Raw genomic sequence first — 72,089 nt, forward strand, 5'->3', positions numbered from 1 at the left:
GATCTAAAAATTATAGTTTCTCAATTGCAGCTCTTTGTTAGATCATCAAGGACAGTGGCGTGGCACCCTGGTCCTGGTTATTTTGGCTCAATTTTTAGCATCAAGTACACATTAAAATTCCTTCCCCTTGTCTTCTTTTATTATCCCAATTCTAGATCTGCAAGTTTGTGTAATTTTAGTTCATATGTGCTTCAGTGTTTATCTCCTAGTCTAGTTGATCAATCAAACCCTAATTATTCTCATCACATATAACAAGAGGAATAGAAACCATAAGAGATAATCCTTGGGTCTCTCTTTCTCACAAGAAGTATCCAAAATGAGCTATCTCCCTAGGCTCTTTCGTATTCCTAATGTGTTGGCAAAAGTGGGATTAGGTCCTAGTCACTCGATCTCATTTTTTCTTCCTCCACAGTAATATTCACATTTTCTCTTAACAGGTTATTATCTCATTGTGGGTAGGTTCCCACTCTATTTTTTCCCTTAACTAGATTTTCCATGTTAAAAATCTTCGTGTTATGTGTGTTATTGATGTGGTGTTGTTTCATGCCTTAACTTTTAATTATCAGATATGTTTTGTGGTTTAAGTTGCAATAATTTTTTGTGCAAATTGACTCACCCCCCTCTCAGTTTACTGCATTGTTACCAATACTATACATGTGCACCATTTACCTAAACTAGCAATAGCCTTTATGATTCTATTGCACAAAGTTGTGACCATTACAATCAAAGGTAAAGATACCACATGCAACATTGTTACCCACCATAGCAAGATTACTGTACAAGGAGAACCCTCAAGAGCGGCATATGTACCTAAATAGTATAACCTTATGGACCAATTGGATAAGACACCAGCACTCATTTCCATACTAGAGATTTTGTTCCTATCACCCTCACATAAAACTATCTTGGATCAAGCTCTCCAAGAAGCATCAATTCCATCCAACCTAAACAAAGATCAATTTCAAGCCATGCTTGGAAGTCTCAAATCATCACCATGTCTCACTTTTGTTGAGAATGATGATGCATCCATTCAACAACCTCATAACTCCCCTCTTCACATTGAGGGATTCATACATAAACATAGACTCAAGCAAGTCTTGATTGAAAATAGAGTTGGCCTTAACATTTACACATTACAATTAATCACAACATTGGGGTATGAAGAAGAAAAGGATCACTATCAAGGCCTATGATGATGTAGAACACTCCTCTTTAGCATCATGGTGAGCATGATGAATTTTTAGGTACATAGAGGTTGTTATTGATGGCAAATATCAGCTCTAATGTCATCACAACTGATCGGAAAATGGCTATAATGGATTGGTAAGAAATAGGGGACTGAAGACTTCCACCGATGAGCAGAGATTAGTTTATAGGAAGCAACCAGTAGTTGAGCTAAGTGAAGCAAGTTCACTAATATAAAGGAAGTAACCGGTAGTAGATCATAACGGTGATTGATAAGCATGCAAAGTGAAAAGGATAAGAACACATAGTCATTAGCATGTTTGGCTTGCTAACATGTGGATCCAACAAATTCAGAAAGAGATAGTTGAAGACAAAGTGCTTGCTAGAGAACCGATGAGATTTGTGGCATGAACAAATAGTCTCACAGATACAATTGGTGAGATTTGTGGAATGAACAGATCGACGCATAGAATGATTTTTGAGTTTGAATTTTGGAGGGAAAGTTAGCACCAAGATTGAATACATCTATATACATGTTTTTCATCTTGATTTTGTTTTGTGTGTCATGGGAGTTCTGAGTGAGCAGAGATTGAAAATCAGAGTAAGGTGAAGAACAAGCTAAGGGTAAAAGGGTTCCTTAATGAATTGGTGAATTCATCATTGAGTAGAGATTGAAGCAGATACAGAGTGGATTTATTCGACAGAAAAGTGTCATCATCAGATCAATGATTTGTTGCTCTCTAATCATTGCAGCAGATTAAATCCATTAAAAGGGTGAGCCTTAATCAGATCTGTTTGTAAAATCCTCTAACAGGGTCACTCCATGAAGTAAGTGTAAAATCCTTTTGCAAGGTGAATCCTAATAGATTCTAAGGTATTATTAATAGGATACCAGTCATCTTTAATAGGGTGATGTTCTCAGAAGGAATAGGATTGTAAGCTCTTAACCAGGTACTCTTTTTATCACAGTAAAAGAGATTGTGGGTTATCCCCACTGTGGTTTTCTCTTTCTATCCGAGGGTTTCCAAGTATAATTGCTGGTTTTATGTGATATTTATTTGATGCATGCAAATATCTTTCCTTAAATGTTCTTACCTTCATGATTAATGTAATGTTTTAAGTTAATTTAAAAAGGGTAGTTGCAGACCTGTCAGTTTGGAATATTATTGTTTATAAATTGTTTTTACTGATTCACCCCCCCTCTCAGTCATGGTTTAATACCAACAATTGGTATTAGAGCATAGATCCTCTAAAGAAAAATTTAATAGCTTGAGGAAAAGATCATGGAAGAATACCAGTCTCAGAAGTAGCTTGATGAAGCTAATGAGATGATTGCTCAGCTGAAGCATAGACTAAAAAAATCACTTGCTAAAAGGAAAGAACTCTCTCTACAACTTAATGAGAGTCGGTATATAATAGATCAACTCTCTGAATAGAGTGGATCTGAGGAAGTAGAAGAGGTAGTCTAAGAGATGATGGAAAAGAACAAGAAGAACATTGAAGAAATCACAAATCTAAAAAGAGAGCATGAAAGTCAGGCCCTGAGAATAACTGAAATATTACAAGCCAGTAGGATAGCAAAGGAAAGAAAGAGAAATGCAGAAGAAGCATAGTCAAAAGTTGAAAGAGCCAAAAGGCTTACTAAAGAATCCCTAAGAGAGAATGATGTAATAATTATTGAAAAGGATTGAGAAATATAGGTTCTTACTTAAGAGAACACAGTCATGCAAGAGCATCTGCATGACAAGGAGAGGAAAAGGAGAAGATGATGAAGGAGATTGAACAACTCAAAAATGAGTTGAAAGCTACACATGAGAGAAATGAAAAGCTGAAAAAATTTAATGAAAGCTCTAAGAAGATAGATGAACAATTAAAATCCCAAAGGAGAACAAAGATGACAACTAGTCTTGGCCACTTCAGTTTAGGTCCATAGGAAATAGGAGAATCATCTAATCCCAAGAAGACGAAGGATGATAAAAGGGAAAAATCAGGAATTAAAGATGTGAATTTTTCTAAATATATTTGCAATTATTGTGATAAACCGGGTCATAAGTTTGATGTTTGTAAATATTGACTGGTCAATCACAAGAATTCATTCACCTTTGATGGTTATTGCTATAACTATCACAAGTATGGACACACTTCTTATGAGTGTAAATCTCAATCAAGTAGCATGTCTAGTAGAAGAAGCTTTAATGGATATTTCTTTACATACAATAAATATGGATAGAAAGATGAAGAATGCATGTTCAAGACAAATGTATCAAGATATCCACCCAAACCAGTTAGCCCTAATAGAAGGAGTAATCAGCTCAATGTCACCTATTCCATTTGTGGAAATTTTTCTCATGTTGCAGCAAATTGTAGGATGAGAATGGATCAAAGAAACAATTCAAGACAATGGAAAACAATTGGTATGATATGTCTCATTTGCCATAAGATCAATCATTTAGCCAGAGAGTGCAGGAACCGACCCTATAACCAGTTTGAAGACAAGAACCAATTTAGCAAGAAGAAAGGGCCAAATGATTTGAAAGGAAAGAAGACAATTGAAGAAGTGAAGAAATAAATGAAAAAGACATGAACTAAGAAGGAATCAAGTAAAGAAGGAGAGAATCATTTTAAAACTAAGTCATCATCCACCAATGATGATAGTTCTTATTCAAACTAAACATGTCGATGCTCAAGGGGAGCCTTTTAAAATAAAAAAGAAAATCATGGTTGATTCCTCGAAACCAAAGTGAGGTAACTCTTATTTAGATTCAGAAAAGTTGGCATATTATTTGTAATTCTTCATCAGTGAATTATTAAGAGTATAGGTGTTAAAGGTTGTATTTTTACTGGTAGGGAAGTAACACCAGTAAATTATAAAATATTACCATTTGAGGTCATACAACTTAACCATTGTAAAAGTGCACTGAACAACTTAACACATAAATAAGGAAATGAAAGCTCTTTTTGTTTACCTTTCTTTCATTTGTGCATTCATGAGCTCCTAGTGCAATCAAAGGATTTCTAAATCTGATAAGTGGATTATGTGCAAAGTTAGTTTGGAGATCAAGCGATGAAGTTTTGGTGATCGAAAGCCCTAGCAGAAATTGTATAAGAAGTCAATCTGTGAATTTTGTTTTAATTCATCGTGGAAGCTTCCATATCAACTCCTGTGTTGGTTGAGGTAGTTAAGGAACCACAACCCGAGTTTAAGTTACATCCTATGGATTCTAGAGAGATCGATATGACTGGTGCCCTATCATCTATGCCCTCTAATGTGTTACTAGTTGAAGATATCTATTCTTTCATCCATTGTAAGCTTGAAGAACTTGGAGTCAAATTCATGCAAGAGAATTCAAAAGGTTATGTGACAATGATTTATTGAAGGCATAACATATTCATCTAAAGACCAAGCGTTTATCATATGCTATTGATATTCCTAACCAATTCCATGTTGATTGGATCAGGTATGTGCTAAGTAGAGTGGATGACTAGTTTCTATGGTTGGGAAATGAAGCACCAATCAAAATAAAAAAGGAGGTGATCCAAAGAGTAATAGGGTTCAGCACAACAGATGAAGCAATATCATCCGATGATGTCACTCGGTTGACTCAATCCCAATTTGACAAAAGAGAAATGATAGTCACTCCCATTGAGGATGTAGAAGTGAGGTTTGCATCTATAGTGATAGCCTATAGGGTTTATCAATCAAGTTGCATGAACAGTGTATCGAACGGTGCTATCCATGAAGCTTACCAGATCATCAATGAGGATGCAACATACAACATTTGCAAGATGATAAGAAGTCAATTCCTGGTCAACATGGGCTAAATCAAGAAGGAAAAAAGGCAATCATTCAAGTATGGTTCAATACTGGTATGTATCTTCTATGTGCAAAATTTATTTCCTAGTAAGGGTAATGTAGTGTGGTCTATAAATAAACCTATCATAGTTCAGATACGTGAAATTATTAGAGACTTAGGTGATAAGTTTGGAGAGACAATGTGAGGTTATTTTAAATATTTCCAAACTAGAATGCATCAATGAGAGAGAATTCCAACTGGTATAGTCCAAAAGTTCAAGGACACCATTTGTTTTCTTGTTGATGCTAATTGTTGCATTATTCAAGCGGTTCAACCTAGAACCTTCTGGGTACCCACTATGGGTTATGAGATTGGGGTAGACACTGCCAAATTATATGCAAACATGTTGTTGTCTAAACCGGTAGACAGAAATGCAAAGAGATTTGGAACTTATCAGGAGGCAAGCTCCAAAATAAAGAGGGAACTCAAGGAGCCTATCATACAAAAGAAAGTAAGGAAAATGATTGACAGCTTAGATAAGAAGTATGGAGGTGAAACATCCAGTGCCACTGCTTCCACCAGTACAAGTGAATAAACAGGGGATAAATCAAGCAAAGATGGAGAACAAATAGAGGAAAAAAGAAAATGTCCAAGACAAAACCCAAGGGTGCTGCATCCAGCAAAATGGCAGCATACATGAAATAAAAGGACTCAAATACTCCTACATCTTTCCAAGGTAAAGGTAGAATGGTAGGAGTCACATATGTAAGAAATAAAAGGGTAGTTGACACAAAGGCCAAAAAGAATCCCAAGAAGGATGAAAAGGAGGGTGATAACTTTGACACCCAATCTGATATTATAGTAAAAGAAGTTAGAAGAAGTGGTAGGAATTTAGATCCAACTGTTGATGAATTGGTCCATGGGATCAAAGAGTATGGAGGTTTAGTTGGTCTTGGGAGAAAGTATTCCCTCTGCAATGATGAAGACAAAAGAAAAATTGAAGATGCACTTATCTGGAACTTACATAATTTCTGCATAACTCCCAGTGAACTACATGGAATTATTCCATCAGATCTACAAAACCTCATTGAAGGGAGATGGAAAACTGCCCTATAAATTGAGAAAGAACACAAAATTAAAGTAGTCATGCAACTCTAAGGTAGAGGCTGAAGAAGAAAAAGAAGAAAAAGAGGAGGAAGAAGAGGAAGACTAAGTAATAGATACCAAGAAGATGACCCCCTAACAGTTAATGAAAGTTTCAGAAAAACTAAGAATTCAAGCTGAAAAGGCCAAAGTTAGAGCAAATAAAAAGAAAGCAAGAATTCTTAATACTGCAAAGAAAATTCTATCTAATCTCATTCCTGACATTGTTGTTAATGAGAATACATCCATCATTGATCAATTGGGTACTCTTGTCAAAGCAATCGGTTCAAAGGCAACTGATCTGGAGAAGGTTGCAGGTAGGCAATATGAAACTAGCAGAGGTCACAAATTAATGGAATAAATATCAGTTGACAAAGTTGCTCTCTCTAATAGCATTGAAGAGGTGAAATCTATCTTAAAGGAAGTTGGCCAATTATTGGTCAAATTATAAAACTTCACTGATTTCATCAAAGATCTTGAAGATAAAAGAGTAAAGACTCAGAAGGAAATTCAAAATCTGATGGTTACTTTTGATCCTCTTACAAGCTCTGTAGCGACTTTCAATGGAAAAGTCAAACAATTGACTCATGAAATCAACTTTTTGAAAGAGGAATAGGACAAATGAGCTCTCAAACTATTAGAGCTACAATGTTACCTTGTACCCATCATTTATTTAATGCAAGGGAATGTGAAAGAAGCAGAAAGCCTCACCAGTTCACCTGACTATAAGATAGTAGATGATATGGAGGATTTTTTCACAAATCTGCATGGACAAATCCAAACTATGAAATAGGTGAAGCCTTCATCAAAATCTACTTTGAAGGCTTCTATGGTCAATTTCAAAGACATTTTTGATCTAATCTCACCCTTATGAATTCTTTTGTCTACTTTGATTCTTTTATCCTTTGTCATTGTTGCAAAAAGAGGGAGAATAAATGAATGTGGATTGTACATATGAGGAGTAAGGACTATGCATACAAAGAAAAAGAATGTAAATAGTTAGAATACTACCGGTATAGGCAAAGAAGGCAGAGTAGTACTGGTAGAGGTAGATAAGGCAAAGAGAAAGGGGAGAACTAGAATAGGGGGAGAATTCGAGTTCAATCTAGCTAGATGTTTTGCCACCAATGCCAAAGGGGTAGATTGTTAGCATCATGGTGAGGATGATGCAGTTTGAGGTACTTAGAGGTTGTCATTGATGGAAAATACTGGCTCCAATGTCATCACAACAGATTGAAAAATGACTATAGTGGATTGGTAAGAAACAAGGGACTGAAGACTTCCACCGGTGAGCAGAGACCAATTTATACGAAGCAACTAGTAATTGAGTTGAGTGAAGCAGGTTCACTGATATAAAGGAAGCAACCGGTAGCAGATCATAATGGTGATTGATAAGCATGCAAAGTGAAAAGGATAAGAATGCATAGTCATCAACATGTTTGGCTTGCTAACATGTGGATCCAACAAATTTAGAAAGAGCTAGTTGAAGCCAGAGTGCTTTCTAGAGAACCGATGAGATTTGTGGCATGAACGAATAGTCTCACCGATACAATCGGCGAGATTTGTGGAACTAACAAATTGGCACATAAAATGATTTTTGAGTTTGAATTTTGGAGGGAAAGTTAGTGCCAAGATTGAATACATCTATATACATGTTTTTCATCTTGATTTTTTTTTGTGTGTCATGGGAGTTCTAAGTGAGCAGAGATTCAAAATCAGAGTAAGGTGGAGAATGAGCTAAGGGAAAAAGGGTTCCTTAATGAATTGGTGGTCATCATTGAGCAGAGATTGAAGAGGATACAAACTGTATCTATTTGATAGAAAAGTGTCATCATTAGATCAATGATTTGTTGCTCTCTAATCATTGCAGTAGATTAAATCCCTTAACAGGGTGAACCTTAACTAGTTCTATTTGTAAAATCCCCTAACAGGGTCGCTCCATGAAGTAAGTGTAAAATCCTTTTGCAAGGTGAATCCTAATAGATTCTAAGGTATTCTTAACAGGATACCAGTCATCTTTAATAGGGTGATGTTCTCAGAAGGAACATGATTGTAAGCTCTTAACCGGGCACTCTTTTTACTATAGTAAAAGAGATTGTGGGTTATCCCCACCATGGTTTTCTCCCGCTAACTGAGGGTTTCCACATATAATTGTTGGTTTTATGTGATTTTTATTTGATGCATGCAAATATCTTTCCTTCAATGTTCTTACCTTCATGATTAATGCAATGTTTTAAGTTAATTTAAAAAGGGTAGTTGTAGACCAATCAGTTTGGAATATTATTGTTTATAAATTGTTTTTACTAATTCACACCCCCTCTTAGTCACTGATTAATACCAACAATTCAATAACATCATAACGCCCCTCTTCAAGAAGCATCAATTCCATCCAAGCTAAACACAGACCAATTTCAGGCCATGGTTGGAAGTCTCAAATCATCACCATGTCTCACTTTTGTTGAGATTGATGATGCATCCACTCAACAGCCTCATAACGCCCCTCTTCACATTGAAGGATTCATACATAAACATAGACTCAAGTGAGTCTTGATTGAAAATAGAGTTGGCCTTAACATTTACACATTGCAATTAATCACAACATTGGGATATGCAAAAGAAGTAGTTGATGTCAGGAATAGGATCACCATCGAGGCTTATGATGATGTAGAATGCTCCTCTAAAGGGTGCCTTACTCTACTAATAAGGGTAGGACTTGTGGTGAAGGAAGTAGTTTTTCAAGTTCTAGACCTCCCTCTTCCATACAATCTCCTACTGGGTCAGCCATGGATTCATGGTATGCAAGTACTCCCATCCACCTACAATTAGTGCATCAAATTTATATGTAACGAAGTGGAGATAACTATCTTTGGTGATGCTAACCAATTTTCCTTTTGCAACAATATTGAACATCAACCTAATACTATTGTACCCAACAACAAAGAAGCCACCACCTCATCATCATAAATCCACCCAAATTATCTCACCAGTACACTAATCCCTACGCCCAAATAGGACAAGGTGAAGATGAAGGTAAAAGATTAAGGCCCAAAAGAATATAACATTAGCCAACTTTTCTATGTTGGTCAACTACCTCTCTCACTTCAGACTCATGGAAAACCACAAATTTCACTGAAGCCACCTATTGTAGCAAATACCAGTACACTTGGTGGATTCACCCCAAGAAGGTCACAAGAGAAAGAAACTATTGATAAATACTTGGTCGGATGGATTTAGAGGGACCCCTCAGACAAGGGTAAACAACAAATTAGGATCCCTACAAAGAGGTATGGCAAAGGTTTTACCATGATGTAAAGGATGGGCTATGATGGCCATAATGCATTGGGATACCACAAGTAAAGTGTACAAGAGCCATTACAACCATTGTTAACACCAATAGATAAAACATGCCTCAACTTTACTTCTAGTTCAGGAGGATCTTCTAAGCTCAAGCTTACAAGCAAACAAAAACAACTAACTTCTAAGTCCATTACTTCAAGAGTCAAGCTAATGTCCATTATAGACAAACTTGCAACATTATAAAATCCAAGTCATGCAAGCACTTCTCAATCAAAGTCCACACATGAAAAACATAGGAAAAAGAGCTATGTTGCATGAAAACCCATCACTTCAAGCACCCAAGTAACATAAAAAAACCCATTAGATACAACACGTATAATAGTTGTCAAAAAACCTTTCACACCTATAAAAATCCCTATAATATACAATGATAGAGTCCTACAAAGTGATTATGAGATGAATTCACATGAATACGAGTGGTGTTCTTTAGCTTCACATGAATCTGAAGAGGATTTCTTTGATACCTTTGAAGATAAAACAGCTAAAGGAGATGCATGGATCAAAACCTTTTGAGATCTCGATACTAAGGATGCTTCTAGGAGAGATATGTCACCTCTCGAGTGTGATCATGAAGAGGAGAGTACTGACAATGACCTCCATATCTCCATCCTAACCATAACCAATGCATCTTATGAACTCAACCTAATTGATGAAGCAATGATAGTTATCCACCTCAAACTCATTGATTGGGACCAACAAAATTCCGCACACCTTTACACCTTCCAAAATAATGATGCAATAATAGACTTTCTCAAATTATGGGATAACATACCAAGCGGGGATCACAAGGCTAGGTATGATATTTAACTTGATAGTACAAATTACTTTGGAGATAATGTCAAACCTTTCAGTCGCAAAAACATTACAATCAAAACATGATCTTCAAGTGAAAACTACACTATGGCACTTTTGGATCCCAAAAAAGTAAAAACAAAGGACAAATCTAAAGGTGAAAAACTCTCCTAGATACCTAAAGATGAAAGGTTTGACATTCTCCCCTTTAGCATGAATTAGGAGAGATCTTCTATTCTCATAGAGGAAACCAAGGAAGTAAATTTGGGGTCAGAGGGGAACCTTCATAAAATCCATTTAACAACATCCTTAACTCACATAGAGGATCCTCACTTTTTGTAATTCTTCAAGTAGCGACAAATAAACTTTGCTTGGTCATAGCATCACTTGACAATAGAAGAAGGAGAAAAAGTAGTGAAACAAAAGCTTAGGAAAATGCATACTCAGATCGCATTATTAGTGAAGGCAGAATTGAAAAAGTTGTTAGATGTTGGTTTCATAAGACCAATTGACTATACAAAATGGATCTCCAACATTGTACCAATGGAAAAACTAACTGTGTGCATCCATATTTGTATAGATTTTAGATATCTAAATAAGGAATGTCCTAAGGATGAATTCCCTCTACCCAACATTAATATGATTGTGGACCTAATAGAAGAAAATGCAATGTTATCTCTTGTGGATGGATTTTCAAGATACAACCAGATTAAGATCGCTCCACAAGATCAACATAAAACTATTTTCATATGCCCATGGGAAACATATTGTTGAAATGTGATGCCATTCAGTCTAAAAAATGCAGGAGCTACATACCAAAGGGCAATGACTACCATCTTCCACAATATGATGCATACACCAATGGAAGACTATGTGGATGGTTTACTGGCTAAATAATTAACTAGAGAGGATCACCTTGTAGTGCTGGACAAAATCTTCACCAAATTGGAATAGTACAATGTCTTCCTCAATTCAAAGAAGTGTGTCTTTGGAGTGGGAATGTCCTAGGATACATTGTCTTGAACAAAGGTAGCAGCAATCATGGAGATGCCACCTCCTAAGAACATCAACCAGTTGAGGACATTACAAGGGAGGATAAAATCAATTCATTAATTCATTACACAATTGGTTGATAAATGTCATCCCTTCACACATCTTCTACATAAGAATGTCCACTTCAAGTGGGAAGAGAACTTCCAGGAAGAATTCTAGTAGCTTAAGGACTACCTGATGACACCACCATTACTAACACCACCATCTCCACATAGGCCCTTTTTATTATACATATCAATTACGGCTACAACCCTAGGGGTGTTACTTGCACAACATAATGTAGAAGGAAAAGAATGTGCAGTATACTACATCTCCAGGACACTCATAGGGTATGAATTTAATTATACCCCAATTGAACAAGCTTGCCTCACAATAATTTTAGCAACAACCAAATTGAGGCACTATATGCTAATGTATAAGATAAAACTTATTGCCAAGATAGATCCACTCAAGTATTTACTCAATAAAGAAACACTAATAGACCTCTTGGACAAATGGTTTATGATCCTTAGTGAGTTTAACTTAGAGTATGTGGACCAAAAAGTTATCAAAGGGCAAGTCATTGTAGATTAGTTGGCTGAAAAGCCAGTCTTAGGAGATCTTCATAGTCATGCCAGCACACCAATGGAAGCTATATTTTGATGGATCATACACTAGGCATGGTTCAGGAGCAGACATTATTTTTATCACACCTTAAGGTGATAGCATTCCAAAATCATACGGGCTCACATTCCCATGCACAAACAACATAGCAGAATATGAGGCCTTGATCACAGGACTAAGAATGGCTATTCAATGGAACTTGAAGGAGCTACAAGTATATGGTGATTCATAATTGGTCATCCAGCAAGTTAATGATAATTACCAAACTAAGGATGATAAGATCATTCCTTACAAGAAAATGGTTGATAGTTTCAAGGAATTATTCACAACTAACACCTTCGATCAGATTCATCAAGAGCAGAACAGAGCTATAGATGCAATGGCTACAATAGCCTCTCTTCTTAATCTTCCACAAAACTCAACATGCTATGAGTTCTTATTCGAACAACTTTGGATCCCTGCTTATGATATTTCAGAATCTATGATGGTATGTTAACTCGTCGGTTTTGATTCCCCATGTTATGGTGAGTTTTATGCTTACCTACACAATCAAATCCTTCCACCAAACCAATCGAGCAATCAACAAAAAACCTTCATATGCCAATCTGCTCGATATAATCATTTCCAAAACCCTATACTAACAAAGTATCAATGGTACTCTCCTCCAATGTTTAGAGAAAGTTGAGGTGACCACAACTTTAGAAGAAGTACATGAAGGTATCTATGGGGCTTATTCAAGTGGCCCTTCATTGGCTGAAAAGATCATGAGGATGGGATATTATTAGCCTACAATGGAGAAAGACTTATTAATATGTCAAAAAGTGCAAGAAGTACCAAGTACATGGGGATTTGATACATGCACCAGTGTAAGAACTACGACCCATTGCAACACCATGGCCCTAGTGGGGACTTGACCTTGTGGGTAAAATCAATCCATCTTCATCCGCAGGCCATAAATTCATCCTTACCACCACTGAATACTTTACAAAGTGGATTGAAGTCATTCCACTCACCCATGTCACCGAAAAGAAAATCACCCCATTCATCCTAAATTACATCATCTGCTGGTATGGCATACTCATGTCTATCATCATAGATAACGGGCTTCCCTTCAAAATTTAGGATGTTTGAGAACTTTGTGAGAAGTTTCATATCCAATATCTTTTCTCCACCCCATATTACCCACAAGAAAATGGTCAATAAGAAGCCTCAAACAAAAACATATTAAGTATCTTAAATAAGATAGTCAATGATGTCGGTCATGATTGGCACATTCATCCGAATCCCACACTATGGGCATATCAAACTAGGATTTGAACCCCTATAGGTGCAACCCCCTACTCACTTGTTTATGGAGAAAAAGATCTCTTTCTTATTGAGGTTGAATTACCATCTCTATGTGTCTCCATGTGCAATTTAATTAATGATGAAGATGTTGGCTTGATGATGATTCATCATTTGTTGTCATTGATGAAACAATCACACACACATAAGATTATATTTGACTACTGGTGTAACTTCAATTGTTTACACTGTCAACTGGTATACTTAGCGGTTAATCTCTAACCAGTACTCTGTGTTAACTGGTATGTGCATAAGAGACAACATGTGGTTATACTAAGTCGGCATCATGATGAAGATCAAGATGGAGATCAAGTGGAGATTCAAGGACAACGGTTCATATGTTTTATTCAAAATGGTATTAATTGTTCCAATTGGTATTTCTTGATTTTTGTGATGAGTTACCCACACCGACTGCTTGGCAGAAATTTTTGTGATGAGTTATGGTTACTTGTCCAGATACACTGCACCTAGGAAATTGTGTTATGATTTCTTAAGGCCGACATGAAATCACAAGGTCTATATATTGACATCATAGTGAATTATGTTATGTGTGATATATGATAAGTGAAATTGTTATGTTGTGAGAAGTTAGGTTGTAGAATATGCAGAAGAGTAGTGTTGAATATGCTTAGAAGGATCTAATCAAGCAATTATTGTGTTACTTAGAATATATCAACCATTCTTGTTTTTTTCTAACCATTACAGCAGAATCAAATCACCTACCTAGGTAAGCTCTAACAAGATTCAATGTATAAATCCTTTAACAGGGTGATCCATTAGTTTGGATTCTAAAATCCTCCACCAAGGTTACTCCTAATAGGGTATAAGCTTCTAATCAAGCTTTGGGATCTCTAACAAGATTCTCTCCTAGCAGAGCACTTTGTAGACCTAAACCGGTTAGTTATCTATTACTACAAATAGTTAACTTGTGAGTTCCATCTCACCATGGTTTTTACCTATTTGGGTTTTCCAGGTACAAACACTTGTGTTATGGTGAATGATTTACTTTTTGTGGATGTTGTTATATCATTTTGGATTACATGCATTGTGTTTAAAAGCTTTGTTAAGTTCATCTACCAGTTAGAGTTTAAAATATATTTTGGTTTTTGGTGTCACTGATTCACCCCGCCCTCTTAGTGATTTTCAAGTCCATCAATTGGTATCAAAGCCTAACTTCTTTGAATCCTAATTGCTTAGAAGGGAGCCTTGAAACCACCATGGGGGACATGAGCTACTTTGAGATGGAAAAGAACTAGAAGCTAGTAGAAATAAGCTTGAAAACCTAAGGGTCAAACTGAAAGCTTCTCAAGTCAAAAGGAGAGAGATAATTGAACAACTATGTCATGCCCAAAATTTTGGGCACGAACGGAATAATTTTTTTTTTAAACATAACCTAATGAAGCTAAGTTTATTAAAATAACGTAGTATCAAGTCTTGTCTTAACTACATTTGAATTCTTCTTCAACTAAAGTTAATTTAAACAACTATATTAAGTAAGCAGGATAATCTAAATTACATGCGGAAAATTAACTCTCCAAAGAATTTATTATTATCTCATCGATTAATAAATAATAAATTCATTTAAGCAAAAACCCCTAAATTAATTGACAAGAGATATTATTACTCTCAATTAATCTTTTAATCATTGTAGGAATTAATTAAATTAACTCTAGCACTTAGACTTTTAAAACACCTATATTTCAATTTAACAATAATTATAATGTGTATTAAATTTGACTAAAGGGCTAAATAAATCCATAATAAAATTTGCCCTATAAAGTTTATTCTCGACAAGCCTAAATTTAGGTGGACTAAAGTTAATCCCCTATGGCCAAAAATCAAACAAAAGAAATCGTTATAATTTCCTAAAATATAAAGCTTCAAAAGAATTAAAATTTAAAACATCATATTTAAATGTTTATATTAACATATAAAATGTGAACGTAAAATAATCAATCTAAAGTTAGAGATTATACGTTCATATATATATATATATATAATTATACATATATCAAACACACACACACACACACACACACACACACACACACACACACACACACACACACACACACACACACACACACACACACACACACACACACACACACACACACACACACATACACACACACACACATATATAAGGATATAAGGTTTTTAAGTTCTTAAATTATAAAATAACCATGAACCCTAAAATTTAACAGTTATAAAAAAAGAATACGAACATCTTTTTCTATTTCTTTTCTAACTCCAAAATACCCTAACCCAAACCAGGTTACGGTTTCATGTTTTACACAGGGAGAGGATGGGTCAAAAACATGGCGGAGCCAAGAGAGGGGCCACATGGGGGGGGGGGGGGGTTGTTTGCAGGTGGCGGCGTTTTACGGCGAAGCCAAGGAGGGGAGGCGGAGGTTACCACGGGCTCCCCGCAGAGATGGCCGCAGTCGTGCCTGCGGGTCGCGGCCCACAGTGGCGGCCTTCACTGCCACTGAGGGGTGCCACCCACAGGGGAGGGCTGAAGCCTTCCCTGCTGTTGGTTGCAGCCCATAGTGTGACTGCAGCCACTATTGGGGGTCGCCACCCACAACATAGCTGGCCCGCCCAATGCATTGTTTAATTTTTTTATTTTTTTTTATTTTTTTTATATATAAATATATATATATATATATATATTTATATATGTATATATATATATACATATGTATATGTATATATATGTATATATACATATATATACATATGTATATGTATATATATGTATATATACATATATATACATATGTATATATACATATATATACATATGTATATGTATATATATATACATATACACATATATATATGTATACATATGTATACATATGTATACATATGTGTATATGTACATATGTATATATACACACACACACACACACACACACACACACACACACATATATATATATAAAGTTAGGGATAGATTTAGTTTCAAATTTAACTAAATATGAATTTATTTTATTTGCTTTCTAAAATTATTCAAAAATTAACAAAGTATGGATAGTATGGAAATAGAGGCAAAATTTATTTTATTTGCTTTAAACAATCTGTTTATATTTCTTTTTCCTAAAATCACATAAAGCAGGTCTTCAAAACTAATAGATTTAAATAGGGTATTTCTTTTTTTTTTGACAAATCTAGTTGCTAACTTTAGAAATAGTCTATTAAGTCTAGATTTATTTTCTGCAATAAGGAAAATGACAGAATGTAATGAATTTTAACAGCAACTTCATTAGCTTAGAAATCAATTAAAATAACCCTTAGAGATAGACAATTTAAATCTATTTAACCCAAAATTTGTAAATGGAATAAAATGCTTACTTTTCTCTTACTAACATGCTAGCTTATCACTTTTCTCATTTCCATTATTTCAATATGCATAAGGAAATAAAATGAACCTTTATTTTCAAAAAAAATAACATGAATGCAACAATATTATTTCAACAACTATAGGAGCTTAATCCAAAAATAAACATTTCATTATTGCAATAATAACTTACTAGAATAATGCATATTTAGAATACAATATAGTCAACATTACAAATGGGTGAGATACCCAACTAGTCTCTCATTTCTATTAATGAGGACTTAAAATAAAATGAATACATTTCTTTTTCAGAATAAATACAACATATAGCTTTTCTTTTATATTGCTGCAACTAAAATATAATATCTCATTCCTTAATCTTTTTCTGCAAATCAAGTAAAACCAACAACTCCTAGCTTGACTTTTTCTTTTCTTTCCAAGCAACCTACAAATAAATCATGAGGCTATGACCATGGAGAGCTCACCTCCTAGCCTAGGCTTACTAGAAGACACCCCTGAGCTTGGAGAACCAAACCCTAGATAGGTTACACACATGCAAACACAACAAGCAAGGGAAAAACACACAACAACACTTTCCCAACCAAGGCTACACTTCATCACAAAATGTGATGTTTTTACATGGGTGGAAGTGGACCAAATACCCTGAGGAGACTGCAAGAATGGTAGATCACAAAGCCATCTCATGGCAAACAAAGCTATATAGTTAGTAGATTAACCCCACATCCTTATGCCCCCCCCCCCCCCAAGGCATCCATGCCATACTTTCTCTCCTTATGACCCCCAAATGCATACATAAGGCTATGCAGCAAGGGTCACATATACAACCCTTGAGATCACTCTCATAAAGAGAGCCTCTCACTCGAGGGTTGTCAAACTCCTTCCATCCGCAAGGCCATCCTACTCTCCCAAGAGTAGGAGGCCTTGGTTACTCCCAAATCACAAGAAAATGCATAAAAGAAATAACAAATAGGTCACATAATAATTTCACAAAGGAAAATACAAGAAAACAACTTATACATACAAACAATCTTTCCAACATAAGCATGCAACGTGAAAGGGAGAAGATGAACCAACCTTCAATCTGCCCAAAGGTTTGCTAGAACTAATTTGAGGATGAGCAACCCAATTCCACAATTCTTCTTTCTACACTTAGCCAAAATTCTATCCCAAAACTATTCTTTTCAAAATTTCATGATCTCAAAAAATGGAGAGTGGGTGATTACCCACAAAGTCTCTCATTCTTGCCTAAAAAGACCTCAGTGAGAGTTCTCACAAGTTTCTAAAATTGAAAAAGGAAAAAGTAAGAGAAAGCGGGAAAAAAAGATCTCACATCAAAAGGGAAGGTTATCTAACCTAGATGGCACCTTCTAAATTGAATTTTCGCTCACCTTAGGAAACCCACTTTTTGAGGTGACCAAACAGTCACATGGGAGTATTCACATGCCTAAAAATACTCCTAAACCATAGGTATACCTTATGGAATTTAGGAAACACCTCTAAACTACCCCTAGGAGTCCATTTGACCCCTTAGAAACCCATATGAAGTTAACTTTCGGGTCAAACCTGAGTTGACCACTCCAAAGACTCTCTACCCAAGAAAAATTTAGAACCACATTCAAATGTTTGAAAAGGCTATGGTTGAAACAACTCCCTCCAAGAGACAAGTCAAAAATCAAGACATAAATCAACACATGTATCAAGTGACACAATAAAATACATTACAAAATTACACATGAAATTTGTCTCTTGTTGGATATACACAAATTAATAATTCAATTTAACACACATGCAACATTTACTTTCAGAAATAAAATATGATACATACGGGGTGTTGTCTCTCCAAATAGACAACCCCTGATTTTACGAACATACATAGGCCTAGGTTTGGTTCTCCATAATATTTCCATGGTCACATGGATAATTTTCCCGCACATCTCAATTACACATTAGTACTTCCAAATAACCTCATATAATATTTAAACACATGAATACGAATACACGTCAAACACTCTGCATACAATTGACATTAAACAAAATCAATATTTCTTATATCAAAATAAATCCACATAAATAATTATCATAATCCTCATAATTTTGATCCATACATAAGACATGCATCCTATTTCTATCATCATAGTAAAGTCCTGCAAATCCAATAATGACATACATCATCACAAAGTTATCCTATTCTAGAATCATATAGAGTTCTATATCTATAATGCATAGAAATGAAGCATCAATATACATCAGTGTTATCCAAATCATGGAATCATATAAGTTCTAAATCCATAATGCATAAAAATAAAGCATCCATAATAGTCTCAACATGAAAATCATTGAAATGCTAGGATGAGTCAGGGTAGGGCCTTACAAACTATTAGAGATATCTGATAATAGTTCTTCAAATGAAGCCAATATTGATGCTTTAGCAGAGGAAATTGAAAAGTTAAATGGTGAGAAATTGAATCTGAGGAGAGAGCTAGAAGGTCTTACTATCTACATGAGTCAGGAACTAGAAGCTAGAAGAGCTACTGAAGATCTTATCAAATAAAGAGATCAAGAGATTGTCAAGATCAAGTGGGAAAATGCCACTATGCATGAGCATTTGATTGTTGAAAGAGAAGAAAAGGAGAGCCTGCAACTAGATCTTGAACTTGCATCATCTCTGAAAGACAACCCATCTAAACATAATGAAGATCTCACAAAACAACTTACTGAACCCAATGAGAAATTGGAGAAGTTCAACAGAAGTTCTACCATGCTGAAAGAACAAATTCAATCACAAAGAATGAAGGGTGATTTCTCTGGACTTGGTTTTCACACACCTAAAAAAGGTGAATTCTCTGGTACAAAGAGCAATAATCTTAAGAACAAATCTTCTCCTAAGATCGACAAGCCTACCGGTAAGAAGGTCTTTAAACCTATTTGTTTTGTTTTCCATAAACCTGGTCACACTGCAAATGTTTGTAGAGACAAACCTAATATAAATGCAAGTTACAATACTAATGCTAGGTATGTGTCCAAGGAATTTGAAGTTCATTACTTCACATGTGGAATGTATGGACATAGATTTGTTGAGTGTGGATATGGAGAAAACAATCATGTACCACACATGCATCCAAGACCAAATGGTGACTAGATGAGGAACTGCAATAGCTGGGTAAACCTGAACTGGCAAAAACCCTATGACAACCATTTTAGTCCATTTGAGATGGAAAAGGAAACAAATGTTATTTGCACCATTTGTAATAACTTTGGTCATGTGGCTATGAACTACAGAAGATGAACGGGAAGAGGAAATGCAAGACCTTGGAGATCATCTGGTATGTCCTGTTATAACTGTAACAAATCGAGGCACTTAGCAAAATTATGTAGATCCAAAAATAGCAAACTGGTCAACTCTTCTAAAGATCGGAAGGGAAAGTAGAAAGTTAATGTTGAAGAAACCAGAGAGGAAATGAATCAAATTTGGAAGAAGAAAGGTGATGAGTCACTTGAAGAAGAAACTGTTCCTTCACCCAGTGAAGAGAACCTTGAGCCAGTGACTTAAGCCTTTTAATATGGCTAAGGGGAGCTTAATGGTTAAAATTCCTTTGGACCCATTGTGAAAAATGAGCGGGAAAAGAATTTTGAAACATGAAATTTTGGTAACTTTTTGTCAATATGTTATCAACCGGTTTTTTCTTTAAGTGGTGAAATTAGGGTTTGTAACCCTAAACGGGTGAGCATTTAATGCAGTAGGTAAAAGGATAAAAGTGAGTTTTACTTTGTCATTTTTACCCTAACGCATTCAAGAAAGAAATTTGGAGTACTTGTTGAGTTGAGAAAGATTGTTTTGTTGTTAATTGCCGAATTATTTCGTGATTTGTGAAATTAAGTTGAATTGAAGGTTGCAGAAGGTCAAACTGGTGTGCACTTGGGCATTTCAACCAGTAAACGGGGCAACATGCATGAAATAAGGTATTTCTTTGAACATACTACCTTGAATCTTTTTCATTTGAAATGGAATCAACTTCAAAGTCTGTAGAGAGGTTAATGATTACTTCTGAGCCTATGGAAGCTCTAAAGGCAGATCATATTGTGTCATATAATGCATTGTCGCAAGTTTCAAGTGGATTTTTGGTCAAAGGTGATTTGTCTAGTTATATTGACTGCAAGATAGAAGACTTAGGGTCTCTATACATTTACACATAGTATAAATCACTTTGTGATGAGAATGGTAAGATTAAGACAAAGTATGCTAGGGTTTATGAAAAGGGTTTTCATAATACATCTTATTTTCTTGAAGATTTCGAAGAAGCACATATCAGAATCATTTTGAGTCGATTTCATGGAGAAAACATGTATTTAGAAAGAACTCAAACAATTACAAAGGAATCCATTCAGGCTGTGACTGGCTATTTCTCAACTGGTGAAGTACCCGAGTCAAGGAGAATTTCTAAGGATATTGTCTTCAACTTAACCGGTTCTACATCTGATGGGTGTGCTTTTTCCATTAACAATATTAAAGACCCTATAGTAAAACTAGCAGCAATGGTGATAGGCTACTGAGTATTTTACTCTAGTAGACTTAATAGTGTTCCATCTGCAACAGTTCATACAACTTACAGAATGATTGTTGATAATGCAAATTATGATCTCTGTGAAGCTATCAGGAGACAATTTTTTTTGAATTTGCAATCTATCAAGAAGGATATGAGTCTGAAATTCAAGCTTGGTTAGCTATTAGTTGGTCTATTCTTTTACTTTCAAACCTTTCTACCAGGAATTGGAGACATTGAGTGGTTGAAGGACTCATTGGTCTCGACACAAATTAAGAACAACATCAAGGCTGTAAAAAATACTTTCCTTGCCACCATGAATAAGTATTTCAATGAGTTCCAAAAGAAAATAAGTATGAGAATGAGACTACCAAAAGAAGTGGTAAAACACTTTGAAAAGGATATAATCTTCACTGTTAGCACTGATTTTTGCCTAATGCAATCAATTGAGCCAAGAGAGGAAGAAATGGAAGACATGAGTTATGAAGTAAACTATGATCTATTGGTTGGTTATGCTAATACCCTATTAGCATCACCTAAAGACAAAAAGAAGGCAAAATTGGACATTATGGCAGTCCAAGATGCACCTGCACAAACCAGTACTACACCTGTTAAAAGTGCAAGAGGAAAGAATAAAACGTCTGATGAAGCATCTCCAGCAACAAAGAGTACTAGGGTTACCAAGAGTGTTCTAACAAAAAAGGAACTAAAATCCAAAGTATATATTAAGAAGGAGGTAAAGAAGAGAGGCAAAAAATTAATTTTGCAACTAGAGTCTTGTTGTCTTCAAAATTTGGTTCCCTTTAACATCCTTATAATAATATGATTAAACTCAGTGCAAAAGAGACATCAAAGATAAGGAAATTCTTAAGACAACATATGACAAGGTTTGATTGAACCTCCTACACTTCGGACTTGCTCAGAGCCCAGGTGGGTATACCTTTATGAATTGAATTCACATTTTTAAACATAAACCCACAACAAACCAGTCTAGAAGACTAGTGGATCTATTCACCTTGAAATCAACTAAAAATAAAGAATGGAAATTATACTTAAATTCAGTATTTCGATCAACAAAACATGCAATAAACAACTTCAATTAATACCAGTGCCTTATCCAAGGTCACAGAGTCATCTAAACTCAGATAATACTCCTCAAACAAAACATCTTTATGCATCCCATTGGCTTGGTTTATATTAATCCTTGTATATGCCTGACACCTACAAGAATTCAAGCATTCCAAACTAAGCTATGGTCATCAAAATTCAAAGTCTCTTCCAAAGAGTTTACTGGTATGAGTGATCCCCGCATCTTTAATTTCCCTCCTAAAGAGAAAAGCTAATGAACACTTCTACTAAAATTGCTTTGCAATCCCATTCAAACAGAATAACCCTGGATTATTTAGAATGAAACAATAAACAAATTTGTAAACACACTTGAAGACAACACAAAGCTTTACTCAAAACCGATGGTCTGTATATTGATATTTAGTTCAATAAATATTACAAGAAATTTTGAGTATCCTCCATTAGACTTAGAAAAGCTCAGATAAATTTCTGCAGCATTTTCTTACAATCCTTTTGTGATCTCCTTTCCTCTAGTCCTGGTATCCATTTATAACAACATGGATGCACAAAGCTTCGGACTTCTCAAGGAGATTTTGTTACAATCATTTCTTTCAAAATAAAGAGGTTACAAGCTTTTCAGAAAACAGTTACAAGCTCTTTTTGGCCTCTATAGTTTCTTCAACAAGCTGTTTAGTTGTAACCTCTTCTACTTTTTCAGGGGCGCTCTCTGACTGTTCCGGATCATGGGTGGCATATTTAGTTGTCCACTCACCATACCCTTCTTCTGTAGGCCATGAGAAATTAATCACTTTATCTTTAGTCTTAGTCAACCTTTTCCAAGAATTTCTCATTTTGTTGACTTCTGAATTGAGAAAACCATAATGTGACTTAATTTTCTCTATCTCTTGTATTGTTACAACAAAGAAATAAGCATCATCAAGATCAATAATTCCTTTAACTCTTGCTGACAATTTAGCTTCTATCTCCTTGAGCCACATTTGTTTGTCCTTTAATTGATCTGGGCTAGCAAAAACTCCTGGGAGCAACTCAAAAACTTGATCAGTCTACTCCTTCTTGCACAAATTAACCTTCCTATCCACATTATCCACCTCTGCTGCTAATTGTACTAAGACTTTAGTGACATCAGAAGTGGATTTGATGATGGGATTGGCCCTTGCCTCATTGCAGGATACACACATAAACTCTAAATCTTGCTCCCTAGGCCTCCATTTATCAAAAATAGGTGTCAAAATGGCCTTGTCTCTCCTGAGTTCATTCCATATATCCATAATTTTACCTACATTATTATAGAGAAATGAGGCATTTATTGTATCTACAAAATTGGAAATTGTAGCTCTTACTCTCTCCTCATACTTCTTTGCATATAAGGCCTGAGCCTGTTTCAAGTTTTCCAATTCTTGAGGAGTAATTTCAACCATTTGAGAGCTGGAGGGTGCTGGAGATGGTGGAAACTCAATGATAGGGCTAGTAGGTGGAGGTCTTGTAGGAGAAGAGGAAATCATCAGTGTTGAAGACTCACCTTGATGGTATTGTCCAGTCAACTGGCTCTGCAGCTTGGCAATGATGCTATCCTTGCCTCTTACCTCCTCCTTGGCATTGTTGTAGGCCTTCAAAACTATTTCCAACTTAACTTGGAGGGCCTCTTTCTCTTTGGCTTCCTTCTTTGCTACTGCAACACTAAATTTTGCAGTCTCTAACATAGTGCTAGCAGCCTCCACTACCCCTGTACTTTGCACTCTCTTCACCATCATTCCACCAAGGTAACTTGACCCTGGGGTGTCTTTTCTTTTCTTACTCTCATTTCTCTTGAGAGACCACATGGTGAGTGCAGCATTGTCCTTATTGAAAGTAATCCCCTCCATGGGTTTAGTCTCTTTTCTCACTGCATCTAGTACCAGGGCGTCTGCTATATCCCATTCGGGTAAGATAAGCACTCCAGCTTGTGCTACCATATCTCTTCCTTGCTTAGGGGTGATGGTTTTGAATTCTTCCATCATCTCTTGCTTTATTTCCTCTTCCACCAAGGCTAGATCTTTATTGGGCTGCTCAGCTTTTCTCCTTTCACATCTAGCATTATATTTATCTATGTGTTGTTTCCATATAAATTGCATAAATGCTTCTGATGTGACAAAATTGTTATTAGCTAAAAAGGCACTACTTGCCTATTTTATCTCAGGATCCCACTCCTGGCCTTTGAGTTTAGTGGTAGTGATATCCATTTCAGTAGCAATGGGTTCTTCTGGCATTCCTTCCTCCACTTCATCATAAGTGTATGCAATTTCCCCTAAACTACCTAACTGTAGGAGTTGCTCAGCTGCTGCTTGCTCATTTCGTATATGGATAGGGGATTGGGATGGGGAATACAAAGGTGTATCTGATTGTACTTCTTTCCCCACCCTTTGCTTCTTTGGGCTTTCTTGGATGTCAATGACATCTTGTATCTTCCTCTTTGCTTTGGAGGTAGAGGGCTCCCCTGTTGTAGGCATCATCACACTATAGTCGGATTTCTTATGCAGTGTGTAATCACCAGGAGGGATTGCCTTGCTGGAAGTTGACCTACTTAGGATCATTCTTACCTTCTCAGGGTTGCTCTTGATTACGGCTTCCCTCTTCTCCTTCAGTGTTTGCATCACATCTTCAAAGAAAACAATCAAAAACTTTATTTTCTCTTCCAGTGGGAAAAAGCTAGACAATGGGTCATAGCTAGCATCAAACTGATGCACAAAATCTAAGGCTTTCTTATAAGCCACCCATTTCTCTTTCCTTAGTTCCTGCTCATCTAGATCAAACTCATTTCTGATGAGGTCTTCAGGAAATTGGAATTGATGAGGCCTACCTCTGCATGCTACCTTCTTCCTAAACATACCGTTGAAGAAGTCTTCTGGATCAGCACACCTGGACATTGCAGTGGACAAATGATAAGGCTTGAGGAAATCCTCAAAGAAATTCCAGCCTCCTTTTCTTATTACAAATTGGTGAGCTATGGTAGCTGCAGGGAAAATAGTCCCGTTACCCCTGCCTATTAACTCTGCCTCTTGTAAGCCACCAATTTGTCTAAGGATCTCTGTGATTCCTACTTTGAGAGGGACCTGGTAAGGTAGCAAAAATGGGGTGCCTCTGAAACCATACACTCTAAAAACTATGGAGATTGGATACAAATAAATGTCACCCCAGTTATGAACAATTGTTATGTTCTCTACGAATTCTTTTGGTCTTATGAATTCCAGAAGAACTTTGGGGATTCCTGGGTTCTCAGAGCAGAGGAGAGTCCTTATCTTGGATGCAAAATATTTATCAAACTTCAAAAAACTGGCATCCTCTCTATCCCATGACAACACAATACTCCATAATTGTACTGGCATTTTTTCTCCTTCCTTCTCCTTAACAAGGTCCAGTCCACTGGCAAAGTAATCACCACCTTTGAAGAGAAAAAGATGCATCAAGAGTGAGTACCATCCGAAAGGCCTATCAACCTTTCCATTCTTGATTCCTATTAACCCTCCATGAATAGCATCAACAATATAAGAGGCATAATCAAATGTAATTGCAAGAGAAGGATTCAAAATCTGAGCAATCATTAACAAGTAATGATTCAGCATATTTGCTTCAGCATCTTCTCCCAAAACTTGGCAAAGTGCCCAATACATTCCTTTAGCCCTCAGGGTGAACATACTTAATGAAAAGGGCTCTTGTGTATTGGGTCCTACAACTGTTAACCCTCCTATTTTCACAAAAAATTCCTTGAGAGGCCCATTCTTGAGATGACTCCTCTGTGCACTGTAAATTTGGGCTAATGATGTGAAATTTATAGGTTCTAGAAAATTGGTGAACTCATTAAGCCCAAAAGTTGTCCTAAACTCTTCAGCATTAATCTCAACAAGGGTTTTCCCATTTACATCCCGAATGCTTCTTGTGACTGGATTATAGTTGAGCACAATTTGGGTCAGCAAATCTGTGTCCATAAATACCCCTGGGACAACTATTTTCCCGACAGCTAATTCCCAGATATTGTTTTGCGGGGCAGGAGAATTTCTCATTCCGAATCCAACTTTAAACAACCCCAACCCAGACAATCCAACCTTTGGGTCTCTCAACCAGTTACACTTGTCATATAATCCTTCTCCTATCTTTAAACAGGGAGCCTTGGGCACTAAGTCTTTTGCCTTTGAAGCTTGATTAGTTGACAACGTCAACTATTCTAAAAAATCATCACAGACACTCCTTTCTGAATAGTTAACTTTGCCAGAAAATTCTCTTTTAGGAGCCATTTTTAAAACATAAGAAATGAATACCACTCCTAAACAATTCTGTGATGAATCAATTATCTTATCTAAAACACTACACATGAATTGCTATACAAGAATACGAGAGAACCTGTTCTTCGCTTGAAGGAATTTTCTCTACAACTGAACCGACTTGCTTTGTACCTGAAGAAAATAACTTTGCATCTACTCTTTTGCAAAATCCTTTAAAAGATATCTTCACCCAGTTGATAGGAAATCAAATATTTGTACTCAAGGCCTTAACTACAACATTGATTTCGCATGCTTTGGCCGTCCCTTCAAAATTGAATTCATACGAGAATTCGTATTTTTTGCTCCAACGGGTCACAATGTTCCTACAAGTGTTTCATTTTGCTTTTTCACAACTTCGCAAAGAATAACTATCAAGCAGCTTAGTCCTACGAAATAGTGCTGACCATCCGATCAAAAGAAACTTGATCGAGCATTAGATTAACCAACAACTTTGGCTCCACGCCAGGTCCCGCTTCTCTATTGGCTATATGGTACCATGTGGCACCCAACCATTGGCCTTGAAATTTCCTTCACATTCCATTGGATACTGCCATGTGTCTTTCTTTTATACTACTGGTTCAACCTTTGTGGGCCCACAATTTTCTTCTTAGACCACGTGTCACTGGACATGTGGATGGCTCTCGTACACTCTCGCTATTTCGCGGGCTATAAAGAATGAGCATCTTACCCTTGCAAAATAGTGCAGGCCGTCAGATCATCTCTTAAGTTGATCAGCTTTTAATCATCTGAAAAGGCTCTCGAGAGGGGTGGGCCCACTGACTCACTGTGAACACCTGGCGTCCAATCACCTTTGGAGCTGACTTGTCACATTTTCATTTGCCGAGAAAAAACCATGGGGCCCCAACAAACTCATAATAGTTGTATCCTCTAGGGCCACCATCATGACACGTGGACAACTCTCGTGCACTCTCGCTATTTCGTGAGCTATAAAGATCGAGCATCTTACCCTTGCAAAATAGTGCGGGCCGTCGGATCATCTCTTAAGTTGATCGGCTTTTAATCATCTGAAAAGGCTCTTGGGAGGGGTGGGCCTGCTGACTCACTATGAACACCTGGTGCCCAGTCACCTTTAGAGCTGACCTGACTCACCTGTGGGGCCTGCCTTTTAGCCTTTAATCCTGACCCACTGACTATTGTGACTTGTGCCACATGCCGCCATTTTACTCGCTGTCAACAACTAGCTGGACCGTCTATGTGGCATGCCATGTGGTTTTCGCAACTTCACTGGTTTTAAGCTATGCGCAACTTTTCCTAGAGAAATAATGCGAGCTATGGATCCATCCACGAGATGCACACTGGTTACTGGGATGCGCACTGGTTACTGGGCCCGACAACTTTAGGAGAAAAACATACGAGGCATAAATTTTTTGATTAATTAACATAACCGCCTAGGCAAACAACAAGGGGGGACACTTCCTATGACCCCACGACCCATTACTTAAGTGAATAAAGTAACGAAAGATTAGAAATCAGAGGGTTTAAAACAAACACAAGAGGATCTATAATAAAAAACCCTTAAACCATTGAGGTCTAGAACAAAGCTGAAGCATTTGAAACTGCACCCTATTCAAAATTCAACAAACCATAGCCAATCATGGGAAAAGAAAAGCCCATTTTTAATCAGTGATAACAAGTCTGAGGGAATGGATTCTGATGAAGAACCAAAGAAGGTAAAAGCATCTGGTAGAATATCCAAGAAGGTAAAGGTAGCGCCAAAGGAAACTACACCTATTGATATAGCTTCTTACAAACCGGATACCCATTTTGAAAGAACAATGAAGACACTAGGGAGGAATAGGTTTGACAATGTCAAAGAATATTTTGATTCCTTCACTGAAGATGAGAAAGAGAAAGTGATTCAATGGTAATCACTCATTTGTGTCATTACAGTAGACTTCCACATGATCTGGAAAAGGTTATTTCAATCTCTTTGTATAATATTCTTTTAGATAAATGGGAGGAAGCTATAAAATTGGAAAAAGAAATTATTGATGAAATATTTGTACAATATTTTCCCAATTTATCTACAAATGGAATTAGTGCTTTAGTTGATCAGTACAAAGCACATTTTTCTTTTAAACCAAGAAGATTGAAGATTCTTAATGGTAAAAGGGAAATTATTGAAATTGAGACACATCAGATAGCCTATGGAATCAAAAAGATGGAAGAACTCATCCATTCTTCTAAGAATAAGGATAAAGAAGAGGTAGTTGATGATGTTAATAGACCGAAAATGGATGATGAAGAGATTATTCAACTTGATGAGGTCTATCCTCTCAAGAAAAAGGATGATTTCATTATTCAAATTGTTGGTGATGTTCAGAACATAGTTGACCTATCTGAAGATAACACTGCACCAGATATGGAGCCTCCGACAAATACCGATATACATGTTACCTTAGTTGAAAAACTGGCAACTCAACTAAAAGTGGGCAATCCACCGACAACAGAACAACTGGAGAAACCCCAATCTCCACTAGTCATTCAATTAATTCAGAAGGAGCCTACTGAAAATGTTGTCACACAGTCCTCTGAAAAGGAAATAGAGAAAGAAATCATTAAGGTTGTATCCTCTCAACTAGCAAAGCAAAAGCAACTTGATGAGGATGATGATTATTCTCTAAGTATTTCAGGACCTATTGATATGAAAAATTTGAGCGCATTAGAAATGATGAAGATTGCAAGTGTCATGCAATCTAGAGCACATAAGAAGAGACTAAAAGAGCAAAAGGTTGAAGCAGAGACAATTCAGACTGCGGTAGATATTTTATCTGGTCTACTACCAGAAACATCTATAACACATCTATATACACCTATTAGCAAACTTGGTTAGATAGTTGCAGATGCATCTGATCAAATCAAGTCACTAGAAGATGTTGCTCAATTGTATGCTAAAAAGAGTCACAAGAATAAATATGGAGAAAAACTGGCAAAGGATATTGATAGTGGCAAAATGGCTCTATCTCACAATAAAAGTCTATTGAGTAAAGCTATTGAAACAGGAGGAAATTATCTTGCTTCTACCTCAAATGTCACTTTCTTTTATTTTGACATTTCAAAAAGTCAAACTAAAACAGAGCAAGAAATGGAAAGGATATGCAAGGCATATGTCCCACTCTAGGACTCCATACATGCCTTAAACAAGTTTGTAGATGTTTTGCATAACAGACTGGACAACTATGATACTGAGAAGGCAAAGAGACTCTGATCTCTTAAAGACCTCAAAAGTTTGCTCACGCCACAAGTAGACATACTTCAGAGAGCCTACTCCAATGTAGAAGCTATTCTTGCAACCCCTAAAACCTACACACTGGACTCAATGGAAGAATTCCATTCATAGCTACTATCTACATTTGAGTATATTTAGAACATACTGGAATCATGGGAAAATGCTTTGTCATAGATGAAGAAGAGTTACAATTCTATTTTTATGAGATTAGCTAATGCATGGACTTTTCAGTTAATGTTGTATATGCTAAACACTTTGATACAAATTTTCTATATATATGTATATATTTTACTTTTTCAATTTAGCATTGTTGCTAAAGGGGGAGTAGAAATATGTGTGTTTTTGAAAATTTTGTATAATGTATGCATTAAGGGGGACCATGAATATAAGTGTAAATTTTTTGTGTATGCACACTTAGCGGTATTACTATAAAAATTTTCAAGTGTTTCCATCAATGCCAAAGGGGGAGATTGTAGGCTTGATGGTGATTCATCATTTGTTGTCATTGATGAAACACTCACACACACATAAGATTATATTTGACTACCGGTGTAACTTCAATTGTTTACACTATCAACCGGTATACTTAGTGGTTAATCTCTAACCAGTACTCTATGTTAATCGGTATGTGCATAAGAGACAACCTGTGGTTATACTAAGTCAGCATCATGATGAAGATCAAGATGGAGATCAAGCGGAGATTGAAGGACAATGGTTCATATGTTTTATTTAAACTGGTATTAATTGTTCCAACTGGTATTTGTTGATTTTTGTGATGAGTTACCCGCACCGACTGCTTGGCGACAATTTTTGTGATGAGTTATGGTTACTTGTCCAGATACATTGCACCTAGGAAATTATGTTATGATTTCTTAAGGCTGACATGAATTCATAAGGTCTATATATTGACATCATGATGAATTATTTTATGTGTGATATATGATAAGTGAAAGTGCTATGTTGTGAGAAGTTAAGTTGCAGAATATGCAGAAGAGTAGAGTTGAATATGCTTAGAAGGATCTGATCAAGCAAGTATTGTGCTACTTAGAATAGATCAACCATTCTTGTTCTTTTCTAACCATTATAGCAGAATCAAATCCCCTAACTGGGTAATCTCTAACAAGCTTCAACATATAAATCTTTTAACAAGGTTATCCATTAGTTTGGATTCTGAAATCCTCCACCGAGGTTACTCCTAATAGAGTACTACTCGTAATAGGGTATAAGCTTCTAATCAAGCTTTGGGATCTCTAACAAGATTCACTCCTAATAGAGCACTTTGTAGACCTTAACCAGTCAGTTATCTATTACTGCAAATAGTTAACTTGTGAGTTCCGTCTCACCGTGGCTTTTACCTATTTGGGTTTTCCATGTACAAACACTTGTGTTAAGGTGGATGCTTTACTTTTTATGGATTTTGTTATATCATTTTGGATTGCATGCATTGTGTTTAAAAGCTTTGTTAAGTTCATCTACCGGTTAGTGTTTAAAGTAGTTTGGTTTCTGGTGTCACTAATTCACCCCCCCCCCCTCTCAGTGCTTTTCAAGTCCATCAGAAGGGTACCAAGTCTCTCATCTTCAGGACTTGGAACTGCTTGATGAGAAGTGATAGGTTGCTTAAAATCACCTTAAGATGTATCAATAGCGCATGAGAATAAGCTATAATCATTAGGTCAGACCTCACATATTTAAGGTAGGAGATCTTTTTCTTAGAGGTAATCCTCGCAATCAGCCAAACAGAGAACACTGGGGCCAATTTGAATCCCAATTGGATGGGTCCATCATCACCATCATCTTCAAGTATGGGGCATATTAGTTAGAAACTTTAGAAGGAGAATTACTAGTAGATCCAATAAACAACATGCATCTCAAAAGGTTCCATACATAAAGCTATGCAAAGCGTCAGGCTCATCAAATCTCATAAAATACCAAAATCATTTAGAAAAGGTCCTAAGAAAAGAAAGAAAATAGTCAAGAAAAATCATTCATCCAAATGGTGGAAACCACTTCAGTGGCGCCTTGGATAAGTACGGTGGTGAAAACCTACCAAATAGGTGCCATTCATAAAGGCAGTAGCTCCATTGTCTTTCAGACTTGTTGTGATCACATCCATTGCATTTGCTCATACATCATATCTATCATGGCTTGTTATTTATTTGCAATCAGGTTTATTGCATCATGTGTCTCACATCATGCTTTCACACTGACACCTATCTAGAAGAAATTTTTTTTAAACCTAATGATAGAGTGGATTCTCAATATTAGTGATTCACTAAGTTTCTCATTTGGAAAATGTCGTAAAATAATCCAAAAAGATTCGTAGAACCTCAAAATGACCAAAAATACCTGGAAAATATCCTCAAGAAAAAAACAAATCAAAAACATAAAAAAAAACATCAAAATCAATCAAAAACATTGCAATTAACTTGTTCCTTATACATAAACATCCAGTCAGATGCATAACAACATTTGAGGTACCTTCAAAATGACCAACTATCAAGTTGATAAACAAGACAACTAAAAAAGGATACATCTTTCCTTACAAAAACAAGACATGGTGACATATCTCTTTGACAAGAAGAATTAGTTTGGCTGATAAGAACTTGGTCAGATTGATACTTTTTATATCAGGTTCCTATGCTACTCCATGATATCCACAAGTGATTAGAGTGACCTCAAAGGTTCATGATATTTTTTTCTTTGTTTTCTATCTGTAGATTGTTCCAATGAAGTTCTGGGGGAAATACTAATGGTGTCTACATGGGAAGTTCCCTAGGCTATGAAATCCAATGCAAAAATGTGCAGTCATGGATCACTATGTCTTATTGACTACATCGTATACCTCGACCATACGTATATGAACCAGAATGGATGGGAACCTTCATTGTTTGGGATGTTTGTTTACAAATAGAGTACTCAACCTTGGTTTCTGATACCTTGGCCAAGATCAATACTACAATGCTCGATGAAGAAATAAAGCATTATGAATAAGCCATGGATTATCAATTTAGTATCATTTGTATATATTGCATTCCATTGCATATCGACCATACATCTATTCATTCATATATTGTAAATATTTTGTAAGCATGCATAGGCACATAATAGGTTGCTATGAGGAAGATAAGTATGAAGGACTTCTTAAAAATCATGGCGGAGTACTCGGATAAAACAATGCATTTCACATTATCATTAGGACCATTTGCATTAGGGATATTTCATTATATCATCATTACATATTTTCATCATTATCAATCATCATTTAGATTAAATATCATTGCATTCAAATTTATCTTTTCATTATTATTACATTTAATATCATCATTCATTATCATTACGTCATCATTAATTATCATAATTCATCTTTTTATTATCGTTTCATTATCAAATTCATCGTTCATTTATCATTATCAAATTCATCTTTTCATTATCATTACATTCAATATCATCATTCATTATCATTATATCATTATTCATATCATTATTAACTTCATCATTCATTTATCATTACATTCAAATTCATCATTCATTTATCATTTATATCGTCATTCATTATCATATTCATCATTCATTATCATTATATCATCATGGGATTGCAGACTGCACATGAGATCTAGGAAAAGATAGAGATTTTGTATGAAGGAGATAAACATGTCAAAGTTGCTAAGCTTCAGAGTTTGGAAGGAAAGTATGATATGTTGAAGATGGGAGAAGATGAGAACATATCATCCTTTATGGCTAGAGGGAATGAACTTGTCATGAACATTAGATGTGCCGATGGAACTCTTGAAGAAGATGAGATTGTTGCTAAAGTGCTAAGATCCTTTCCTTCTGCTTACAAATCTAAAGTTGGTGTTATTAATGAGATCCAAACTATGACCACTGTGACAAGAGACATGTTGGTTGGTAAACTTGCTACTTTTTATTTGAGTGAGAGAATAACATGGTAAATATAAGACTGCATTTAAAGCCTCTGTATCTAGGAAGCAGAAGTGTGATTTGAGAAAAATTTCATCTAGGGTGTCTAGATATGAAAGAGACATGAGAGAGATGGAAGAATAGGAGAGAGAGTTGGATGATCTTGAGCACTTATTGCTTAGAGATTGCCTAAGGGGGTCGGTAAGTATGATGGGAAGTTACCTTTGAAATGTTTCTCTTGTAATAAGATATGACATTTTTCTTCTAGGCTTCCTAAAAGGATGTCCAAGTATGATAGGCATGATAAATTTGATAAGCATGATAGATATGAGAAGCATGATAAATATGATAAGCCCCACAAGCCTAACCAGAATTTTATATATCAGAAGAAATGTTATTATGCTACTGATGAAGGTATAATAGATGAAGAGTTTGAGAATGGGAATTCATAAGATGAATTTGTATTTATTACTATGAAGGAAGATAATCTGGTACCAATGTATTCTACAAGTTGCATTGTTGAGGAGAAATCTTTGACTGCTAAGATTGAAGAGAAATATGAATGGGTAACTGACAATAGTTGTTCACATCATATGATAGGTGGTAAAGGTAAATTTGTGAATATGGAGAGGTATGATGGTGGTATAGTAATATTTGGAGATGATAAAGCTTGTGTAATTCATGGTAGAGGTTCTATTTATCTTGATGGTAAGTATAATACTAATGATGTCTTATATGTTGAAGGTTTGAAACATAATCTTGTAAGTTTTGGATAGATGGTTGATAAGGGATATGATTTGCAATTCAAGAATGGTAAATGCAAGATTCTGAATGCTTTGGTATAGAGATTGCAGATCAGGAACTAAGACTAAAGGTAATATCTTTCATTTGAATGTTGGTGAGAAAAGTTGTTTGATTGCTCAGATAAATGAAAGTTAGTTGTGGTATAGAAGGATGTGTCATGTTAATTTTGACTACATGATTAAGATAAGTTCTACTCAAGTTGTTAGAGATTTGCCTAAGATTGTGAAACCTTCTAATCTGGTATGTAAAGAATGTTAGTTGGGAAAACAAACAATAATTTCATTCAAGAGTAAGTTGTATACATCTAATGCATTATTAGATCTTGTGTATACTAATTTGTGTGGTCCTACAAGAATGAGAAGTATGCAGGGTGACAGGTATTTCATGTTGTTGATTGATGACTACTCTAGAATGATGTGGGTTAATTTTCTAAGGGAGAAATCAGAAGCACTGGAGAAATTCAATATATTCAAAGCTAAGGTGGAGATAGAGATAGGATTGAAGCTGAAATGTCTAAGATCTAATAGGGGAGGAGAATTCACATCCAGTGAGTTTGATTCATTTTGTGGAAAGCTTAGAATTAGAAGATTGTTATCTTCTCCTAGAAACCCTCAACAAAATGGATTTGTTGAAAGGAAGAACATAACTATCTTGGATGTTGTTAGGACTATGTTGATTGAAGGAAATATTTTGAAGACCTTTTGGAAAGAATTTGTTAGCACTATTGTATACACATTCAATCGGGTGCATATAAAAGATGATTTCAGTAAAAATCCTTATGAGTTATGGTTTGGTCATGTTCCTATAGTTAGATATTTCATAATTTTTGGAAGAAAATGTTATATCAAAAGAGAAGGATATAGGAAAGTTTGATGCAAGATGTGATGAAGGAATCTTCTTAGGTTATTCTACTAAGAGCAAGGCCTACCGATGTTACAATAAGAGATTGAGAAAGATAGTGGAAAGTGCAAATGTGAAGGTTGATGAATGTCATGAGAAGCAGATTGGAGCATGCGAATATGAGTTTGATGATCAGGATGTTATTTCAAAGAAAGTACATACTGAGATCCTAAAGAAGAATGATCTAGTAGAGATAATTAATCCAGATATTGTTGCTACCAGTGAAGAAGTTCAAGAAACTAAGAATCAGAATAATTAGAAGAATCTGAGGTATATGAGATTAAATATTCAAAAAATTAGATTATTTGTGACAAAAATAAAGGTGTGATGACTAGGACAAGGATTGATGCTGAAGAAATATGTTTGATTTTTAAGATTGAACCTAAAGATGTTGTTGAATCTTGTAAAGATGAGAATTGGATAAAATCTATGGAAGAAGAGTTGAATCAGATTGAGATGAATAATACATGAGAACTTGTTCCAAGACCTAAAGACAAGAATGTGATTGGTATAAAATAGGTGTTCCTGAATAAATTGAATGAAGTCGATGAAGTAGTTAGAAGAAAAGAAAGAGTTGGTATGTAAGGGATATTCATAGATGGAAGGAATTGATTATGAGGAGACTTTTTCTCCAGTAGCTATAATTGAAGTTGTTAGATTACTTCTTGCATATGTTTCTTATAAGAATTTAAAGGTATATCAGATGGATGTAAAGTGTTAGACATAATGCACCACTGAGAGGGGGAGGGGTGAATCAATGGTTCTCAAATCTCTTTCCATTTTTCAATCCTATGTGAGCATACCAGTTGATAGATTTAACTCAGTGCAGACATAGCGGTTATGGAGGAGACTAACTTAAGTGAAAACACAATCACAAGGGGACATCACATAACACCAACATATACGAGGATAACCCAACATGGGGAAAACCTCAGTGAGTAATGTTGTTGGAGTCTATTGCTTCAATCCAACCTCACAATAAAACATATTTACAAATTTTAGGGCACCAACCCAAGGAGCACCAACACCTACTTGATTTATGGGCTACAACCCAAAGGAGCACCAACCCATGACTTTAGGGCACCAACCCAAGGAGATACAACCCCTTCACCAAGCTACAACTCAATGTTTACAATATAAACATCAAATATATAAGTATTTATCTTGTTACAAGTGAATCTTGCAACCATTATACATATCTTACTCTGTTGGTGAGTTACCTTCTCGTCTTCACTGACTCACTTCTTTGTTGTTCTTCACCTACTGCTTCTTTGCTGGTAAGCCCTACTAGTTTATCTCTCTTCTAAATAGCTCTCACTGTATCTCCTCTTCATTTCTCTTCTCTTCACCGATTCAACTCTTTGTCAGTTTTGTGTCTATCTTCTCTGCAGTCTACTTCACCTCTATTTCATCGGTATGAACACTACTAGTTCTTCTTTCCAACCAATTGAAAGCTTCAACCAAGCTCTCTCTCACTCACTCTCTCTTCATGGATGTTCATTGAGCACTTAGCTAACTTGTTATTACTTGTAGAAGTATTTCACTTCGCAATAGCACAATATTCTTCTATTCAATAGTAACAAACATTCTCTTCTACCCCCACACTTATAGCTAGGTTTTCCCTCCAAAAACCAATTCAAAATCCAAGCAGTTAGGGTTTCCTCACCATCCTCGAGGAAAAAAAAATCCAATAAGATCTTGCATGATCTGATCTTTCTAGCATCCAATTGTACAACTCCATCATTTTCACATCTCCTAGATCACGCCTTTCATCTCTAGTGACTTTCTTTTTACCCTAATAGCTGATCCCTTGGTCAATCATGAAAGAACTATCATGTTGTTTCCTCCATCACCTCGATCTTCTCAATCACTCTTAGTTGACTCGTAGTTGTCTTCCAAACCTTGATCCTCAAACCCCTACAATAGCTCTGCAACATGTCCTATGATTTGAGTGACTTCTCATTAAAGTCGACCAACCCTGCAACAACCCTGTCGATGTACATTCCATCTTTATCCACATGCATGTTTGCCACATTGACTCCATGTGGCATCCATATCGACTAACTGCCATCTTGGCACTTCATGTTGGTCCAAATAGGATCACCAACTAGCCACTCAACCGGTTCCTCTTCCCTGTTGATTCATTAACCTCGCCGGTATCACACACTGTACTGGTAACCTTATCATATCTGCATTCTGCACCTTTCTCATATTAACGGTGAGCTCTACATACTAGTTATCACTCTTGATGATACCAGTCATCATCTTTCACTTGACTCCTTCATCGGTCAGACCATTTTCCTCTGATTGTATATGCTCACTTGGTTTGTCTGAATGACAAAAACATCACTCTTCTATTGTATCAGCATCTCAACATGCCTTCTCTGTCGGTCCAGTGCATAACCCTGATCTCATGCACTTGAGACATTCCCTCAATTTACCGGTGGATCTAGAGTGATCCTTCAAGTTCTTACCTTTACCTATTTACTCTTATCCCACCAAACTATAATGCACTTAATGCATATAGGAGATAAGCTCCACTTACTTGGCGAAGGAACACCTTGTCATCTACTCATGTGAGTGCCCTGTTTGTGCAACATATATTCAAACATGCATATGTGAACCGATGTGAGCACATACATTGTTAGTCATTTCTTCTCATGATGGCTGCATCTTCATCTAGTGGGAGTCCTATTGTTCTGCAACCTCACAGCATATCGTTGACCTATTCAATCTTTACTTCTGGTGTGGATGTGATTTAGATAACATTCTACCTCTTCATCATAAAAAACCACTCAAACACCTCTCTATCTCATCACACAAGTCAGACATTAACTTGTGTGCAGGTGACTCTTGAGGTCATCTTCCTTACCTTATCAGTGTTTTGCAACACAAGATGATATCCAAGATATCACATCCTGGACTCCTTCATAGTAGTGTTGCACATACAACTCATCTACCAGTGGTCATCCCATACTAGTTGACATCAATAACAACACAATGCCAACAATCTCCCCCTTTGGCATTAATGTCAACACATGTAGTATTTGGCATACTACATAGTCTTTCTCCCCCTTACTATGATCCATGGATTTACACACATGTAGTATGTGGTATACTACAGAATCCTTCTCCCCCTTTGACAACAATGGAAAAGGGCACTGTCAGGATATTATTTGTCTTGTATGTATCAGTCACTGATAGAATACTTTTCTCCCCCTTTGTCTTTATTAGATGTAACACTTCCTTTGATACCACTTGTCATCTTGTCACTGGTTGTTACATATTCTCAAGTCACAGTACTTGAGGTGGAGAACTTAACCATCAATTGACACCAATTGAGCATGCACATCCGATGCAATTTGAACTCAATTTGCATAAAGATTGATACCAATTATTGATGTGTCAGTGAATACTAAACAACCATCGGTCAACCTGCAACACCTCTACAATTTCCATCTCCCACAGCTTGGGTAGTCAATATCCTTGCAATTTCAAGCAATCTAGCTCTTCATCATGAGCACTTGAACTCCCCCTGAGTCATACATCTTAGGTTCTTATCTTCGGTCAGGTATAGTATCAGGACTTCAATCTTCTCTGTATACCGGTTTAACTATGCATATGTGATCATCTGATGATCCTTCAACTTCATTGTAACCACCATAGCCTATGACATGATCCTAAATTTTCCCAATGCCATATAATGACATCATCATGCCAAGAGACAAACCGGTTAGCCCAAAGACATGCACACATGCATGACCAACAACTAGGGCCAACATATGTCTTTCAAGTCTCCATCAACACCTCCTGAGACATAATTTCACTCCATGCTACTAGGGCTGATGCAATACTCTCCACCTCATTATCTTACATAACTTGCAAGTACCTATTAGCATACATGCTGGTAACATCCTGCACATATGGGTTAACATTTGACGCTAATTGTTAACCTTTACTCTTTGAAACATGTAGTGGTGATCCATCATTGATCTATAGGTGTGTAGTCAAGGAAGCATCTATACAGACTTATCTTTACATTTTCATCCTTCATACCAACAACATCATGTTCTTTCATGTTGCCTCCTTCACTGAGGGGGTGGAAGATAAGTTCAATATGCTACTCCCCCTAGGATCCTGCATCTCCTTTAGGCCTTAGGAGATATGACTTGTGTGTTAAGTGCATGGTGCCGATTCATGGTCTTCGTCATCCATACCTACTTGGTCTCACCCTTCTTCCCATTTCCAGATTCTTCATTATGGTCAGAAGTAGTTCTATGATAGCACACAACCTCCATCCCAAATTCATGATTCAGATATCTTTTTACATACTGGTTTGACCATCTTCTCCTGGTCATGTTGCTTTGACGAGCAACTGGAACCAGTAAACCTCTTACTCCTCCAAGGACATTTCTCCTTTGGTTCCATGTAGGTCTCTGCCTTCCATATGCTTTGTTTTCACTTTTATTTAGAGAATGGCCATTTTGTTGGCCCCCATGTGACTATAGGTTCCTCTTCCTACATTCAAACTCTCTATGGCCAGATCCATTGTAGTTATGACAAACAATCTTTGCATAACCGGGAGAAGGGACATGCATGTATCTACTTCTGAATACATCTTTCCCATAAGCATGATTTCCATGAGATCCTACATTATCCTTTCTAGATCTCTTTCTACATTCCCCTACCATATGGCCATAATCATTACATGTAAAGTAGTAACCAGTAAATGATGGCATATGACTTACATATTTACTTTTCCATGCATGAGGAGATCTTGCCGGTTTTGCATCCCCATCTTTTCCTTTTTGAGAATGGGCCCTTGGTTGTCCATTTGGAGCACCTCTTTCATCTGATCTCTTCTTCTTCTCCCACACTTGCTTCCCCCTATGGGTGGTAGCACTTTTTTGTCCTCTGCTAGTAGAGGGTCTCCTTTGTTGCTTCCTCATCTTCCTACTTCCAGTGAAGTTTTCTTCTTCCCTCTTCCCCTTACCTCTGGGATTTGTATGAAGATTCCTTTTTACAACATTGATCTTCTCTTTTGTCTACAAGTCCACACTAGTTGTGGTCAGGTCAACCTTCTTTTGAGGAGAATATCTAACTGGGGAGGTCTGGCTTTTGTTCTCTCCAAGAAGCCACTAAATTTTTTTGTCTTTTATCTCTAGCTGAGAGGCTGGATCTTCAAACCGACATTTCTTGGTGTCTTTTGCCTGAGTCTTCAACTCTGAGATGCATTTCTCAGATTCTTCAAGGAATTTGACTAACTGGTTCTGCTCCACAATAGCATCATTCTTGAATAGCTTGTATTCCCTTTTAACTCTATTGAGTTCTTGAATAGCTTGTATTCCCTTTTAACTCTATTGAGATCTTCAAGTGAATTTACAAGCTCTCCTTCAAGGTCAACTTCTGCTACTTCTTTATCATCAGAAAGGTCTTGATGGCTAGATCTATATACCATGTCTTCATCTTCATCATCATCACTACTCAACACATCTTGTTGAGGGGAATTGTTTGCCCAACCACTTTCGGATTCTTGGGCCACGAAGAGTTGAGCTCCTTCTTCATCACTATTGTGGCTGCTAGCAGATCTATCTTCATCATCCAGATAAATTTGAGAGGTATTTCTCATATTTACTTCAATTTTTGGTTCTATAGTTGAGGGTTCATTTCCATGGAGCTTCTTCAATCTTTCCCATAAGCTCTTTGTTGTTTTACACCTATCCACCTATGAAGAGACATCACCGGTGATTCCACTGAAAATAGCCTTCATGGCTTCTTCATTGCACTAGTTTCTTCTTTCTTCTACAAATCTAGTAGGAAGATTAACCTTTCTAGGGAGACCATCAACCACTAATTTCCATACATCAAACCCTAAAGAGGATAGGAAAACTTCCATTCTGCAACTCCAAATAGAAAAGTTTGAACCATCAAATACTGGAGCAGAGATAAACACTAAACAAACCATTGTGTCCTTAAGCCAGAATCTACCCAAGTTGGAGAATACTCTTCTAACTGGGAACCTATGCTCTGATACCAATTTTTAGACACAATGTACCACTGAGAGGGGGAGGGAGTGAATCAGTGGTTCTCAAATCTCATTCCCTTTTGCAATCCTATGTGAGCATACTGGTTGATAGATTTAACTCAATGCAGACTTACCGGTTATGGAGGAGACTAACTTAAGTGCAAACACACTCACAAAGGGATATCACATAACACTAGCATATGTTAGAATCAATGATAGTCTCAAAGACACTAAGAGATGGGGGGGGTGAATTAGTGTCTAACTGGTTAGCAGAATATTTATTCTATTTAAGAATTTTGCATCCCAAAATAGTGTACCGGTAAATAAGAATTAATGCAGCAAATAAGAATAAAAGAGACAACATAGAGAACACACCATAGCACAAAATATTTAACGAGGAAACCCAATGTGGGAAAAACCTCGGTGGGATTTGTGACCCACAATATTCACTTACTAGCCAATGAATAAATATTACTTACAATGAGGGGCCTGCTATTAGGACCCAAAGGCAACTGAGAGGGGAGGGGTGAATCAGTTGTCTATTAATTTCAACCCAAAGATAACTCAATCAAACTTGATGCATAATACCTGTAAACCAAACTTAATGTCAGTTGATAGTTTAACAGTTAATAATAGTACTGGTAAAGTTTAATGCATGAAACAGAAAGACAAATAACATCCACAACACATAACACATATATTTGTATGTGGAAACCCTATAAGGAGAAAAACCACAGTGGGAAACCTTACCCACAATCAAATGATACTACTGCAGATAGTATGTGTGTACAAATGGGGTTTGCACATGCAGAAAGGCCAACTACGTAGAGCTCACTACTCAATCACAAAATGAGAGTCACACTGACTACAATAGGATGGTTAAATCCAATGATAATGTACTACTCAAAATAGAATCTTCATATGCTAGATTCAGTACCGATTAAGCTCTGATTGTCTCCTTCATAACCTTCCTTTAATCTTCAAATGATGTCTGTGTGAGTAGCTCTTCTTATATTCGCATATACCTTATTATATTCCTCTTTTCTTCTACATAATCTCACAAATGAGATGTTACATATATACCAAAACCTAAGACCAAATGTGTAGGTCGCCTCACTAAGAATATTACAATTAAATCAATTACAAATGAATCAATATGTGATGTATCATGTCAGCTCAATGTATTTACAATAATAAGTAATCAATAAATCATCTCCATAATGCGTCATGTTGATCTGGAATAGATAATGCTTGTCAGACCATAACCTAGACCAATTTACCGGTAACAACAACTATGAAAACTCAATTAGACGAATAGCCAAATCATCAGAATGAAGTGTCCAAACCATGTCTTCAACATAACCAAGTGATCTCCAGATGATAACAAGTCATCCTCTATGCCAGTGAACAATATAACTTGCCGGTGAACCAAATACTGGTGAATGTACATAAGTCACTAAACATGTCGGTGAACATAACCAAGGATCTCCAGTGCTGATAACTGTTGACAAGTGTTGACATCAATGAAAAAACCAATGCAACACATCCATAATACCAACAATCTCCCCCTTTGGCATTGATGGCAACACAAGATGGAAAAACCATCTAAGTGCCAACTCAGAAATGCCAAAAACCAAAAACCAACAATCTCCTAAAGACATCAATTACCAGAAATCAAAATACATAATATCTCTCCCCCAATGAATAATCTCTGCCCCAAAGATAATGTGTTTTTCCATAGATATCTCCCCCCCTTTGACATCAAATGCCAAAGCAATACAAAAACCAGATTCAACCAATTCATAGAACTAATTACAAATACCAGTTGTTATAACCAACTACCCCACCTGAGAAGTAGCTCTCCTTCATCAAAGCCAGAAAAATATTTCTCTATTAATTCCAGTTGGTCTGATGCCATGCTCCAACAATCTAAGTCTCTACCGGTTAGGGTATTACCCCAAGTTTCTCTCTGAGATATTCAAAAGTTTCCTTAGGAAAAGGCTTAGTAAAGATATCTACAATCTTCTCTTTAATATTCACATAAACCAATTTCACTTCGTTTGCTTCAACATTCTCTTTCAAAAAATTGAATTTGATAGAAACATGTTTAGTTTTAGAGTGAAATACTGGATTCTTGGATATATCTATTGCTACCATATTATCACAATAAATGATTATAGGTTCTTTGCATTTTACCTTTATGTCCTTCAACATTTGCTTAATCCATAATACCTGAGTACAATTAGTTGCTGCTACAACATATTCTGATTTTGTTGTTGATAATGATGTACAAATTTGTTTCTTTCTCAACCATGAAATCAATCTGCTACCAAGAAATAATGCTTCGTAAGTGGTTCTCTTTCTATCATCTACATCTCTTGCCCAATTAGCATCTTTGTATGCACATAAATCAAAATTTTCATCTTTAGGATACCATAAACCAAGATTTGTTGTGCCTTGTAAATACCAGAAAATCCTTTTCACTGCCGATTCATGATTTTCTTTAGGATTACTCTGAAATCTTGAAACAATACATACTGCATTCATAATATCAAGTCTTGTTTGTGTCAAACACAGTAAAACTCCAATCATAGATTTATATCTTGTCAGATTAACAGGTGTTGATTCATCCTTCAATGATAGTTTATCATTTGTAGTCATAGGAGTACTTACAAGTTTAGAGTTTTCCATACCAAATTTCTTTAGTAGTTCCTTCAAGTACTTAGATTAACATATGAATATACCTTTATCAGTCTATTAAATCTACAATCCTAAAAAGAATTTTATATCCCCAATCATAGACATTTCAAATTCTTCCTGTATCTTATTAGAAAAGTCTTTACACAATCCATCTTCTCCTCCAAAAATTATATCATCAACAAAAAATTCAATAACCAAGATTTCATCATTAGTCACTTTGAAATATAAGTTGTTGTCAGCATTACCTTTAGTGTAATCAAGCTTCAAAAGATATTTGTCCAATCTAGCATACCAAACTCTAGGAGCTTGCTTTAATCCATATAAAGCTTTCCTGAACCTGCAAACCATATCTTTGTCATTTGTCAAAGAAAATCCATCAAGTTGCTCAATGTAAACTTCCTCTTGAAGATCACCATTTAGAAATGCACATTTAACATCCATTTGATATACTTTATAGTTCTTGTGTGTTGCAAATGCCAGAAATAGTCTGACTGCCTCAATTCTAGCTACCAGTGCAAAGGTTTCATTGTAATCAATTCCCTCTTTCTATGAATATCCCTTACACACTAATATTTGTTTGTTTCTAATTACCTTACCATCTTAGTTAAGTTTATTTTTGAATACCCATTTAGTTCCAATTACATTTTTATTTTTAGGCCGGGGAACCAATGTCCATGTGTTATTCTTTTCAATTTGTTCCAATTCATCTTCCATAGCTTTAATCCAATGTATTTTTATCTTCACATGCCTCATTAACTGATGCTAGTTCAATTTGAGAAATTAGACATACCTCTTCACTTGCCAATCTTCCTCTAGTCATTACACCTTGATACTTATTCCCAATTATCTGACTTTCAGAGTGATTCAATCTTACATACCTGGGTGTATTCACTTGTTGATGTTCTTCAGTCACTGTGGAATTTTTAGATGATGCTGGTGTGACTGGATCAACATTCTGTACTGGTGTATTTGGTGTAGGTTCATTTGTGATTATCTCAACTGCTGGTTCAGAGTCCATAGACCTTGAATTACCTCTAAACTGCTCATCAATCTTCACATTTGCACTCTCAATGATTTTCTACAATCTCTTATTAAAACATGTATATGCCTTGCTCTTAGATGAATAACCAAAAAATATTCCTTCATCACTTCTAGGATCAAATTTACCAATATAATCATCTCCCCTAATATAACATTTGCTTCCAAATATTCTGAAATATTTAAGAGTAGGAGTATTACCAGACCATAGTTCATGAGGGGTCTTATCGGTTTCATCTTTGATGTGAACTCTATTGAATGTGTAAACCCCCATATTGACTTCTTCTCTCCAATACACATGACGTAGGTTTGCTTCTAATATCATGCTTCTAGTTGTATACAAAATAGTTTTGTTCTTCCTTTCCACAAATCCATTTTGCTGGGGTGTCCGAGGTGCTGATAACTATCTTCTGATTCCATTCACTTCACAGAATGTATTAAATTCCTTAGATGTGAATTCACCTCCTTGATGTGATCTTAAACATTTGATTTTCTTACCGGTTTCATTCTCTACCATTGCCTTGAATAGTTTGAAATTCCCAAAAGCTTTTGATTTCTCCCTAAGAAAAGTAACCCAACACATTCTAGAATAATCATCAATGATTAGCATAAAATATCTATCTCCTTGTAAACTTCTAGTTCTTGCCAGACCACATAAATCAGTATGAATTAAATCAAGAACATTAATGGATTTCTCTAGAATACTCTTAAAAGTTGCTCTAACTTGCTTTCCAAATTGACATTCCTTACATACCAGATTGTGAGGTTTTACAATCTTAGGTAAGTCCCTTACTACCTTAGTTGTACTGATCTTTACAATGCAATCAAAATTCACATGACAAAGTCTCTTATGCAATAACCAACTTTCATCAATATGTGCAATAAAGCATGTCTTCTCATTGTTATTCAAATAAAAGATATTACCTCTAGTCTGATTACCAGTTGCAATTTCTAAACCAGTTCTATTCATGATTTTGCATTGTAACTGAAATCCCTTTTCAACTAATTGACCAACACTCAAAAGATTATGCTTTAAACCTTCAACATAATAAACATTGTTAGTATTGTGCTTACTATCAAAAGATATAGTTCCTTTTCCTCTGATCAAACAAGCTTTATCATCTCCAAATCTTACTAGACATCCATTGTATTCCTGAAAAGTTAAGAATTTATTTTTATCACTAGTAATATGATGTGAACATCCAGAATCAATTATCCATTCATCCTTTTCTTCAATTTTAGCTATCAGGGCCCGCTCTACCGGTTGTAAAGTAGGTGTTGCTTGATCTTCTATTATTTCAACAAAAGCCCATCCATTGTCTATGCCATTACGAACTTTCATCAATATGTGCAATCAAGCATGTCTTCTCATTGTTATTCAAGTGAAAGATATTACCTCTAGTCTGATTACCGGTTGTAATTTCCAAACCAATTCTATTCATAATTTTGCATTTACCATTCTTGAATTGTAACTGAAATCCTTTTTCAACTAATTGACCAACACTCAAAATATTATTCTTCAAACCTTCAACATAATAAACATTGTCAGTATTGTGCTTACCATCAAAAGATATAATCCCTTTTCCCTCTAATCAAACAAGCTTTATCATCCCCAAATCTTACTAGACCTCCATTGTATTCCTAAAAGGTTAAGAATTTACTTTTATCACCAATCATATGATGTGAACATCTGGAATCAATGATCCATTCATCCTTTTCTTAAATTTTAGTTGTCAGGGCTTGCTCTACCAGTTGTATAGTAGGTGTCAGTTGATCTTCTTGTTGGCATATGTGCAGAGTTTGATGACATGATGGTGTATGTTGTCATTGATGTCAATATGCTGAAGTATGAGCTGGTATATTTAAGTAAGCAAACTGGCAAGTGAACCAGTATGATGGTATGAAGTGAACTGGTATGATGATATGAACTGGTATATACAAAAGTGAACCGGTATGTTGGAATTTGAACCAGTATATGCAAATTTTGTATCGAGGTTTCATTTGATATGACTATCAGTTGGTAGTCTTAGCTTCAGGGTTTCTGGTTGATGCATTCCAAGTCTATGTGATTCGACCGATGACATCCTGTGATGAGTTAGCATTGAAATGAAGATGAGATCGTGTTGCCACGTCAGCCTTGTGCGCATGAAGAATCTCCTTGAGGATCTTGCATGAAGAAGATTGATTCTATCCACCTCGAGAATGAGCAAAATCTTAGTAAACAGTGGAGAACACGTGATGGGTTATCAGCTTCCATAAGCGTCAAAGAACAAACGATGCAGAATGTCTTGAGATTTTTTCAAGATTGTTTTACTCTATGTAATATGTTTGAACAGTCAAGATTGGACCGACTGTATTGTTAACCTAGATGCTTAGGGTTTTTGGTTTTGGCTACCGACCTAATTGTTGTCTATAAGGTCGATGATGGTTTTCATTTGAAGTTGTTGGAAAATGGTTGTATGTGAGGTGATTCTTGCCAGACCAGAGAAGTGAGTAGATACCTGCAGAGTGTAATTGTAGATATAAAGGAACTGAAGTGGATCTGCCTTGGCTTTAAGTGTTGTTATTAGATCAATGTATTACATGTTGACTTCTAACCATTTCAACAATTGGAAAATCCCTTTACCGGGTAGTTCTAACAGGATTTTTGTAAATCCTTTAACAGGGTGACTCAAAATCATTGAGTTCTTCAAATCCTCTTGCATGGTAACCTTTAACAAGGTTTTAACCTTTAACCGGGTATTTAGCCATCCCTTAATTGGGTGATCCCTAACAGGATCAGTTCCTAGTAGAACCTATTGTAAAGTCTTTAACTGGACTAGGCTCCTAACAAAGCGGACTTTAGAAGAGTTCAAGAACAACTTGTGGGTATTCATTCCCATTGTGGTTTTTCCTAGTTGTGTTTCCATGTAAAAAATCAGTGTGTTATGTGTGATGCTTTTTCATGTGATGTTTTAGTGTTTTCTGTCAAGCGGTAATGCATGTTGATTCAATGGTCATTATATTTCTGATGTATTACTTGTTTAGGCATATGGGTGAAGTGGAAATGAGATATTAGGTTCTAAGCATATGGGTGAAGTGGAAATAAGATATTAGGTTTTGTGAAGATCTAAGTGTTACTGATTTATGACTGTTTTATAGTCACTGTGTTTTACCGGTATTGCCTTGATTCAGATCGGTGATGTTGTTTATCTGTTAGTGTAGTCTTTGCAGTTTAAGTTGTTAAAGAAGTTTTTGTCTATATTGATTCACCCCCCCCTCTTAGTATTTGTTGGGTATTTACTATTCATCATTATTCATCACTTCTATTATTGCAACAAAAGCCCATCCATTATCTGTCGCTTCCTCATCAGAATCATCAGTAACTTCTTCATTAGCATAGTAACATGATTTGTCTGTATTCTTATTAAATCTATATCTTTGATATTCAGGGTTAGGCTTATATGTTCTTTTAGCTTCTTCTTTCAATCTTGCATGTCTATCAAGACACCTAGATGCCATATGACCAATTTTATTGTAGTTAAAATATTTAAATGGTACTTTACCTTCATACTTACTTCCAACTGGACCTTTAGGCATTTTCCTTGCAAATAGTGCTTCAAGCTCTTCCAATTATTCATTCTCTCTTCTGATGTCTTCAATTTCTCTTGCATAAAGTGCTTTCCAATTAGATTTCTTAGATGATGATGATCCTACAGATGATGATTCTTTGAAGACTAAATCTGTCTTAATTGTAGTAACAAGACCAAATTCCTCAAGTTCAAAAGTTGAAAGTTTTCCAACCAAGGTATCTCTAGATATTGATGTATTAGGCATTGTTCTCAATTCATTAATAGTAGTTACTTTCATTTTGTATGTTGGTGGAAATGCTCTTAGAATTTTAGAAATAATTTCATCTTCACTTAAGGATCCTCCACAACATTGTATACCCAAAAACATTTCATTGACTCTTTCCATAAAAGCAGAAATCCTTTCATCTTCTTCCATTTTCAGATTTTCATACCTAACCTGGAAGCATTCCAGTTTTGCATTTTTGATAGTGGTATCACCTTCATTCAATGTCTCCAATTTTTCCCAAATAGCTTTAGTAGTAGATCAGTCTGATAATCCCATGATTTGTTGATCTGACAATGCACTCAAAAGTGCTTCTCTTGCTTTGCAATCATTCTCCTGATCTTTAGCCAAGGTTGGTGGATTAGGTTGAATCTGTGTAGGACCAACATAGCCATTCTTTGTAACATCCCATATGCCTCTTCCAATGCAATTCAGATGTGTCTCCATTCAGATTTTCCATATACCATAGTTAGTTCCATCAAGCTTTGGACTGTCCTTCCTGAAATAGTTAGTTGCCATAGAATCTCCTCAAGTTGTTAAACTTGATCTGCAAAAAGAGGACTTAGCTCTGATACCAATTGTTAGGAGCTAGAGGCAACTGAGAGGGGAGGGGTGAATTAGTTGTCTATTAATTTAAACCCAAAGATAACTTAATCAAACTTGATGCATAATACCGGTAAACCAAACTTAATGTTGGTTGACAGTTTAACAGTTAATAATAGTATCGGTAAAGTTTAATGCATGAAACAGAAATACAAATAACATCCACAACACATAACACATATATTTGTACGTGGAAACCCTGTAAGGGGAAAAACCACAGTGGGAAACCTTACCCACAATCAGATGATACTACTACAGATAGTATGTGTGTACAAATGGGGTCTGCACATGTAGAAAGGCCAACTGCTTAGAGCTCACTGTTCAATCACAAAATGAGAGTCACACTAACTACAATTGGATGGTTAAATCCAATGATAATGTACTTCTCAAAATAGCATCTTCACATGCTGGATTCAGTACTAGTTAAGCTCTGCTTATATTCACATATACCTTATTATATTCCTCTTTTCTTCTACATAATCTCACAAATGAGATCTTACATATATACCAAAACCAAAGACCAAATGTGTAGGTCGGCTCACTAAGAATATTACAATTAAATCAATTACAAATGAATCAATATGTGATGCATCATGTCGGCTCAATTTATTTACAATAATAACCAATCAATAAATCATCTCCATAACATGTCGTGTTGATCTGGAATAGATAATGCTTGTTGGTCCATAACCTAGACCAATTTGCTGGTAACAACAAATATGCAAAATCGATTAGAACAATAACCAAATCATTAAAACCAAGTGTCCAAACCATGTCTTCAACATAGCCAAGTGATCTCTAGATGATAACAAGTCATCCTTTGTGTCAGTGAACAATATAACCTGTCGGTGAACCAAATATCGGTGACTATGCATAAGTCACTGAACATGTCAGTGAACATAACCAAAGATCTCCACTACTGATAAGTGTTGACAAGTGTTGACATCAATGACAAAACCAATGCAACACATCCATAATACCAACACCTACACATGCAGGAAGGCTAGTAGCCTAGAGCTCACTTTTCAACTACAAAATGGAATTCTCACTGACTTACAAAATGGATTATCAAAATCCAATACAATATACTGCTTCAAATCAGCATCAACTATGCCAAGTTCAGTATTGGTTTAAGCTCAGTCTATAACCAAAACCTTCATTGTCAACTATATCACCTTATACAAAATTGCCTTATGCTTCTCATTTATCTTCTACCTCACATATCAAAATGACCTATAAGATCTCATACATATATGAGTCTTTTACAATATGCGATGTTGGATTTTACAAGAGATAATTACATTATAAAACAATAAACAAAAGTTTATTCCATGTTTGCTTGAGTGTTAGTATACATTGTTGCCATTGCCAGTGAAGTGTCTGTTGGTGTATGCAGAAGTCTATTGCCGGTGTCGGTGACTGTCGGTGGGTTTCCAAATGATTTCCAGTTGGTTGCCATCAATGACAACATCAACTATTCTCATAAGAGTGTAGAATGCCAACAATCTCCCCCTTTGGCATTGATGGCAACACTCATGAGAAAAATCTAAAAGCTATTCCCGAAAACTAAAGTCCAAAAAGTTTCCAAAAAGATGTGCTCCCCCTGAGAAAATGATCTCCTTTGTATATGTATTTTTCTCTCCACTACTCCCCCTTTGACATCAATGACAAAGGTTGTCAAAAATAGTCAAACAAGTGCAAAAATTTCACCTCAAAGTCTGTAACCAGTTGGTTACAATCTAAAAAATATCTGCCAAAACTAGATTAAGACTCTGCATAAACCTTTTGTTGTCATTCAAGGTTGCCTCAGTCTGTTGGATTGTTCCAGTGAGATAGTGCATGTGTTCTTTCGGTGATCGCTCTCCTTGTAGTAATGCCTTAGATATTTCAATTCTTTGAGAGATAAGATTGTCCAACTTGGGACCAAGTTTATTTTTAAGTTCTCGGGTTTTTGACCTTATCCTTGCCTTCTCTTTTTCAAGTTTCTCTAATTTCTCCTCAAAACCTGTCATTTCCTACTAAAAAACTGATATATGTTCGGATGAACCAATTATATTATCAGCTATGTCATCTATTTCTTTCTGTGTTTTATTGATCTCCTTATCTATGTTCGTTGTCAAAAGGTGAGGTTTGCATGTTTTCTTATATAGCTCTTTGTACTCTAAAATTGTAGAGTTAAGTACTGGTAATAATATATTCAGGTGGTCTGTACACTTCTTTATGGTGTCTTCAAAGAATTTGTTTTTCTCTTTTTCAACTCTCTCCTCAATTGTGTCATCATTCACTTTATCAATGGTTATTACATTGTCAACAATAAATTTGGACAATGTGTCCAATTTACCTAAAGAATCTTTAATATGATCTATGTTACAATTTGGTGCGATCAATTTAAGAACTAGTAAAGTGTTATCAATTGCCTTGTAGGCCAATGCATTGCAATCTGTTATCTTCTTGATTGAATCCAAAAGTACCTCTATAACATTGGTAGGTCTGAATTCACCTGTAGATGTGTTGGATGTCTGACCAATTACCTTTATTACCTTTTTGCTTCCATCAAGTATAACCACTTTGCTTTCATTTTCCTCTGGTGGATTAGTTTGGGTTTGCATCTCAACCTGCAAAGGTTTCTCAGACTATTTTAATGTCTCAGTGATTGTCAGTTTCTCTATCTCAGTGTGTACCTCTACCTTAGTTTGTTTTTTTGAAAGTTCAACCATTGATATCTCTGTCTCTAGTGGCCTTGTGCCATCATCTTTATCTTCAGTAGGTTTCTCAATTTCTAACGGTTGCTCTATTTGGGTTGGGATCTCAACTTCAACAGTTTCTACTAGTTTCTCTGCACATGTTTCCACTCTCAATATTGTTTGGCTTAACCTTTGAATTATCATTATCCACAACAATATTTACTTCTTGAGTATCCACATTAATGGTAAAGAGTATCTTAGATTCAAGATTTGTATCATCATGTGTAATACCTTCAGTGTCAATAACTGGTGGATCTTCTGAGTGTACTAGTGCATTATCCAAAGGTGGCGGTAGATTGTCAGTAATCTTGATGTTTGGAACTCCACCAATTTTTCCTTTGCCCTTGTCCTTCTGATAAACTTTAAATGTCTTTTTAGGTCGGTTCATTTCATCTTGTTTTTCCTTTTCCACAAAAAATATATCCCAATTATCTGCAGTCTCATTTGCAATGTCTTTCACTCTTCCTGCCATTAAGCTTACTTGTCGGTGCCCACTAGCAAAAATGGATCGATTAGCCTCATAAATCAATTCATCAATTTCTTCTTTTGAATTAACAAGATGTACAGCTAGAAGTTTTTCAATTTTTAGTTTCTTGTCTAATTCCATCATTGCTATCCTTTTTGCTTCCAATTTTCTATAAAGTTCCTTAGGTAAGTCATCCACAACTTCAATTAGAACCTTCTTATATATGTCTAAATGTAAAATAATACTGTTCTCAATGCTTTCCCTATCAGAATCATTAAATGTATTATGCAGTTTATGTACATTAGCCAAATTGCCATCATCTGTTATTTCATTCAACAAATCTTTCAAAGAAGGCGTAACCAGTTGTTGTTTCTTCTTTGGTATTAGTTTCTTGGGCGGTCCCCTTACTTCCTGTTGTTTCTTTCTCAAAGTCCTTGTTCTCTTAGGTAAAGGAGAGGGTACCGGTGAAGGTTTTCTCTTCTTTCAACTCTTTTAAATTCTGCTACCTTCTCATTGTCAGTTCCAAAAGATGTGTCAACCGGTGAAATATGTACCTCCGGTTGAAGTCCTTCAAGCTCACTAGCCAATATGGCACTAATGTTCATGACATTTTCTTTGATTTCCTTTACTTTCTTAGAAGCATCTCTAATGAATTTTTCTCTTTTCTTTCTTTTCTTCAACAAATTTACATCACTCTCAATAGTCTCAGCACTACCAAAGACCTTTTATGATGGTTCTCTCGGTGCTTCCAGTAAAGCTTTAGCATATGTTTCTAGAATAGTAAGATCTACTTCATATCCCATCTCGGTGACCCAGATAGTCCTAGGGAGTACAACCTCCATCCATGTCTCATCTCTTTTGATAACAAATCAAATTTCTTTGTCATATTTATCTACTATACTCTGTGGTAACCTTTCTCTAGCTCTCATCTTAGCTTGGAAAGTTTTTAAGTAATCTATTATGTTGTTGTCTCTAGCAGTTCCCATGCCAGTAAAAGCTTCCTATAGTCGTTTTCCTACCAGTATATCATAACCAAAGTCTTTGGGTCCAGTACTAAGGATCTCTTTAGCAAAGTACAACATCAAACATACCAATAGATTTCCAAAGTGGAATGTGCCTTTCTTGTCTCCCTTAATCTTTTTTCAAATTGTCAATAAGCTCATCTTTTAACCATTCACACACATCTATCACTGCATTGTTGTTTACCATCTCATAAGCACTATGTATACAGAGACTAGAAATAGAGTTGAGTCTATTAGTATGTGTGGCCTTGTAACCTAGCACCATACTTACAAATCTCACATTGATGTCCTTAATATCATTTACTCTAAGTGATCTATTGTCAGATGTTGCTCCAGTTAAGCTTATCACTTTGTTGTTGGGAATCTTCTTTGTTTTATCAGGTCTATTGTCGGTTGAGGGTAAACCAGTAACTGCCCTAATTGCTTATCAGGTTATCTTGCAAACATAATCCAACTATAAGAATTATCTATGTGCTCTACTCAATACAATCCTTACCACTTCCTCTAGAAATTGAGGGATATTTAGTATCTCCACAAAACCTAGAGTTTCCACAATCTTGTGTTTGGGTTTAACAGCACCATGTTCATCACAAATGACCTTAGTAAAAATTTTCATTAATTCCTCAGAACCTAGTTCTTCTATATTGCAATTTATATAAATCCTAGGGTCTTTTACAAATGCTACACCTTTAGGAATTTTCAAGAATACCCCTACAGAGTTATCTTGCTTCACAATTTTGGGAATTATCTTAAACACGGGCCTAGGGCATTTCACATTTTCCACAATCGTAGGGTTCGGAATAAATTTGGGAACATAAGAAGAGGCCATTGAAAATTACCTTTTACTACCTGAAAATATTTTGAATGTCTAAAGAAATCCCTTCGCACCTTCGCCTTGAATGCCTTCGCTCAGGTTTCGCACTCTTTGATAATTTGAATGCTCAGTGAGTTGAAAATGAGGGAAATAAGCTGATTTATAATGACATAGCTTCCACCAACAGCATTAAATGCTCACCAGTTAAGTGAAAACTTAACACATCTATCAGTAAAGAAGAAAATGTATCTTGTCACCATCAATCAAGGGTAATCTGCATGATTTTCAACTTGTTGCAATACCCCCAAAAGGTTACTTCTCAGTTGGATGAAGAAGCTCCTGTCGGTGGAGGATTACTCTATTCTACCGGTATAGAGACAATTTCATCAACTTTTTTATCTCTCTTCTTAATCCATTGTTTTGAAAATTCTTTCTTTACCTCATCTACCTTTTCTTTGCCTTTCAAAATAGATCCTTTATTGTTTGCTAGTGAAGTCTTACTTCTACAAAATTTTGCAATATGTCCAATTTTGTTACAAGCATAACAAGTCACAATATTCCTCTGAATATCCTTTCCATATCCTACTCTAGTTTGTGTTCTACATTGATTAGATAAATGTACATATCTTCCACAAACATAGCATTTCACATTCATTCTACAATTTTCTGAATTATGACCAACTTTGTTGCATTTGGAACCATTGACCAGTGGGTGCATTAATATTCTGATTATTTCTAAATCTACACTGATTTTCTCTATGACCATATTTGTTGTAATTGAAACATTTGACATTAAACTTATAAGTATTAGGTTGTCTTACCAGTTTGTTCTGATCTAGATTGTTTGCAATACCGACACTTTCTCCAACTTCATATCCAAGTCCATTAGTATCTCCATTAGGTTTCTGAATTTTCAGCATGTCATCAAGCTCCTCTAAACTTTTCTTAAATTTTTCTTTGTGTTTATTTGCAGTAGCCAACTCCTTTTCCACAATTCTCATTTGTCTCATAAGCTTAGTTTTATCATCTTGCATGCGAATCAGATCTGCCTTCAACATATCATTTTCATGACTAAGTCTTAGATTTTCATTTCCAGCATCATTGAATCTCCTAGTCAAGTATTCTTCATTCTTCTTCCAGTCTTCAATATCTTTACATAACCTCATAGTCATATCTTGCATTTCATTCTTCATATTACTGTTTTCTTGTCTCAACTTGTTTGCAAGTTCTCTAAGAGTTTCTTTTTCATCATCATCTTTCTCCATCTTCTCATGAAGTTCTTTTCTTTTATTTTGTGCTATAGCAAATTTCTCTTGAAGTCCTTTAATGAATTCATGTGTAGTCCTTAGATCATCTTCAAGTTTGATATTCTTCAATTTCTCTGCATCATAATCTATAAGAGCTCCTTCAAATTGTTTTCTTAAGTTCTCCATCTATACCGGTGTCAGAATCTTCCTCAAGCTTTTAGGCTTTTGAAAATAGAAGACCAGGCTCTAATACCAATTGTTAGAATTAATGAAAGTCCCAAAGACACTGAGAAGGGGGGGGGGGGGTGAATCAGTGTCTAATCAGTTAGCAGAATATTTATACTTATTAAGAATTTTGCATCCCAAAATAGTGTACCGATAAATAAGAATTAATGCAACAAATAAGAATAACAGAGACAACATAGAGAACACACCATAACACAAGATATTTAACAAGGAAACCCAGTGTGGGAAAAAATTCGATGGGATTTGTGACCCACAATATTCACTCACTGGCCAATTAATAAATATTACTTACAATGAGGGGCATGCACATGCAGGAAGGCTAGCAGCCTGAAGCTCACTACTCAACTACAAAATGGATTATCAAAATCCAATACAATGTATTGCTTCAAATCAGCATCAACTATGACAAGTTCAGTACCAGTTTAATCTTAGTCTATAACCAAAACCTTCGCTATCAACTATATCACCTTATACAAAATTGCCTTATGCTTCTCATCTATCTTCTACCTCACATATCAAAATAACCTATAAGATCTCATACATATACGAGTCTCTTACAATATGCCATGTCAGTTTTTTCAAGAGATAATTACATTATAAAACAATAAACAAAAGTTTATTCCATGTTGGCTTGAGTGTCGGTATGCATTGTTGCCACTCCCGACGAAGTGTCTGTCAGTGTATGTAGAAGTCTATTGCCGGTGCTGGTGACCGCCGGTGGGTTACCATATGATTTCCAGTTGGTTGCCATCAATGACAACATCAATTATTCTCATAAAAGTGTAGAATGCCAACAACATATACGAGGAAAACCTAAGGTGGGAAAAAACTTGGTGAGCAATGTTGCTAGAGTCTACTGCTCCAATCCAAACTCACAATAAAACATAGTTACAAATTTTAGGGCACCAACCCAAGGAGCACCAACCCCTACCTGATTTATGGGCTACAACCCAAAGGAGCACCAACCCCTGACCATAGGGCACCAACCCAAGGAGCTACAACCCCTGCACTGAGATACAACTCAGTGTTCACAATCTAAACATCAAATATATAAGTAGTTATCTTGTTACAAGTGAATCTTGTAACCATTATACATATCTTACTCTATCGGTGAGATACCTTATCTATTTCATCAACTCACTTCTCTATTTCTCTTCACCTACTGCTTCTCTACTGGTAAGCCCTACTAGTTTATCTCTCTTCTAAATTTCTCTCACTGTATCTCCTCCTCACCGCGCTGCTCTTCACCAATTCAACTCTCTACCAATTCTCTGTCTATCTTCTTTGCAATCTCCTTCACCTCTATTCTGCCAGTATGAACACTACCAGTTCTTTCCAATCGGTTGAAATCTTCAACCAGGTTCTCTCTCACTCCCTCTCTCTTCATGGATGTTCATTGAGAACTTGGCTAATTTGTTCTTACTTTTAGAAGTCTTTCAATTTGCAATAGCACAATATTCTTCTATTTAGCAGTGACAAACATTCTCTTCGGCCCCCACACTTATAGCCAGGTTTTCCCTCCAAAAACCAATTCAAAATCCAGGTGGTTAGGGTTTCCTCACCATCCTTGAGGAAAACCAAATCCAATCAGATCTTGCACGATCTAATCTTTCTGACATCCAATTGCACAACTCCACCATTTTCGCATCTCCTAGATCACGCCTTTCATCTCTAGTGACTTGCTTTTTACCCTAATAGTTGATCCCTTGGTCAATCACAAAAGAACTGTCATGTTTTTTCCTCCATCGCCTCGATCTTCTCAATCTCTCTTAGCTGACTCGTAGTTTTCTTCCAGACCTCAAGCCTCAAACCCCTACAATAGCTCTACAACATGTCTTGTGATTTGAGTGACTTCTAAATAAAGTTGATCAACCCTGCAGCAACCCCGTCGATGTACATTCCATCTTTATCCACACGCATGTTTTCCATGTTGACTCCATGTGGCATCCATATTGACTAACTGCTAGCTTGGCACTTCATGCTAGTCCAAATAGGATCATCGACCAGCCACTCAACTAGTTCCTCTTTCCTGTCGATTCGTTAACCTCGCGGATATCACACACTGTACCAGTAACCTTATCATATCTGCATTCTGCACCTTGCTCATATTAATGGTGAGCTCTACATACCGCTTATCACTCTTGATGATGCCAGCCATCATCCTTCACTAGACTCCTTCATTAGTTAGACCATTCTCCTCTAACTGTATCTGCTCAACCGATTTGTCTGAATGACAAACACATGACTCTTCTATTGTATCAGCATTCCTTCTCTGTTAGTCCAATGCATAACCCTGATCTCATGCACTTAACGAATTCCCTCAATTTACTGGTGGATCTAGAGTGATCCTTCAAGTTCTTGCCTTTACCTATTTACTCTTATCCCACCAAACTATAATACACTTAATGCATATAGGAGATAAGCAGCACTTACTTGGTGGAGGAACACTTTGTCATCTTCTCATGTGAGTTCCCTGTTTGTGTAACATATCTTTAAACAAGCATATGTGAACCGGTGTGAGCACATACACTGTCAGTCATTGCTTTTCATGATTACTACATCTTCATCCGGTGGGAGTCTTGTTGTTCTGTAATGTCACAACATACCAGTGACTTATTCAATCTTCTCTTCCAGTGTGGATGTGATTCAGATAACATTTTGCCTCTTCATCATAAACAACCGCTCAAACACCTCTCTATCTCATCACACAAGTTAGGCATTAACTTGTGTGGAGGTGACTCCTAAGGTCATCTTCCTTACCTTATTGGTGTTCTGCAACACAAGATGATATCCAAGATATCACATCATGTACTCCTTCATAGGAGTCCATCTTTTTGAATGGTGATTTGGAAGAGGAAGTCTATATTGAGCAACTAGATGGGTTTTCATTATCAAATGAAGGAGACATGGTATGCAGATTGAAGAAAGAATTGTATGGACAAACAATCCCCTCGAGCTTGGTATGATAGATTGGACATGTATTTTATGAAGTTGGGATTCTGTAAAGGTACTATTGATAGTAATTTATACTATAAGGTTGATAATGATAACATTTTGATTGTTGAAGTTTTTGTTGATGATATTATTTTTGGAGGAGATGATGATTTGAGTAAGAAATTTGTTGATGACATGCAAAAAGAGTTTGAGATGTCTATGATAGGTGAGATAAAATTCTTCTTAGGATTGCAGATTACACAAACTCATAAAGGCATTTTCATTTCTCAATCTAAATATGTGAAGGAATTATTGAAGTTTGGGTTAGCTGATTCCAAACCTGTTGGAACTCCTCTGGTGACTGGATGCAAGTTGTCTAAGTGTGACGAATCTTTGAAAGTTAATCAAACCTTGTATAGATCTATGGTTGGTGAAATGCTATACTTGACTCAGAAAAGACCAGATATTATGCATGTTGTTTGTCTTTATGCAAGATTTCAAGTTGATCCTACAGAAATTCATGTTACTACTATGAAGAGGATTTTTAGATACTTGAAGGGGACAATTCACTATGGTTTGGGGTATCTGAAGAATGATGATTTCATGTTATATGCTTATACTAATGTTGATTGGGTAGGTGATGTTGATGACTGAAAGATAACTACCAGTGGAGCATTCTTTCTAGGAAAGAAGTTGGTTTCTTGGGCAAGTAAGAAGCAAGATGCTATTTCTCTATCTACTGCAGAAGTTGAATACATTGTTGTTGCTAGCAACTGTAATTAGGTAGTTTGGATGAAGAAATTGCTAAAGGATATTAGAGTTATTTATGATGAGCCTACTATTATATATTGTGACAATTCAAGTGCTATTAATATTTCCAAGAATCCAGTACTACATTCTAAAACAAAGCATATATCAATTAAGTATCATTTCTTGAGGGAGAAAGTCAGTGAGGAAGAAGTCAAATTGGAGTATGTATCTACAAAGGATTAGATTGCAAATATTTTTAGTAACCCCTTTCTTGCAGATGTATTTGTATATCTGAGAAACAAGTTAGGGGCCTTTTCCACTCCTAATGAGAACTAGATGCATTGAGATGCATCAATCCGGTGGACTTCATAGTATTATCTTCTTATCCGGATTGATGAGTGAGTGTTGTTGCTCTAGGAGAGTAGTAAGTGTATGGTTTAGATGTTCAGATTTGTGAGTTTATCCTAAGGGGGATAGAATAATGATTTGTATGATCTTTGACATTGTTTTTGAAAGTGGAGAGAAGCATGTGAAAAACCCTGAAGTATTTTAAATTGTTTGTAAAAAGGGGAGCTGATCTTTGTGATTTGTGGGAGATTGCTTGTGTTGATTTCTTTCTTTGTATTGATTATTTTTCACATTCATATGTTGCCATCAATGCCAAAGGGGGAGATTGTTGGATATTGCTTCTGCTAGGATATGTTGTTGCCATTGATGTCAACATATTCCCATATTTTGGTGTTCGAGTGATTGCAAAGAGTTGATCTAGTTGGTTTATCTATTTGATATGCTGAATCAACTAGAGATACTTGATTCATTGTTGGTTTCATGATGCTATGTGGTGATTTGGTCGAGTTATGGATTTCAGTATGAGGATTGGTTTTTCAGTGTTCATTGTTGGAGTGTTCTAGTATTTAATCCGTTGTGCTTCAAAATGATTATATCTTGAGTTGCAGATTTGGGAAAGTGTTTGGGATGTTCATTTGTATCTTAGATTCAGATGGTTCATGATTTGGTGCTCCGCAAGTTATCTTTCTAGTCCCAATTGTTGTTGTTGAGTGTTCTTAAGTATTAGTGTGTTAACCAATGGAGATTTGATTAAGTGGTGTTGGTGCAGCTATTGTAGATGGTTCTAATTTTCTTGTTGGTGTTTCATAATCATGTCCTATTTGTTTTGCTGGTTTGTATTGACCATTGTGTACGTTATTGAGGATCTTATGAGTCCAGTGATGTTCTTCGTGTTATGCTTCGGTGGTGTAGCATGTTGTGGATGATCTTGGTGAGAATTATGGTGGTGTTGCGTGTTCAAGAATTTGATTTGGGTCCATGCTATGTCGTCATGGCATTGTATTGCTCTGGTAGTTGATTTATGTATCGTATGATGTAATTTTGTAATTAGGTCTTAAGAGTTGAGCCGACCTTGTAGTCATGGTGGATGATTTGTATAAATAGGTGTCATATTCATGTAATTTGGATATCGATGGTTAATAGGTGTTGTGTTTGCATTATCAAAGAGTGGTGTATGTGAAAACAAGCGAATTCATCTTTCAGTGTGAAGTGTAGAGCAAGGAGTGTTGCAGAGCAGACAAATGTGCTTAACTAGAACTGTCATTAGGAATTTGGAGATTCTATTCTTTCAGGTCACATAAATTGGATTGTTGTCTGAATGTTATTGTAAGGTAGTGAACCTTCCTTGAGGGTTGTAGCCTTCCAGGTTATTATATTTTGAGTAGTGAGTTGTAGATAGTGTTCCTGAATGCACATGAATTCCCCATTGTAATATTTACACATACTACTATAGAGTATCATCTTATTGTGGGTAGGTTCCCACCGTGGTTTTTCCCTTAACTGAGTTTTCCACGTCAAAATCTTGGTGTTATGTGTGTTGTTGTTATTATACTTATCTTTGTTCTTATTGCAGTTGATTAGATATGAAGTTGAGCTTAAATTGTTTAATCCAGTGAAAACTAATTCACCCCCCCCCCTCTTAGTTTTCTTTCATTGTTGTTGCCAATAGGATAAACTTGTGAGCAGGTGTGCAGAGACACACAACCAACTAAAATATTGAATAACTACATTTGAGAAAAGTGTGGATGATGTAATAAATATATATAAGTTTTGTCATCAATGGTTTGATTCCACAAGAGTAATACAGAAATGGATAGAAAATTTTGAGGCAAGAATCTTATAGATGACTGAAAATGTGAATTTGAAATAAGATGAAGATGGAAAAGGAAGAATGAGTATAGAGAAGTAGTACACAAAGTTGAATAGGCTAGTAAATCAGAGTGAGTGTAGATGAGTTTGAATCATGTGAAATTAATATGAAATGAATATAAGGTGATAGAAAGGTTTAGAGATTCAGAAAAGTAGTGATGAAGATAGTTTCTGATGTATAGTAAATTGTGAATTGATATTAGTATTCTAGTAAATGTAGTCTCTACAATTTAATCTTATTGATTCTATTGTAACAAATGAAATGTATCTTTCCTTGAAGAATTGATCTTTAGTGTATACAAGATATTACTATTGTTGGCATGAGACATAGCACTACGAATCAAATGTTGTCATTAATGGCAACCCAATTCAAAAATTCTATCTGTAGTGTATTATCTGATCCTACTTGAAGACAGAATGAAGATATGGTTAAGATCAGTGAGCTAGAATAGGGAATCCGATAGAGGTTACCATTTTGTTTGATACTTTACTTCAATTTAATATTTTATGTTGCAGATCTCAAGGAAGAATTGTGGATATATTATCTACCATATTCCAGGTTTGTGGCCTCTGGTGTTGATTTTGGAGCGAGTTAGAAGATCCGGTATACAGGGTTTTTGATAGAATGATATTCTTCAGAAGTCTCATGTTGATAATCCTTGTGCAGATTATGTGGATTAGTTTTGGTGCTCAGATCATGATCATGGCATGTTATTAGACAATTTTGGTAGTGTGTGGATAATTCTTTTTGGTCTACATGATTATTTTGGTTCGGATTGAGCTGGCTTGGTATACATGTTTCATTTGTGTGTTATGTATTTTTTAGCAGACTTGTAGAAGACGTAATTTGATGTTGTGGATATATAAGAGAGATTGATATTATCATTTTTTTGTATCGGTGGTGGTGTGGAAAGTGGTTGTGATTGGTTGTGCACAATTGAAATATTTCTGCTTCAGATTATTGAAGAACAATATAACAGAGTAGTGTGGCAAAGTAGTATGTGTTTAAGAGTCTTGTGGTTCACTGGAACTATAATTAGGCATTGGTCTATGCTTTTCACTAGTTCATTTCATTCCTATGATCTTTATAATCATTTTGTAAGGTAGCGAGTCTTTCGAGGTTGTAGCCCTTATTGTAATTTGAGTAGTGAGCTCTAGATAGTGTGCCTGAATGCATGTGCATTCCCCATTGTAATATTTCACTTACTCTTAACAAGGTATCATCTCATTGTGGGTAGGTTCCCACCATGGTTTTTTCCTTAACCAAGTTTTCCAGGTATAAATCTGGTGTTGTGGTGTTGTGAGTATTTGATTTATGTGTTTGCATCTTTCTTTTATTAATTTGCATTAGAAGATTAATAATGTTAAAGATTGCAGAACACTAATTCACCCCTCTCTCAATTTTCTTTGATTCAAACAATTGGTATCAGAGCTAAGTTCCTCGAAAGAAGCCTAACAACTTGAGGAAGATCCAAGAAGGTGTTTTAATGGATTCTAGTAGTCTTAGACAACAACTACTTGTTGCACTTGATGATCTTGATTAGTTTAAATCCAAGGTATGGGAATTTAAAACAAATCTTAAGGATGCTTAAAATTTCATTCAATAATTGACAGAGCAACATAATAGGTTGAAGGAAAAGATAAAGGACCTTGTTGGTCATCTTAAGCAAAAAGAAAGTCAAAGCATGGATGATGAAGCCCTGAAGGAAAAGACAGAAGAGTGTGAGAAGCTTGTTAGAGAGAATGCAATCCTGAAACATGAAATGGAAACTATTGTGATGAAATTGACAAAGGAAATTGAGGAGAGGAAGAAGATTGAGGAGAATCTTGTTCAGTCCCTGAAAGATAAATCTGAAGAATGTTACAGACTTGATTGTGAGAATGGCCAATTGAAGCTTGACTTGCAAGAATCTAGAGAACGTGAGGAAGAGCTTGGAAAGCAGATACTTCTTCTTAAATATGATCTTGAAGCTACAAATGAGTACAAGGAGAAGTTCATAATCAATTCACCCAATCTTAATGGGATGCTTCAAATCCAAAAGAATGCTAATGACCTAAGAGGTCTTGGATTTGAGAAAGGTGAAAGCTCCAAATCAGCACATCAAAAAAACAATTTTAGAAGGCCTCCAGTAAGGCAACCTAATGCTCATAAGTTCAATGGTAACTATTTTGTTTGTAATAAATTTGATCATATGGCTATTCAATGCAGAAATAGGATGAATAATAATGGTCTATATTTCTTCGGTCAATGTTTTAAATGCAACAAGTATGGACATAAGTAAAATGAATGCAGAAGTGTGATGAACAATTTTCAAAATAGAAGGAATGTTAGATGCTTGCATGTGGTAGGTTTGGACATATTGCTAATAAATGCAGATCAAGAGAAAATCAGATGAACTTCAGCCCTAGACAAGGAAATGTTGTTTGCTATGCTTGTAACAAATCCAATCACATTGCAAGATATTGCTGAAGCATAAATGTGAATAGGAGAGGTCTGGTAGACAAGAAAAATAATGTGAAGGAAAATGATAAGGGCAAAGAAAAAGTTGAGATTAGAGATCAGATGAAGAAGACATGGGCTAAGAAGAGCGATAATTATGCAGGAAGTGGGTCTGCACCTAATTTCAGCGTTGGGACTTAATCTGATAACTAAGCTAAGGCATCTGGCCTTAGGGAAGTTTTCATGAAAATATAATAAACCCCCTATTTGAGATTTGTGCTTGATTTTGACAAGTTGTAGAAGTTTAATTTAATGATTATAGGATTTTCGGAAGAGTTTGAGCTCCCATGAAGATCCACAATTGAATTCAGTGAAGTATTTTGGAAAAGCTGAGTATCCGAAAGACTAGGGAAAAGTGTATTATTACATTGAAAAGTTAGGTTTGTGAATGATATAAGGCAATTTTGTTCTTTCATTTTTCACTTTACATCTGAAGAGAAGATAGCTCTACAAGAAAAATATCCAAGAGATTGAAGCCGCAAGGAGATTTTCTGTGCGAAAACCTAATCTGGTGAAAAAAGTATTTATCGGTGAAACTTTTCAAGTTTGAATTTTCTGAAATGGCTGCCTCTAGAATTGCAACCCCTCTAGTTGTTGATGTAACTGATATAGCTCAACCCAACTTCAAGAAAAATCCATTTATTTCGGTTGAAAATGATCTGAAAAACGTGTTTTTGTCAGTTCCCTATGGTGTTTTATATATCAAAGATATTAGGGTTTATACACATTGCCCCATCAAAGACTTAGGAAGCTCTCATATGCTTTGTATGAGATGCTCCAGGAAGACAAGCAATATGATATATGTGAATTTATCTAGAGTGAGTTGATGAAGAACTTGCAAAAGATTAATCAAGACAAGAAGCATCCATTCAAGTATGGAACCTTAATTCTATGTTTGTACTTTTTCTTCATGAATGAAGTTTTGGGAATAGGTCAAGTGCAGTGGGCATGTGATAGACTAGTAGCCATCCAAATCAGAGATTTTCCTCACAGCATTGGAGACATCAAGACCCAAAAAAGCCACTCTTTGGGGTTATTTTAAGAATTTCTAAAGTGCAATGAAGGAAAGGGAGAGAATTCCTAAGTGCATAGTTGAGAAGTATCATAACACAATTTGTTTCATAGTGGACATAGACCAATGTTTTATGGAAGTAGTGGAACCAAGAACTTCATGGATATCATTCCCATGGGGTATGAGGTGGATGAAGAAATTCTTGAGCTTTATGCACAACACCTCCTGAGCAAACCGATAGATCCATCAGAGGAGAGGTTTGGCACCTTCACTGAGAAAGATTTGAAATTGCACAAGGAGTTCAAGAAGCCTAAGATCCAAAAGAAAGTGAGGAGGGAGGTTGAGGCATATGTTGAAAGCATTGGGATTTCTAAGGAGGTGGTCTGAGAGGCGAGGAAAATAAACATTCTATCTGAAGAACATACACTAAAAGAGAAGAAGGCCAAACCGAAAGTTTATTCTACCAAGCCCAAACTATCAAGGAGCACTGCACCCTCATTTAGTTCTGCCAAGCCATCCATCAAAGGAGAAAAGAGGAAGAAGGAGAAGGACATAAAAGGAATTTGTTATTGTGGAGGTCGAGGAAGAAACAAAGTCTGATGAAGCTATGAAGGAAGTAAAGAAAAAAGCAACTAAGGTGTCTAAAGTTGCTAAGGAGAAGCCACCTGGTAAGAAAGAAAAAACCTCCGGAATAGATGAGGTAATTAAGTAAGCAAAATTTATGATTAAACCTCCTATGTCTTTAGATGAAATTTGAAGCCAATGTCTGAATGGTATGACAATTTTGATGATAATCAAAAAAAAGGGCATTAGAGGAAGCTAATATTAAATATTTAAATATATATAGTAAATCTTTAATAGAAATAATGTCCGAGATACCAAAAGGTTTGTATGATATTCTAGAAACGAGGAGACAGACTGCAATAAGGAAGATAAAAGGTTAAGAGAGTATGTAATTGTAAATTTATGTCCGGTAATAGCAATTTCAGAAATGAACATAATACTCAAAGAATCTAAGCCACACTTTAGAAGAAAAACTAGAGTCAATAAGCTTATGATTGGTCTAACTGATGAAGTAGTAAAGGATACAGAGAAAATCATTAAGACAATTTTACAGAAAAATCAGTATGATGTTGTCTCATTTTCTCTGGTATCACAAGAAGAACAACCCAAAGATGATCATGTTGATGGAAGTGCTCTGATGAAGGAAGATGATGTTAATGATAAGCAGGGTGATGATAATGTGGACGAGGATACACAGAATCCTCTAGATCAGCCCATGGAAACTCAAGATCTAGTGGTTTATGTTACAGTCTAAAAGAGGGCAAGGGAGAAATTGACGCAAAGGCTGAGCCAAGAGAGACTGTCGAGGATGTAAACCTAAATTTCTTGAGAAGGACAAGCATATTTTTGATGATTTGGCAATGTCACAAAACTCCATCCATCTAGCAACCCTCTCTCCTAACCAGAAACTAATAAGCAACACTTGCCAAAAAGGAAATGTTGAAATCTCATATGGAGGATAGTGAGCTACTGAGTCTTGCATCCAAAATCCTTGAAAAATTAATGCCTAGCTTTCAAAAGGATACATCAGATTCCTCTTCCGACTAGCTGAAGAGTTTGATCAATTCGGTGAGTACCCATTTTGAATCGTTAGAAAAGTCTGCTGAGATCAAAGCTAAAAATGAATTTGAAGCTAAAAGATTTAGGACATTGAAGAAAATGATTATTAATGATAGAGGCTTGTTAGACACATGTGTTAAAAGCATCCAAGATGCCCTATCAAAAGGAGGAAATATCTACAAGTCTTGTCTGTCACATTCTAAGTTTCTTGCAGACATTGAAAAACAAATTGTGGAGAATGAGAAAACACTGGCAGGTATACCATAGTCTTTTGATCATTTGTCAGTCTCTGTGGTGAGCCATGAAGATCAGGTGATATCATTAATTGACAAGGTCAATAGTTTACGCCATGATAAAGAAAAAGTTATTGGCAGAGTTGGTGAACTTTGGGGTTTAATCACTCCCAAGCTGGACACAATGTGCATTGCTTTGAAGGAGGCACAAGATGCCTTAGGCTCAAAAGACCCCTCCGATCTCAGGTCAGCATAAAATCAAGCATATCTCTTTAGTGGTCTCATATATGTGTTGGAATGCCTCAAGAAGGGATGGGACAGTTATCTAAATTCATTGAAAAACACTTTCTCATATATCTTCAAGTTTTTTGTAAGATAGTAAGGTTTGTGTGTATACATGCTTCTATATATTGAATTTTGGCATCTGGATCCCTACCTTTGCCATTGATGTCAAAAGGGGAGTGAAGGGAAGTGAAAAATGTTGTATTCATCTTAAGGGGAGTTTCAGAATTTTGTAATTTTGAGATTTTGAGTTCTGCAGTGTACATATATTGGTACTGATTCTGACACTTAGTCATTTTTTACTTAGTGTTGCCATCAATGCCAAAGGGGGAGATTGTTGGCAAGAGACACTTTACTAGGTGTTAGATGTTGTCGTTGATGGCAACCCAAGTCAGAAATTCTATCTGTAGTGTGTGATCTGATCCTACCGGAAGACAAAATGAAGATTTGGTTAAGACTAGTGAGCTAGAACAGGGCATCCAGCAGAGGTTAGCATTTTGGTTGATACTTCACTTTAGTTGAATATTTTGTTTTTTGGATCTTAGGGAATCATTGTGGGTATGTTATCTACCATATTCCAGGTTTGTGGCCTCTAATGTTGATTTTGGAGTGAGTTAGAAGATCCACTATATAGGTTTTTGGATAGAATGGTGTTCTTCAGAAGTCTCATGTGGATAACCATTGTGTGGATTATGTGGATTGGTTTTGGTGCTCAGATCATGATCGTGACATGTTGTTAGACAATTTTGGTAGTGTGTGGACAATTCTTTTTGGTCCACATGATTGTTTTGGTTCAAATTAAGCCGACTTGGTATACACATTTCATTTGTGTGTTATGTGTTTTTGGGCCGACTTGTAGAAGACCTAATTTGATGTTGCAGATATATAAGAGTGATTGATATTTTCATTTTTGGTATCGGTGGTAGTGTGGAAAGTGGTTGTGATCGGTTGTGTGTAGTTTCACATGTGCAATTAAAAGATTTATGCTTTAAAATATTGAAGAACAACAGAGCAGAGCAGTGTGGTAGAGCAGTATGTGTTTAAGAGTTTTGTGGTTCACTAGAGCTATAATCAAGCATTGATAGATGCTATTCACTAGTTCATTTCATTCCTATGATCTTTTATTATCATTTTGTAAGGCAGTGAGTCTTTTGGGGTTGTAGCCCTTATTTTAATTTGAGTAGTGAGCTCTAGGCAATGTGCCTGAATGCATGTGCATTCCCCATTGTAATATTTCACTTACTCCTAATAGGGTATCATCTCATTGTGGGTAGGTTCCCACCGTGGTTTTACCCTTAACTGGGCTTTCCACGTATAAATCTAGTGTTGTGGTGTTGTGAATATTTTCTTTATGTGTTTGCATCTTTCTTTTGTTAATTTGCATTAGGTGGTTGAAGAATCAGATTAATAATGTTAAAGATTGCATAACATTGATTCACCACCACTCCCACTCCTCGCCCCCCCCCCCCCCCCCCCCCCTCAGTGGTCCTTGATTCCAACAACTATATCTTTCCCTAAGGTTGTGCGCCTTAGCCTGCAAGTCATTCACAGATTAATGAGCTCCTTGGCCCTCGGCCTAAACTTTGTAAACAATTTCATATATATTGTGAGTGTCTCACCGTAGTTTTTCCCAATTTGGATTTTCCATGTAAAAATTTGGGTGTTCATGAGTGAATGGTTTTTTTTTATTTCAGTTTTTTTCTTTCATGCTTATGTTTGATGGAATGAATGATCGGTAAAAGGATTAATTGATTAAGTTTTAGTGTATGTTGATTCACCCTCCCCTGCACCCCACTCCCTCCAGCATCTAGTGGTTCTCAACAAAACATCATCTAAACACAATGAGTGCTATGTAGACCGTCCCTAGAGTTAGATAAAATATTTTTTTGTCAACTACTATTCATAAAATTTGAATCAATATCAAAAGGTTGTAGCTCAGTTTGTTGAACACAATTTGTGAGGATGGTGGTATGTGATAAAAGGCCATTCACTAATGTTCAAACTCCTTCAAGCACATGTGGGTCAGGTTCAACACCTCTGTGACTTTGATAGAGAGGGTCCCGTATGAGTGACTCCAGAGTTAAAAGACAAATTAGGTTTCAATGTATGCTTACTTAAGTTGAAAAGGGTCAGTTTCAATACTTCAATGACTTTTGATAGAAAGGATTCCTCTACATGTGGTTGCTTAACCAAAATACAATTTTTTAATTTTAATATATGATTACTTAAATTATTACAATAAATTACACAAAGACAAAGATACTGACATCTATATAATCCACATATTTCACTATTACACTATTGATTGAAAATGGCTGTTGGAAATTAGCTACTGGTTGTTTACTTCCATGGCTATTCTTTTCTATTGTGCATTGTTGACGTGGCACTTTATGTCTTGACTTGCTATGGTTCAGAAACAAATAATGTCCACGTGTGGGCACGCTGCAAAATACATATTCAGCGGATTTGTGGTTGTTGAGTTGCACATTACTTCTCATTTCATGACCATTTCAGTCAAAAACATTTGGCGGCTTGGACAAATGGCTACTCCTGAGTTCTCGTACATACTTTTAATGGCTATGGTAGCTCATCTATAAAGTGTGGTCATGAAAACGAAATCCTGAAAGTGGAAATTAGTGTATGATTGTATGTGCATGTGGGAGAACAGGCACCATAGAAAGAGTCTAAAGCAGGTACTTCTGTCACTGCAAGAGAAGCTTTTGCTCTATCATTTATAATGTGACGTTTGAGTCTAACGTCTTTTAAGTAAAGCAAAATCTTCACGGAACTGTGGTTCTAGTCCCTGACATGTGTCTATATTAAGAATATGTTTTTGTTAAAAAATATAGAGCATTTTTCAACATGCAATTATTTCACAGCTGACTTGTATGTTATTTAGTATACATATTTATTAAGTATGCTGAATACATTATAATGCTTTCAATTTAGTGACTCACATTTATGAGACTCGTTCTAGAATCAGTAGATTTCAGGATGCATCTATTTTAGTTCCAAAAATATAGTATGTTTGCACATAAAGTGCATAACACGAAAGTTAGTTGCATGTTATACACTATTGATTTTGCAAGCTATGGCTGTGATTTTCCAAGCGGTCAATAACACGATGTACAATTTTGTTGTTTTGGAGCCAGTTTAGCTTCTGCCTAGATCCCATTGGTGGTACTTCATTATGTATCATATGTTTAGTATAGAGTGTTCGTATTTTATTGATGCAATGGTATGTGTTATGCATGTTAGATCATACAAATATTATGGAGCTTATTGATAGTTTATCCAATGATTGCATAGTATAATTGAGGTTTCAAAATTACATTGATTTATAATAAATGCTTAAAAAATAAAACAACTAATCAATCATATTTGATGAGTGTAATGAGGTTGATTGATGCAAGTCTTACTCCCAAAAATAATTAATGTATTTAAAGAGTTCAAAGAATTGTTGTGATGCTCATATTAGTTGATCTTGGTGGGCAAATAATTGATGATTTGAATATGGTATGGTGAGTAGGCTTAGTCTTTAATATTTTTTAAGCTTCAATATGTTCTATTGTTTATAGTAGTCTCTTCTATACATTCAACTTCATTCAATGCACATCATGTAACACCCATGCATTTATGTGTAAGATTGACCTTGCAAATTTGTACATAGTTTTCATATGTCGCATGCAACATTTCTTTTGTGTATATTATAGTGTTGCACATGGTTATACATGTTCACATTCTCCAAGATCATATACATGTGAAAAGGTATTTATATTCACATGACATTTCCACATATGTGCTCAATTTGTGGTCGTGCCCACATCACATGTTCATGCCAAACAATTGGCATCATATGAGTTTGACATATTTCATTAACCTGTCTATGGGATAGAGAATGCATCACACATATGAAACCTATCAACATACTACGATATCCTATGGATTTGTATAAATATAAGTGTGCTATACAAAGTATATGTAAAGTGGAACCTACCAACATCTATGTTCCACTCATTTCATTCTATATATCTTCTCTAATATAATATTTTCCTTTCAAAGTATTACATGCTTATCAAATATAGAAGTGCATTCTAGCATAAGGTTTTGCTTGCATAATATTTCAACTTCTATACTATTGATTAATTCATATATATTTCCTACAAATTAACCTTAGTATTGGATTATTGGTTTCATAGCTTAAATATTTACTTTCACACCTATCCAAATGCATCCAATAAATTTATAGAAGGATTACACACAAAATTCAATATTTAAGTATTTTCTTAAACACTGAGAAAATATCCTAATGGAAGGAAAAACTAGGGTTTTAGTAGACATTTAAAACCTCGTCAATTTGATCT

The sequence above is a fragment of the Cryptomeria japonica genome, chromosome 4 (genome assembly GCF_030272615.1).
Source record: "Cryptomeria japonica chromosome 4, Sugi_1.0, whole genome shotgun sequence".
NCBI classification, from domain to species: Eukaryota; Viridiplantae; Streptophyta; class Pinopsida; order Cupressales; family Cupressaceae; genus Cryptomeria; species Cryptomeria japonica.